This window comes from Ipomoea triloba, chromosome 4 (genome assembly GCF_003576645.1).
Source record: "Ipomoea triloba cultivar NCNSP0323 chromosome 4, ASM357664v1".
In the NCBI taxonomy this organism is placed as follows: Eukaryota; Viridiplantae; Streptophyta; class Magnoliopsida; order Solanales; family Convolvulaceae; genus Ipomoea; species Ipomoea triloba.
This window is the reverse complement of record NC_044919.1, coordinates 2,153,525-2,218,104: the sequence shown is the minus strand read 5'-3', so window position 1 is coordinate 2,218,104 and position 64,580 is coordinate 2,153,525. Positions and strand designations below refer to the sequence as shown.

The 64,580-nt window shown below is 34.3% G+C and overlaps 11 protein-coding genes across 15 annotated transcripts; 3 read left to right on the top strand and 8 right to left on the bottom strand.

The window, feature by feature from the left end:
• Window positions 1–881: 881 nt before the first annotated feature.
• LOC116017854 (RING-H2 finger protein ATL63-like) lies at window positions 882–1,334 on the bottom strand. The gene has a single exon (XM_031258497.1). It carries the CDS (start codon window positions 1,332–1,334, stop codon window positions 882–884), a length of 453 nt encoding a protein of 150 aa, XP_031114357.1.
• A 1,755-nt stretch (window positions 1,335–3,089) lies between these two features.
• LOC116017829 (UMP-CMP kinase 3-like) lies at window positions 3,090–6,907 on the bottom strand. The gene is made up of 9 exons (XM_031258471.1): window positions 6,692–6,907; window positions 5,654–5,712; window positions 5,360–5,414; window positions 5,062–5,179; window positions 4,488–4,644; window positions 4,315–4,395; window positions 4,105–4,212; window positions 3,933–4,004; window positions 3,090–3,351 (listed from the first exon to the last, which is right to left on the bottom strand). Exons 2-9 carry the CDS (start codon window positions 5,681–5,683, stop codon window positions 3,337–3,339), a joined length of 636 nt encoding a protein of 211 aa, XP_031114331.1. The 5' UTR covers window positions 5,684–5,712; window positions 6,692–6,907; the 3' UTR covers window positions 3,090–3,336.
• A 1,339-nt stretch (window positions 6,908–8,246) lies between these two features.
• LOC116017274 (phosphatidylinositol N-acetylglucosaminyltransferase subunit P) lies at window positions 8,247–11,133 on the bottom strand. 2 transcript variants are annotated; one of them, XM_031257822.1, is made up of 5 exons: window positions 10,923–11,133; window positions 10,146–10,376; window positions 9,368–9,440; window positions 8,827–8,945; window positions 8,247–8,638 (listed from the first exon to the last, which is right to left on the bottom strand). In XM_031257822.1, exons 2-5 carry the CDS (start codon window positions 10,330–10,332, stop codon window positions 8,508–8,510), a joined length of 510 nt encoding a protein of 169 aa, XP_031113682.1. In that variant the 5' UTR covers window positions 10,333–10,376; window positions 10,923–11,133; the 3' UTR covers window positions 8,247–8,507. The 2 variants fall into 2 exon arrangements, with proteins under 2 accessions (XP_031113682.1, XP_031113681.1); XM_031257821.1 differs by having other exon boundaries at window positions 10,146–10,404; window positions 10,923–11,132.
• A 775-nt stretch (window positions 11,134–11,908) lies between these two features.
• On the top strand, window positions 11,909–14,711 carry LOC116016305 (haloacid dehalogenase-like hydrolase domain-containing protein Sgpp). The gene is made up of 5 exons (XM_031256509.1): window positions 11,909–12,246; window positions 13,288–13,402; window positions 13,520–13,674; window positions 13,964–14,225; window positions 14,318–14,711. Exons 1-5 carry the CDS (start codon window positions 12,053–12,055, stop codon window positions 14,492–14,494), a joined length of 903 nt encoding a protein of 300 aa, XP_031112369.1. The 5' UTR covers window positions 11,909–12,052; the 3' UTR covers window positions 14,495–14,711.
• Window positions 14,712–14,893: 182 nt separating this feature from the next.
• Window positions 14,894–19,291, bottom strand: LOC116016304 (dynamin-related protein 1E-like). Its single transcript, XM_031256508.1, has 15 exons — window positions 18,930–19,291; window positions 18,599–18,662; window positions 18,400–18,507; window positions 18,095–18,196; window positions 17,926–17,976; window positions 17,785–17,846; window positions 17,438–17,528; window positions 17,259–17,323; window positions 16,940–17,134; window positions 16,742–16,861; window positions 16,587–16,657; window positions 16,234–16,459; window positions 16,082–16,132; window positions 15,559–15,975; window positions 14,894–15,315 (listed from the first exon to the last, which is right to left on the bottom strand). The coding sequence occupies exons 1-15, from the start codon at window positions 19,071–19,073 to the stop codon at window positions 15,187–15,189; spliced, it is 1,896 nt and encodes a 631-aa protein (XP_031112368.1). The 5' UTR covers window positions 19,074–19,291; the 3' UTR covers window positions 14,894–15,186.
• Window positions 19,292–21,837: 2,546 nt separating this feature from the next.
• On the bottom strand, window positions 21,838–31,559 carry LOC116016997 (NAD-dependent malic enzyme 62 kDa isoform, mitochondrial). The gene is made up of 19 exons (XM_031257490.1): window positions 31,338–31,559; window positions 30,010–30,106; window positions 29,363–29,481; window positions 28,666–28,833; window positions 28,035–28,163; window positions 27,543–27,603; window positions 26,667–26,770; window positions 26,496–26,579; window positions 26,078–26,184; window positions 25,351–25,462; window positions 25,080–25,193; window positions 24,581–24,646; window positions 23,722–23,794; window positions 23,553–23,639; window positions 23,304–23,358; window positions 23,143–23,214; window positions 22,689–22,751; window positions 22,439–22,553; window positions 21,838–22,273 (listed from the first exon to the last, which is right to left on the bottom strand). The coding sequence occupies exons 1-19, from the start codon at window positions 31,521–31,523 to the stop codon at window positions 22,199–22,201; spliced, it is 1,887 nt and encodes a 628-aa protein (XP_031113350.1). The 5' UTR covers window positions 31,524–31,559; the 3' UTR covers window positions 21,838–22,198.
• Window positions 31,560–36,234: 4,675 nt separating this feature from the next.
• LOC116015090 lies at window positions 36,235–37,794 on the top strand. Its single transcript, XM_031255092.1, has one exon. It carries the CDS (start codon window positions 36,546–36,548, stop codon window positions 37,512–37,514), a length of 969 nt encoding a protein of 322 aa, XP_031110952.1. The 5' UTR covers window positions 36,235–36,545; the 3' UTR covers window positions 37,515–37,794.
• Window positions 37,795–51,857: 14,063 nt separating this feature from the next.
• On the top strand, window positions 51,858–54,613 carry LOC116015058 (thiamine pyrophosphokinase 1-like). Its single transcript, XM_031255056.1, has 6 exons — window positions 51,858–52,346; window positions 52,468–52,564; window positions 53,293–53,365; window positions 53,514–53,612; window positions 53,884–54,133; window positions 54,233–54,613. The coding sequence occupies exons 1-6, from the start codon at window positions 52,208–52,210 to the stop codon at window positions 54,349–54,351; spliced, it is 777 nt and encodes a 258-aa protein (XP_031110916.1). The 5' UTR covers window positions 51,858–52,207; the 3' UTR covers window positions 54,352–54,613.
• A 634-nt stretch (window positions 54,614–55,247) lies between these two features.
• On the bottom strand, window positions 55,248–57,235 carry LOC116015464 (probable purine permease 11). Of its 2 annotated transcripts, none has more exons than XM_031255537.1 (2): window positions 57,112–57,235; window positions 55,248–56,461 (listed from the first exon to the last, which is right to left on the bottom strand). In XM_031255537.1, the coding sequence occupies exons 1-2, from the start codon at window positions 57,116–57,118 to the stop codon at window positions 55,371–55,373; spliced, it is 1,098 nt and encodes a 365-aa protein (XP_031111397.1). In that variant the 5' UTR covers window positions 57,119–57,235; the 3' UTR covers window positions 55,248–55,370. The 2 variants fall into 2 exon arrangements, with proteins under 2 accessions (XP_031111397.1, XP_031111396.1); XM_031255536.1 differs by having other exon boundaries at window positions 55,248–56,464; window positions 57,112–57,227.
• A 589-nt stretch (window positions 57,236–57,824) lies between these two features.
• Window positions 57,825–60,251, bottom strand: LOC116016922 (probable purine permease 11). 2 transcript variants are annotated; one of them, XM_031257381.1, is made up of 2 exons: window positions 60,115–60,251; window positions 57,825–59,538 (listed from the first exon to the last, which is right to left on the bottom strand). In XM_031257381.1, the coding sequence occupies exons 1-2, from the start codon at window positions 60,119–60,121 to the stop codon at window positions 58,400–58,402; spliced, it is 1,146 nt and encodes a 381-aa protein (XP_031113241.1). In that variant the 5' UTR covers window positions 60,122–60,251; the 3' UTR covers window positions 57,825–58,399. The 2 variants fall into 2 exon arrangements, with proteins under 2 accessions (XP_031113241.1, XP_031113242.1); XM_031257382.1 differs by lacking the exon at window positions 60,115–60,251 and adding an exon at window positions 59,628–60,081.
• A 549-nt stretch (window positions 60,252–60,800) lies between these two features.
• LOC116017913 (probable purine permease 11) lies at window positions 60,801–63,386 on the bottom strand. Of its 2 annotated transcripts, none has more exons than XM_031258582.1 (2): window positions 63,043–63,386; window positions 60,801–62,103 (listed from the first exon to the last, which is right to left on the bottom strand). In XM_031258582.1, exons 1-2 carry the CDS (start codon window positions 63,047–63,049, stop codon window positions 61,001–61,003), a joined length of 1,110 nt encoding a protein of 369 aa, XP_031114442.1. In that variant the 5' UTR covers window positions 63,050–63,386; the 3' UTR covers window positions 60,801–61,000. The 2 variants fall into 2 exon arrangements, with proteins under 2 accessions (XP_031114442.1, XP_031114443.1); XM_031258583.1 differs by having other exon boundaries at window positions 60,801–62,100; window positions 63,043–63,384.
• Between the last annotated feature and the right edge of the window lie 1,194 nt (window positions 63,387–64,580).

Genomic DNA, 64,580 nt, shown 5'->3' with positions numbered 1-64,580 from the left:
AAAAAACTCAAAATTAAAAAAAAAAAAAAAAAAAAAAAAAAAAAAAAAAAGTGCAATTAGCACTATTTTGTAGGTTGCAGGCCTTCAGTAACCAGTAAACTATTTGATTATTAAAATTTTTAAGTTGATGTGGCTTCCACATATTTTTTTAAAAATGATATATTATATTGAATTTAATTTAATTTTTAATTAGTAATAATAATAATAATCATAAATTAAGAAAAAATCTTCTCTATTCACCGTCATCTCACTTTTACGGCGATTATCTCTGCTGCTTACTCCACCGCCCACCATTGTCATTTTCCGTCACCACCCACTGAGAAGAAGGCCATTGTTGCCTTAATTATTCCAAGTTTGGAAGAAGTGCCTTCGAATGTTGCTGTGAATGTGCATGAAATCAGTGGCCTTAGCTTAATGGCCACATATAGTATATGCACTCCAAAGCTTTAATTTGCCCAATACACTTTCAAAAGTCCGTCATAATTACGTAAATGTCATTGATTGTGTTTTTCCTCATTTACCCGTATAAATAAAAACACACACAAAAAATTATGATCATATATATGAGAACAATCAATATTTTATGTAATAAATGTGGAATAATCTTATTCAATTATATTCGCCCGTTTAGATTGAAACAATCAACTTGAAAATATAGATTAATGAGCGATATGGTTAGTTGGAAAAGGATGAAGGAAAGAAGAACAAAAGAAGGTGACATAAAAGATACAATGTTCATTCCCATGATTTTTCCAGTACCAACTAAATTAAAATATGGATAAATACATGAAATAATTTATAGATGGAGGAATAATTAATTAAGTACATAAATTAAACCAAGAAATCATGGCATAATTAAAAATAAATAAAATAAAATGAAATCATAAGCGACTACCATGCATCCCCTCACACAACATTGAGCTAAACTCCTGGTTAAGAGGGTTGCAAATCTTGTCCAGGATAATCTCCGACCACGAAACCAAGAAATCCAACACCCCACGTTCATATTCACGCCGGAAAACGTGACCGGAGACTTGGGTTCTGCACAGCGGGCAGGTAGAGTGGTTCTGAAGCCACGCATCCACGCAGTCCACGTGGAAACAATGCCCGCACTCCCTCAACTTCCGGCACCTCTCGCCGCCGGAGATGTTGTTAAGACACACGGCGCAGTAAGGCCGTTTTTCTCCGTCACTTTCATCGTCGGCGCTGAAGATGAACGCCGTTGGGTCGTCTTCGCCGTCGTGGAGGCTGCCGTCATCACGGCGGAGCCACAAGAAAACCAGACAGGCGGCGGCGCCGGCGGAGGCGGCTATCAACTCGAGTTGGAATTCCATTACTGACTGAGAGATTGTTCTGACAATTCAAGATTTACCTTTTCTAATAACTCTTGGATAGAGGTTATGGGGATTCAAAATTTGTCTGGAGTAAGTCTAGAATTGAAAACTAATCTATCAAAAAATAGAAAATAACTCTCGAGGTAGAGGTTATGGGGATTCAGAATTAGTTTGGGCGTAAATTGAGAATTGAAAGCTAATCTATCAAAAAAAATGAAAAATAACTGTTGGGTAGAAGTTATGAAGATTCAGAATTAATCTAGCTTAAGTTGATAATTTTAAACTACTCTATAAAAAATTGGAAAATTGGAGAGAGATTAAGGATGTTGTAATGTTGTTTAAGGTAAGATTAGTAAATTAATGTGATGTTTTAGAATAGGCAGAGGAGTCTTATCTTATATATGCATGGCGACATTAATTATTAGGAAGAAATCCATGTCAAGATTCAAAGAAAAGGTCAAGAAATCCATTCCTTAATATAATTAAGAAATGACTACTTAGATATACTTTGTAGTTTATAACACACACAAACACACAAAACAAACATAGGGTCATTAAGAACAAGAAATGTAATTTGGATTAGGGATAGTTAATTGGTTGGTCAAAGTAAACTATAATTTCTTGGTCTTCCAAGTTACTTCTTTGAAAATCTATTGGAATTCTTCAAGCAAAATTATTGGATAGATAGATGAGTGTAATTATGTGACTTCATAATCTAGAACCATATATGAGACTCTTTCAAAACCATCTATATCCATGCATTCTTTATCACAACCAAAATTAAACTTTAAAATTTTGACCACCAAAGTTTAAGGTTTATGATCAAATATTATTATTTTTACTAGTATAGAGTAACCCATGTAGGAGGTCATGAGTAAAGAAACTAGCGTCCATGTTTTACTCGGAGTTCATCAAAAAAGTAATCGGTCCACTTACATGAGGAAAACTCGAAGTGTGCACAAAAACCTCTCTCCTATGTAGTAGTCTACAAACCATACAGAAAGAGTAAATCATGTTAGGAAAATCTTGTGTGACTGGATCAAACTGAACTTATGACATTCAAATGCAAACATTACATTTTATCCAACCGACCATCTATTTTGGGGCATAGGTAGTCGTCTTTGACTTGAAGGGCTTTAAAGAAGATTTGTGTTTAAGGTTCTGTTACATCTTTAACTTTCACATGCTTTAAACAAGATTTGTGTTTAAGATTTGTGTTTAAGCAAAGTGTTTTTACCTTTTGTTTAAACCTTTCTTTAGACATTGATTTTCATTTTCTCGATTCTCATTTTTTATTGAAGAAATCATATACTCTTGTTGTTTTTACTATCAAGCATCAACTAGCAAAGGTATACTTTTGACATTTTGTTAATTAATATCTATGGTAACATACCGGAGAGATAACATCCTAGTTCCAGTATAAGAATTATCCATTACCCACTCAATCACTCCTTTTGTGCATTACTTAGACTCTCATAAGCCATAACTATCTTTTCAAATATTCATGCCTATCAACCCCAAATGCTGTTTTTTAGTCCTTGGTAGGTAGAATTCGACCCCTTTTTTTGTCTTTCGAAGGTAGAATTCAAACCTTGCACCTGCGACTTCCAGCAAAGCAAAACTTCTCAACTTATAACCATTAGTAGGTAGGGTTTGAACTCTACACCTAGGTCTACTGGCAAAACAGAACTTCTCAACTTGTTCTGAGTTAATTGACCAATTAAACTATACCAGGAAGCAGATATAAGGGTGATGTAGAAAGAGACCAAACACAAAATTCTCCATTCTCAATGTAATCATACAGTACATTATTTCTCACAATCCATCCATATAACTAATGACAACAAAGAGGCAAAAACCTCACACAGACTTCAACATATATATGGTTTAACTAAAAAAGAATATTGTAACCATCTGTATATAATCATCTCTATAACAGATACACAACACAAACCAACTCTCTCTGCAACAACAAGAAATCTGCCATCTTGTCTTACATTCCTCAAGCTGCAGCAACCTGTAATATACAGTTATAAACCTGTCAGCTCTAAAATCTGTAAGCGTAAGATACACGTGAATTCCGAAACTTGTAATCATTGGCTCGATAGTTTTACATTAGGACCTGCAGTCTTAAGGGGGCGGGATAATGGGTCCTAGATCGGTTACTGATGAGAATCTCGGCTGATATATAATGCTTGGGACAAACTTAAACTCAGTGATGTAGTTAGGGCCTAAGTTCATATCAATATTGATGCTACCTAGGTGCAAGAAATGAGAATTTATATATTTCTACGACGTCTAGATTTTAAGAGGTGCTACGAGAATTTGAGCAGAATAGCAGATGGGTTCTTCTAGTGAAGAAGGGCTAAATTGAAACCAGAATTCCTTTCGGGGAAATTGGTAAGTGGCCTAATCATCAGTAACTCTGTATTTAATTCCCGGATTCTCATATCAAGCAAAGGTGAAGGGAGTCGATGAAAACTAATGTTACGTTGCATGTGGTGAAGTCACTATCATATCGAGAATAATGGAAACACATGCCTCACACCACTGCTATCATGAACGTTTTTGTCAGATCCAACGATAGCAATGCTTTACCTTTGCATCTGACGGTGTGAACACAGCTTTAACCGCTTCAAAAACTTCATCAACAGGCTTGGCAGCATTGATCTGAAGGCATCACATGGTGTTAGCTGTCGAATAGAATGGTTTCTCTTTGCTATTCCTTCAAGGAAGGGGTAAGCTTTACGTCAGAAGTGAAAGACGTTACCTTTTGAACCTTTCCCTTTGACTTGTAATATTCAATAACAGGGAGACTAGATTCCATGTAAACGTTAAATCGCTTCCTTATTGTTTCTATGTTGTCATCTTCTCTTCCCTTCGTGCAAGAAAATAGAAGTATCACTAATCAAGAGAATTGAGAGGAAAAAAAAAAAAAGCACCAAACAAAGATCAGAAACTTGCAAATTATATATCAAACCTGATTCCGACCCAAAAGACGCTTCTCCATCTCTTCTTCGGGACAATCAAAGAAGAGGACAAATTCAGGCAGAATTCCAGTCTGTAAAACAACGAATATTATTTTCGTTCACATAATAAAAATGCTTGAGCTGCTAGGTAACGCCAATGCAACTTATTCTTTACTAGACTTACAACACGCTCAAAAGCTTCGCGGTTTTCCTCATTGCGAGGGAAGCCATCAATAAGAAACTTGTCATTCTCATGTTCTTGTATCGCTCGTTGGAGGAGAGCAATTGTTACTTCAGAAGGCACAATTTTTCCCTCTTTGATCATGTTTTGAATCATTGTCCTATACATGCAAGGAGAAGAATTATTTAGAATCATGAAATAAGAAGCTATTGAAGAAACAAATTGCGGACTATGTAAAATCAACAATATGCATTCATCTTTGTTCACACTGATTTCCCATTCGGATTTCTCTTTCCTGGTTTTTAAATGCCAGGTCTATTTCCGATTTTCCAATGTTCTTTTTGTGAAAAGCAGATATATTGTCTGATGTTCTCAGATCATTTGTTTATTTTACTCAATTCTTGAATTCAAAGACTCAAACAATCATGTTTATGTTATTTGAACACATCAAGAACAGGTAAGTAGCAAGTATGGAGGTCAAATTACTAGATAAATTAAGCAATTACTCTATATTTAAAAATCTGAATCTTGGGTGACAAATCAGATACCGAGAGGGATTGGTACAATGGAACAGTACCCATTTTCAGAACCAGACTTTTGCTCCGCTCGAAGGAGATCCCCAGCACTTAGATGGGTGTACCCAAAGTTTTCAACAATTTTTGCACACTGTGTGCCCTTACCACTTCCCGGGCCACCTGACAAGTAAAAGAGTGGAAATTACTAAAATTTGGGAGTTAATGCATTGATTATTCACAAACCGTAATCATAAACTTCAACCACAATCCAAATCATAAGATTTGCCAAATGGGAAATTAATAAGTTCGTAATATACTTATTTGATGATCAATGGCTTATGTTAACATTCACGTACTCACCTAGGACAAACACAACCTTAACCTTTTTGTCCGTTGGGATGCTTCCATTAGCTCCCTGCAATCGAAACTTATTTATCAACCAATATTCAGAACATATAATATAACCTCATCCCTGCTTCTATACGTTTTCAGTTCTGCATCAGAAAGACAACAGCAGCAAATTTCTGCTCCCTTCAAATTTAGGTCACATTTGCAAATTCCAAGTATTTGTCACCAACCCAGAAAAATACACGAGAAAGTTTCCAAATTCAAAGCTCCACCAATGCCCATAGTAATGACTGGAAATAAAGGTACCTTGTTCGCAGAATCAATAACAGTCCCCATGAATGGCAAAAACTAGCTCAACAAATAATCTGCATACACAGACTCGATATCACAATGCTACCCAGAGAGAACCAAAGCAATTATACAATCACAAATAAACTTTATCAATTCTTCTTCTTCACACAATATAAAAGCCTGTAAACGGGGCAATGTATGAGAGAAGAATGTAGAACCAAACGCAATAAAAAGCAAATGTCATTAGATCCAGAGAGTTAAAGCAACCAAGAACATTTTTTTTGGAACTATAGGACAATTCAAGGACTAACACGCCCAGATCTAGCATCTTACTGGCACGAGAAAATGTGTCAAAGGGCGTTCTAATTTATCCAGCATAACTTAAATAAACACAATTATGTTCTTAATTTATCCAGCATCACTTAAATAAACACAATTATGTTCTATGGACGCCCAGACAAAAAGATATAGCTGAACTTGTCACATTAACAAGACTATGGCATCACTATTCTTAGGCAGACATGACAGATCTGATTCCATTATCATCATATAACAAGCAATTCTGTCATCATACAACACACCCTGAACTTGATTCCATGATCACAACCCCATTAGTCACTTCAAATTCCATCAAAATCAAATCTTAAAACAAAAACTTTAGTCCTCATTTTGACAATTAATAAAGGCAAAACAAACAGTATACATTCAATTATTCAAACACCATTTCAGTACTCGAAAAAAAAATGAAGGCATTAAACATGCAAATGGCCTATAATTCCAACCAAAACACAACCCACAATAAAAGCCAACTGAAGATCCACGAATCTAAACCCGGAAAACACGAAACTCAACAAGAACAACCAAACCCCCACTCAGATCAAACCCAAAAAAACAGAGAAACCCACAAATTAACAACCAAAGCCGGAGAATTGGGCCTCAAGAATCAAAAGCAAGAAATGCGAACTAAAAGAATCATCAAAATAAAGCAAACCCGACGATCACAGACGCGTAAAAACGCAAAAGTAGAGAGAAAGATGCGAGCTTTAGATTTACCAGGGCGAGAGGAGGGAGGGAAATGGAGATCTGGGAGAAAGACAAGGGAAATGGGTGCGAAAAAGCGGGTGGTCAGTTGTGTACTTTATAAGGAAGACAGAAGAGCGGTGTTTGAATCTTGGAAGATTAATGAAGTGTTGGTTGTCGCTCCACAAATTTGTGCTGCGGTTCGTTCATGTGTTTTAACCTCGTCTCACTTTAACTAATCCCGCAAGTTAGAAACCGCCAAGACCAACCTTTGTCTCCTCACGATAAAGATATGTGATCAAAGTTTCTTGCTAAGTCATTGCCTTATTTGTGCCTTTAAAGGTTGCCTTTCGCTGCTCAATACACCTACCTACAAGTCAACTTGTCGAAAAAGTGTCGAATTGGTCCCGTAAGTCTAACAAATACTCTATTATTATCTCAGTAGGTTACAGCTGTAACGTGGTATTAACTAAGTTCTTTTTTTTTTTTTGGAATATTATTGACCCTGTTACATGTAGTATTTGAAGCCCAACAAAGTCAACATTGCCCCCACTGAGGCTCGAACCCATGACCTCCCACTTGGGAAGAGAATCCTTCATGCCGCTTGACCACAAGGCCTTTGGCCTTTGGTATTAACTAAGTTAAAACATGGCATTCTATATTTATGTGGATTATATGTGTACAATTATTTTATTTTTTATTACTTTATTTTAAATTTTATTACTCCGTACTTTTTTCTTAAAAAAAAATTATTTTTTTATTTTAAAATCTTTTATTTTTTTAAACAACTCTCAATTGTCGACTTGACAACCGGTGGATGTTTCAGCATTATCTGATCTAACAAAGACATCCATTGATCACATTTGTTCCTCAATGACGTAGGTAGTCGTTGCAAGGTGTTGATCTAGACTGTCATGTTTGCCTAATCTGTTGACAAACGGCTAAATATGCAATAATATGATTCAATTGTACTATTTTTTTAGTTTAGGAAACTTCATTGAAATTTTTTTCAGGTTAATGCAACTTAATGGTCTAATTTGATAAATTTTTCAATGTTGCCAAACTTGTGTATTCCACAAGTTGCGAGATTAAACTAGTATATACACAAGTTAGTTACATACACATGGTTTTAAACTAAGTAAAATGTACTGGTATTTGATTCATTCATATTTATGTAAAAACTATTTGTTGCCCTAATAGTCAAAGGAATTTTAATGGGAATAATAAATAATTGTCGTAGTCCTAATAGTTAAACCAAATTTAGAGAATAGTGCATTTAAAGTCGAGAAAAATAATCCAATATTCTTGTAATTTGTAAATGAACAAAGAAAGGAACGACTCCGCCTTGCATTTTAGGGCAAGAAGTGCGCTTTTAAAGTCAAGATTATTTGGGATTGTGAAATGATGTGTGTAATGTTAATTATTAAAGAGTTAATGGGTTATGACCTTATTAGAGAGAAATAAAAATAAATAAAAACTATGATCCACATTTTAAGGATCAATAGAACATGATCTTATTAGAGATATAAAAATAAATAAAAACTATCACCTACATTTTAAGGATCAATTAGAACATGACATGTCAGCATGGTGGAAAAAAATGCGAGTACATATAGTATTACTCATTTTGTCTAATGTAGTAATTAGTAAATACACACAAGGCATTCTAAACAAGTTTGATACTATATTACTAATACATGTAACGGTAAAGTTCAATTCTAACTACTGCAGATAATTGGAGAACAGTATGAGCACCTCCAAGCAAGAAATGAAATTTATAGAGAAGCTCATACCCGAAAGCCGAAGCGACAACAGTAAAATAACTGTTCCTGTGCTGATTAGCGAAATGTCATTGTGGATTGTTAAACATGATGTTGTTAATTTGGTCAATGCCGATGTCAGATATGGGGTCAATGGGGCGCTCATCATCATCGTCATCCGTTAGAGCGCTGCTGGGCAAAGGTTCTCTGCTGAATTCATCTGCATAATAGGACAACAATAACGGGTTCATGAAATTTACTATCGTAACGTGTTGGATACCATTCTGAAAGTAGAAGTAATTGTATCACAGCTCTAAACATCTGAGGTTAAGAATCACAAATATTAAAGGATTACATAAAAAGACGCTTCCTAACTGATACTGGTGATAGAGTGAAAAGTAGATTTACCAAAATTTGTGTTGAATGAAGCCGGGGGAGGGGTGGCCATGAAGTTGAGGCCAATGTAAAATGTTATTGCTAGAACTACAGTCACCATCAGATAGGCGGGCACAGCCAATGCCCAGTATCTGCAAAAGATGGATCATAAGATCTAAGAAGCAAAGACGGCACAAAGGAACACACTTTTACAGCTAATAGAAATTATTCAGAATTTTTTTGACCGGGAAAATTCACAATGACATATGGAGTGTTTTCTATTCTCCATAAAAGAAAAATGATAAATACTTGCATGATCTCCAACTATGCATCTATGTTTCTAACTCATTCACGTTTTCTTCCCTTAATTGCCAAGCTAAGGAGCAATCAAGTAGGCATATCTTTCTACAAATCTGTTGTCAGCTGAACTAGAAAGATGAATTTGAACCATGGGAGAACCTTCAAGAATCTTATTTTCATTGTTTAAAATTTAAGAGCACAGTGTATTGCTTAAATAGAGAAGAATTCATGACATTCCAAACAGGTAAACAGTATTGAAATCAATCCAATTCACCTGCTTGGATAGTAAAAGATCCCTACTGAATGCAACCAATTCTCTGGAACATATGCCCACACTAAAAAGATAACTGCGCAAAGGAAGGAAATGGAGTAGATTAGATCACCACATCAAATGAGTCATAGTTGAGAGTGGAATGCAATTAAAGTTCCCAAATCTCTTAATCATAAGTACCACAGATGGCAGATTGTTCAAAATTACCCAAAATAATGCAAAGCAAAAGGAGAACTATATAAAAGTAAGCAGCTAAAAAAACTATAAAGGTATGTCCAATAAAAATTATCAATTCGGTTTTTGAACTATTTTCCTGAAATTTTCAAGTAAAAAAATATAAAGAGTCAAATCCTGCTAGAGACCACTGGATGGCATGAAAATTGAATCAATCTATTGGTCATTTAAAAAATTGCATGACGGTGGAGACAATTAAAAACTGAAGCATCACAAGGATACGGAAAAATAAGCAGCACCAGACCAACTACCTACTCAAATTTTAAACTTCATTCTCATTCAGATACTTCCCACATCACGAGGAAATGAAAACAGACGCATTGCACGACTCCAGAAATAACCGTTTGCTCCATCAGTTTATAGATACAACTATACAAGTTGTGAATGGTAATTAAATGATGATTCTCTAAGAATCAATCCACAATATGCCTCAAAAACATGCAATCCAAGCTCACCTTGATCTCCCCAAGCCCCATTTTTTTAATGAATGAGTAAGAAATTTGTGTGGTCACAACCAAGGCTCTAAAGCACAAGAAACGAAATTAACCTGTGGCAACAACGGTTGAAATGGACCCAACAAACCCATAAACTTCTGAAGGCTTGGGTCCATAATCTGCAGGAACACCAAATGTTGAAACTTTGTTATTTGAGTCTGGGAAGAGAACGGTTGCTTTCCTATTCTGTGTAAGACTAAGGATCCTCCGAGGACTATTAACTGAATGAGGATCTTCCATTATCACTTTCTCTGCAAGCAACCTATGATTCCAGAAGGACCAAACTGCATCTTACTGTTGATTAGAGCACCACTGGTGGAATATTGCAATTTCCACAGAGGCAAAGAGCAGAGCATAAAATCATTACATACATTAAGAAAGAACAAAATAACAGATGCCTAATCTTACAATAAGTTCCAAGAATGTGTAAAATGTTAAGATTTACAGAAGCAAATGAAAACCAGCTCACACCCAAAAAATGAAGCAAAGGAGAAAGTTTCAGAATGACAGATTTGGGCAAAGTTTTTACAACTATTCACACTCCTAGCATACATCTTACTATCATGAGATTTGCAACAACAAAAGAAATACGAATGCACATGAATATGTGTAGGGATCAAGTAAATTACAGGAGATTATAGCAATTCTATTTCGTTTCTTCAAGAATACCCAGAAAATTTTTTGTATTTCTATGACTTTCCACCTCTAGTTTATGACAGTTGCATTGAAGAACATGTATATGATGCTTTTCACAGAGGCATTTCAGGAAACAAGTGGAGTGCATCTACAATAATGCCATGGCGCCATGGTTGTAAGGATGAAGATGTTACCTTCGTCATGAATGCATTGACAGGAAGTACGTCCGGAAGGGAGAGCGAGGAGATCGGAAGATGGTCGCCGGCCAACTGTTCCCGGAGTTGGGTACTTCAATCGGGTCGGATTGCTAGTTGAGATTTACCAATTTGATAAAGGATTAACGACTAAAGATTAATGAATTCGTCCCCCTTTTAAATATTGTATTGTTGAAAATGATTTTATCATTTTATTTCTCATATGTCAATTATGATCAAATAATATCATTTTCTAAAGATTAAAAAAATCATTAATCACAAAATTTATACATATTTTTCAATACTAGAAAAAAAAAATCAAATAAAAAGAGTTACATATAATATAGTCAATTCACTCTAATATAATCCCCAATTTAAAGAAAATGTAATCTAGCTTATAAGATTTCGTCTACAAATAAGCCTAATTAATATTGTCTGAAATGAGTTGCTCTAGTTTGCACATGAATTCGTCACATGATGTCTGTGTTTAACCGTGCAATCAAAATAATTACATATAACGTAGTGAAATCACTTTAATGTAATTTGCAATCAAAATGATATGTAATCTAGCTCATGGAATTCAACCACAAATAAGCCTAATTGATGTTGTTTGAGACGGATTGTTCTTCTCTTTCGTAGTTGTCACCTAAAAAATTACACCAAAAACCTCACTATTAAAACAAACCTGATGCAACTAAAAAAACAAAGGTCTGCACGATAACTTTCTTTTTTTGCTTTTTCTTTCCTACGAATTCTAAAAAAACTCATATTTGCAAGAGGATTTCATTTATTCTTTCTCATTCACACCACTTACCTTCTCTTAAAATCTGATTTAAAATTCACTAATGTGAATAGCGTATGTAAACTATGTAACTCGAGAGTAGTGAAATCATCATAGTCAAATAAGGAGTAACATTTTCGGCATTATACTAGGGAAAAAAAATAAAAATTTGTGGCATCCACCAAAAAGCATATGCTTTGAGACCAAATCGTGAGACCTGGGAGGAGGGGCCAAGGCAACAGAACCACACACGTGAAGAGATTACTATGTGGGATTCTAAACGTGCGTTTCATTGTACTCCGAACCTGCAAACAGCGACAACCGTACGCCAAGGGGAGGCCACGGGCAGATGATTTCTTCCAAACCAAAGTTGATGACAGCGCCATCGATTTCCACTGGGATCTTTCCTTCCTCCATCGCAGTGTCCAAGAAAATCCATTTGTCCCCCGCGACACCATTTCCAGGAAACAATTCATCTAAGACTAAGATTGCTTCTGTAGCTCCCAGGATGTCTCTCACTCCACCTTCTGCTCCACTGCAAAGGTGCATTCTTTTTTCTCCGTTCCTGTGTTTTTGCTTATTTTCCTTATTGTTTGGTGCATTTCATACTTGCCCATAGTATCTGTGTTCTTATTCTGATGTAAAATTTGCTGGACTGGTCACCAAGTGATCTGTTTGATGTGCCAAAATGGCAAATGCCCCAAATCTCTGAATGTGAGTTTGGGATTAGGGAAAAGATGAGAAATTTATAATTTTTAGGGGAAAAACTCCTATGAGACTATTACACTTTAACTATTAGTAACTCTTCAACCCCTACATACAGCCCTGTTTGGTAAATGGATGTTAGCTGATTGGGTTAGAGGGTATAACTAGTTGAAAACATTAGCTTATTGTAGAAACTAGAAAGGTGTTTGGTAAATTAACTGGTAACTGTTTGGTATAATTTTTTTTTTTGTCTAAAAAAAAGTTAATTGAAAAAGTTGTTTTGAGCATCTTTTTGAATTTTAACATTTTGGATTTACAAAAAGTTTATTAACCAAACACTTATATTAACTTTTTAACCAAGTCAAACAGCTAATAGTGATCAAATAAGTCAAAATTGACTGATAAGCTAACTATTTAACCAAAATATCACACATTCCCTCATAAACAACAATATATCTTATTAGTATTACATTTTCTATAGTAAGTATTACATTTCTACGGGAAATGATCTATGAGACAGTCGAGACTCACCCATTTTTAGGTGGTCTTTGATGTCTTTTGCTGTTCAACCAACTATCATTGTATCAACTGATTTTTCCTAGTAAACTCTTTTTTGCATATATAACTCAGAGAAAACATGGTGGGGGCTTAGATCTCAATCAATCTGATAGATACATCATGATTATCAAGTTTGATGTATGTCAGATTTACATTGCCATACATATCACTTTCTAGTTGTCATTCTGCTTTATTGTTGTGTAGCGTCTTGTGAAAAGCTCATCACACAAGTGATGGATCGTGTAAATACTACCATTATCGTGCTTGATTGTATTCTTGTTTGGCCGAGTTGCTGAGTAGATATCCATTTCTATAATGCAGTGAATGTTCATTGCCGGTTGATGATCCTTTGGAGGCTATATTGTTTGACATCGATGGAACTTTATGCGATTCAGATCCTATCCATTATTATGCCTTCCGAGAAATGCTTCAAGAGGTTCAGTGTTATTTATTTTTATGTCAACATATCAATCTTGAATTCACGTGACTTGAACAATAAATAGTACTTGTAGTCTGTAGTGGTCTTCGTTTATATGAATATGATGTCAAACAGATAGGCTTCAATGGAGGAGAGCCCATCACTGAGGAATTCTTCATAAAGAATATCAGTGGCATGCACAATGATGAGCTCTGTCATGTGCTCTTTCCCGATTGGGATTTCCCGAGGGCTATGCAGTTTATGGAGGATAAAGAAGCAATGTTCCGGAGGTAACCTAATCCCGTATCTTTACTGTGACCATCATGGACAGATGAAAATTATATCATGATATGAGCCCATATTGAATGTTCAATCGCGAGTGATAGCATTTGAAGTAAATATTTGTCATTGTAAACAATTTTTGCTATTTGGATTGAGATTCATGGTATACCCTAGTTGTGTTTACGTGCCCCTTCCCTTCTTTGTCGATATTCATTTCCTTGATCAAAAGCAGTATATTTACGATTATAGATTTTATGAAGCTCATTGTTGTATGTTTCTCGACGTCAATCACAACAGATTGGCATCAGAGCAGTTAAAACCCGTCAAGGGCCTCGACAAGTTATGCGAGTGGATGAAGGAGCGTGGTTTGAGACGAGCTGCAGTGACTAACGCCCCAAGGCCAAATGCTGAGCTGATTATCTCCATGCTAGGCCTTGCAGATTTCTTCGAAAAACTTGTCATTGGAAGTGAATGCGATCGAGCAAAACCATTCCCGGACCCCTACTTGACAGCTCTCCGCGGACTTGGGGTATCAAATAAGCATGCATTTGTATTCGAGGTTTGTGAAAATACACTACTGACCACTATTTATACGATTAGTCTCTCTCGAGAAGATCATTGGAGAACTCGTGTTTTTCTTTTCATGCTCAGGATTCTATTTCTGGAATAAAAGCTGGAGTAGCGGCTGGAATGCCTGTTGTGGGTTTATCTCTGAGAAACCCCGAAAGCTTACTTTCTGAGACAGGCGCAACACTTGTTATAAAGGATTTCGACGATTCAAAGCTATGGGCAGCTCTAGATCAGTTAGACACCAAAACGAAGACATAAGAACATCAGTAATTGATTCTTTCTAGGCGTGGCGCAGGTACTTTTATGGAGCCTTAGACCATTTACAGACATGCCCTATTTGATATAACTTAATGATTCATTTGATGCTTATAATTCTGAACTATGATTCTAGCTCATGTCAACTTGAAGTTGTTAATGGACTACTTGTAATCCATGTAGTTTATCATCAAAATAAGTAATCTTAACCTTATTGATTTGAGTGGATCAATAGACAATTTAGGCTAGTTTACTTCCTTGTGGCCTTTAGTCGGCTAAGATAACAAAGCGAACATTTATTAATTTGAGCCGATCAGCTATGGACAACTTATGCTAGTTTACTTCCTTGTGGCCTTTTGTCGGCTAAGATAACAAAGCGAACATTTGAGTAGCGGTTGCAAGTACATATCATTATATCAAAGTATTCATTGCTCAAAAACGTGTTCATCCTAATAAACATGTAATGCCAAAATATAGACAAAGCCTCCTCTAGACATCTGACCACAGTTATAGTACAAAAATGCAGAAGTAGAATTGCCAAAAGAAAATGGCAATTGCCAATATGTTGTGTATATCAACCTGTTTGTAGCAACTAACAGAGTGGACATACCAATCCAAATAATGTAATAATGAATTATAGTAGTATACAACAAGAATGAAATGTCCCGCTAACATCTCCGATGAACCCAACCATCTCATCGAGCCCATGATACAGACTCGACCTCGCCCCTTGCTTTCTTGTACAGCTCGAGCCTCTTGGCACATTGCAGTCTTTTCTCCATCAATGCTGGATCTTCGTCTAACAGTTCCCCAAGTGCATCAGCCTATGAAAATTTCCCGAAAATGTTAATCTACTGCAGTTCTATACTTGATCTGAACAAGTATTTTTAGGATAATGCTCAATCATATCCCATTAACCAAGTGCAGACTCTATTTTGAAGAGAAGTGAAAATGTTTGCAATGGTACGCGTGACACTGTGATGTACAGCTTCGTTCCATTGAATCCGTTCATCTGATTTATTTTAACTGAATGTCAATCATAAAAATCGAGGGTGTAGAATACATACCTCTTTCTTTCCGATCTGTATGTAGAAGTGATTCAGTAATGACTGTTTGGCCTCCTTAACTTGGCAGTAAACCACGGCTTTAGGAATGGTGTTCTTGAGTGTGTCGGATACCATATTCACATAAGACGATACATTTGACCCGATCCTCCTGAAGTGAGCCTCTGAATACCGGTCTATTGCTACAGGAGGAGGAGGAGCTGGGTTTCCCCCTCTCCGGTCTGCTGCTGCAGGAGCAGCGGGGTTTGCCCCTTTCTCCATTTCTTGGGGAAGTCTCCTGAAGAAATCTACCGTTAGATATGAAGCTTCCATTTCCACGAGTCTAGCAACCGTCTTCCTACTTTCCTCACGAAACTTCTCTAAAGATTCATTTGACGCTGCAGCTATTGCTGCTTGTAGACTTGGGAACCGCTTCAACTCCTGTTCCATCACCAAATTAACGAGGATAGAAAACAAGATGTAAAAGGAGATGGGAAAATTTGTCCCGGATGATCAAAGCATAAAAAACCGATCAATAGAAATTTACCTGGCATTCTCCAATAGACTTCCTAACAAGTTCCTTAAGGACGAAGTGAACCTGATATTTTTAATTTTTCACAGTTGTGAATACATGGAGCCATGTCGGGTTTAGGCAGAGGTACATAAATGGACTTTAGTAAACTACAATTCAATACTTACTGCATCCACAGAGGCTTCAGCCGGACCTCTGAAATAATTTAACGCTCCCTCAATAAGACGCCTATAACCTTGCTCGGGGGCAATCAAGTGTGGTTGGTAACCATCTGCCTGTGAAACGACTTTCCTCACATTCTGTATGGATAGGTGGCGATCAAATGGAAGTTTCCTAAAAGCAGCCGGAAGTTGATTGTCAAACACCCCGTAGATTCTATCACCACCTGCTCGGCTGATGTACATAACAAAAAAAAAATGTCAGCTAATAACAAAATCAGCGTTAACAGAGCAAAGATGCCTGTTACTTGTGAAGCCTAGTTCAGATAGTGGGGAAGAAAAATAAAGTTTCAATTGCATACCCTCCATCGAGATGCTCCTTAAATATTTTGTCAAAGGCACGGCAAAGTTCCAAGATAGTGTACAGTTGAGCCTGAATAGAAATTTCAGTCAGCGACAAGATACTAAGATAGGTTATTATTATACGATAATCCCAACAGAGAGAATAGAAGCTCACCGCTCCATCAACTGCAATAGGCCTTCCAAGATGATCCATCTCCGATTCAAGTTCCTCGATGCTTTTATTGATTAAAGAGGTGATACTCGGTATTCTTCCCCTAATTACAGACTCCAAGTGCTGAAATCAAAGACATTTACGATTAACTCTCCATTCTATACTGTATAAGATGGGTTGAAGAAATGCAAGAAAATATACCATTGAGAGAAGCTTTGCCAGATACTCTGAACCCATTTTACTTGCAAGGTGACTGTAGTCGGGGCTTGTAGCAAAATACTCACGCTCCCTTCTTCGTGCAGCAAGCATGTCGACATTTTTGTTGATGTCAGCTTGTGAACGGTTAACAATACCCACCCAAGGTTGTTGCAACCGGTAAGATCTTCCTTCAAGAACCTTGGAAATGAAAAGAGCCAACCCGGTCACGAGAGGTAGGAGGCGTTGGAGATGAAATAGTAGTATTTGCAAAATTAAAGATCCAATAGAGAACCTAGGAGGGAAAACAAGAGAACTAACTTACATCCAATGCATTAGTTCCTTTATCCATCAAATCTAGCTTTGTAAGGACCCCAAATGTACGCTCGCCTGCAAGATTCACCGAAGATTATTTAGAAAAGTAAGATATACGGAAAGGACAGAAAGGTACGGACTATGAAGTATAATGTATACGAAGATGGACAAGCACACACACAAATATACCTGCGGGATCTACTTCCCTTGAAAGTTTAATTGCATCTGATGTGGCAATATCCTGATTGGCTGGAGATATCGCAAGTATGATGCAGTTGGGCTACAAACAAGGATTTCGAACACCAAATAAATTAGAATACAAGAAGAAATGCCAGCGTGCGTAACCATGTGTAGGTAGCAACTTCTACTCATGTAACACGATAAGGATGCATAAACAACTTGACATAATGCCCAAAGAAATACCAATCCAGAAACAGAACAAACACAAAACAGAAAACCATAAACTAACCCTAAAGGTTCAGTTCAATCAATTACTAGTCAATGCAGTACAAAGAAGGTAATGTAACATTACTTACTTTCTCCACATAGGATCGGACCATGTCTTCAATGTCTTTGACTACACTTTCAGGTTGCCCCTCTGCAAACGAACGGGTGTGTTTTAGACAAGAATCATAACAGCAGCAAGAATCAAGATTCAGAAAAGATGAAGAATGTACCAACAGCAACTTTTGTCAAACCAGGCAAATCAATTAGCGTGAGGTTGACAACTGCCAGATAAAACATCCGCAAAACGAGTGTCAGCAAATGATCAAGGCAAACCATTCCAGCTAGAAATTATTTTTATTTATTAAGAATATGAAAAACAAAGTAGTAAGAGAATTTTACCATAGGGGGAGTAGATGCTGAGGTGGATAGGAACCGGAGATATTTGTTTGGTTTTTCCAGTGATTCTGTCAGTTTCATCCTGAATTTCCTTGCGAACCAGAGCTGAAAGTAAAATAAGTCTGTCAAAATTTGCATGCTCTGTTCCAAAGGCAATGTTCTAAAAGCCAAACAGCAAACACAACAACATCCATATTTTTGCTCTTAAGAGTCTTAGAAACTACAAACACTTGCACAAAGAACAGAACCCAAACAAGGATTAATATGAAACCTTGAGATGAAACTATAAACTAAAATACATCACATACAGAAATCAGTGAATCGCCTTCGTGGCAAATGACCAAATTCTGCATATTCCTCCTGCCCTTCATCAATCTTCTGCAGCTGCAACACCAATGGCCGTCTTGTAACAATCCCTGCAAAGCATTTTTTTTTTTAAATCAACATAAATTACAGGCGCCTTCCATGAAAACACATATATTGCTAGGACGTGACCGAAGGCCTCACCAGATCCTCGAGGAAGAAAATCTCTCCCAACTATGCTTTCCAACACAGACGATTTTCCAGAACTCTGAATTCCATTAAGAAAAACAATCATCAAATACAGAGAAATTAGTAATAGCTGACCTAATTGAAGCATGTGCTCCATCTGAACTAAAAGCATATTTGCTCCATTTCACTGTTTATATATTATATGCTCAACAGACCTAAATACTAAATTACAGCAAAAAACACGCATCATCAAAACTACTGATTTCTCTCTCGATTAACTAAAATTATAGTTACTGTAGCAAAAGCTAGCAGTTGACGTTGAATAAGAGGAAGGAATTCGACTGACCTGACCACCAACGACGGCGACGGAGGGCAGAGCATCCCAAAGAGAAGAGAAAGCGTTGTCGCCGCCGCCATGGTCGCCGAGAGCAGTACAGGCTCTCTGAATTCGGTTGACTAGTCCGATCAAACTCTCCATAGTCGTCGTCATCCTCCCTTCCTCTCTCGGTATAACGCAAAATGAAACTCTATCAGGTTTGAATATTCAGCTCCAACAATATCAGGCTGGAAAAAGCTTGCGAGTTAAGCAATGGAAGATGAGAAGAAAGACAAAGACGGAGAGGCTATGGACTTAGAACACGAAGCAAGAGAAACAGCGTTGTTTAGGAGAGAGAGAGAAAATGGAAAATGTTGGACCGTTCTTTGAATTTGATTCTGGAAGATTATTATACTTTTTGGACCGGTTATTGTTGTCCTAGCCGCCCAAAATAAAGTTAAATACACTCTCCCCTCAAAAAAAAAAAAATGTAACAAACACCATGAAATGAATAATGAATAATCGAGAAATATAATTCTTTATTCTTGTATCAAAAAATTATGATTATTGAGAATGGTAGGAAATGGATGAAAAAGGATTGACAGATCAGAATAAAACATGTTCTGGGAGCATAATAGAGTGATTGATGCTTTGACGAAGAAAGCTCTTCGATGGATTAGAGGTATGCGGATCCTGATCATGACGGAGACTGACGCGTTGGAGATTTTGAATGATGATCTAATGGGGGTCATCTTCCCACGTGTTATTTTCTCTGCTAGGTAGCTTTGGGGTCTCCTCCTCCAACAGAAAGAAGAAAAATTGTGAGTTCAATTATTGTCTATAACCTAATAGTAACTATAGTAGAAGGTTTTTTTTTTTTACTATTAGCTTTTTAACATATGTAGAGGAGAGAGAGTAAAACAAGTACTGCAAATGAGAGCTTTTTGTAAGACTTATTGTTCTAAAAAAAGTTGTGTTCCTTGCCTCAAGTGTGCGTCAGAGACACTTGGCGCATCCATCAGGGGCATGCAATGCACGTGGTAGCTGGGCGGGTAAAGCTTCAATTTTTCTCCTTTTTTTTTTTTGTGAAAAAAAATTTAGACGGATGATGTTGCTCTAATGGTATAATACAACCCAACTCATGGTTGTGTTAGTTATGTTCGTTATGAACAATGGTGTTCATTATGTATATATAGTATACAAATGTAATAAAGATGAGAGTTTATACATACTAGATACATTTGTAATCTTGTAATTACCAAATCAACTTAAGTGGGTTGTCCTATAAAAAGCTAGTATACTCTATTTACTTATCTTTATTAAGTTATTTTTAAAAATTATTTGGCAATAATATTTAATACCATTTTAATTAATAATTGTGTTGGTTTATTTATAGATGAATAAGGAAAATTATTTTTTGACACAATATAGAAAGAGGCTAATGACTAATGAGGGTTGGAGTGCAAGCTAGGGTCAAAGTTGAAGTTGTGGGCTAGACGGTGAGGGTTGAAGTGCAAGTTAGGATCATATATTTTCTCAACTCTAATAAGCTCATGCATACAGTTGGTTTTGTGACCCCTGAGTAGTCACTCGGCGGGTCAACACAACCGATTGAATCCATAATAGATAAACAATGAAAAGAAAAAAAAATAACAAAGAATGTTACAGTAATCTGCCAGAAAATTACTATTTTATTATTGATAGAGTTGTTTGTACATGTTTTCTCTACGGTCTTTCTTTTCTCACGTTAGAGCCCCCCTTTGTTTGTTTTTCACTCAGCCTTTTGTAGCAGTAGAATGGGTAGTAGGTGCCCGCATAGGTAGCTCAACTGGTCAAGGGGTGAAGTTTGGGAGAAGAGACCAGGGATTGAGTCTTACCAGCGGAAGTGTGGGAGTAATCTCTCAAAGTGAGTGTGATTTACATCATCTACATCATCCCAGATGCTTTGTCGGGCCGAGGTGTGGGGGCCCTTGGGGTTAGGGATTCAACCTTTTGGGAGAAGAATGAGTAGTAGGTATTCATGTGTAATAATTAGGATTTTATGGGTAATAAATGTGTGGTAAATGGCTAATAAAGGGGTATTTATTTGGGGGGTTAATAGGATTTAAGTCGGAGGTTATTAGGAGAATTGATGATAATATATGAGCAATAATTGGGTAATAATTGAGAAGTTACGAAAGGATAATTAGGGAGCCAACTGGTCATGTTCTGAGTGTTTTCTGCCAAGTTTGAGACCTGATTGTCTCTTAGATAGTACCGACCGAGTACTCAAGTTGGGTATCCATCACACACCTTATCGTTTATAAAGTCAGGAGACTATGAGACTATGAAATATCGAAAGATCAATAAGAGCATCCATAGTAGAAGATTATTCACAGTACATGCCTCCACTAAGGCTAGAGGCTCGAATCCATGCAATCGGGTGCCATTAGACCACAAGGTTTTGGCAAAATTAACTACAATGTTCTTAGACTTTTAAATTTTAAAATTGTGATTGGGCTGTTAGTCGGTTGCCGTTGGAAAGCTAATGCTGGCCCACTTGTCAGCCCAACGGGAAATGTTTGAAAACGACGTAGGTGTAGAATGATGACCATTAGACCATGACCAACCACTAGTATTCAAATTTGGGTTGCTTTTTTTTGACTTGCCCAAAAAATTATTACACTTTTATTTTATACTTGTATATATAACAATTTTTAAAAAGAGGATCCAAAATGAACTATTAGATAACACCTCTATTTTTACAGATCAGATAAACATGGTAGCAAATATTAAAAATGAAAGTAGGAATGATATTCTTGAACATGTGACCATTTACTTGAAAGAATAATGTTACATTCCCCTCATGCTTTCACCTCTCTATGTGGCAATATTTGATTAATATTTGTCTAATTTAAGTGCCCAATGAGTTTATAAACTTGCACACAACAGTATTTAATTATAGTAAAACATCATTTCAGCATTTTATCATCATACTCTATAACAAGATTTTGTAGTGCAGTAGTATTGGGTTACATAAGTCAAGTTCACTTTCAAATGTATACAAAAATAAATGTTAACACTCAACATAGTTTCTATATTGCAGTTTATTGCCGAATGCATAAAATTACAGGAGAGGAAACAGAATCTGATAATTTAGACTCAATCATAGCAATATGCGACAGTGATATGCTAGCATGACATTCTATAACTGGATATGATATCTACCAACCAACATTATTCTGGTCATTAACAAGAACGCACCTGAACCCATCGCAAACTTTACATGACCAGTGAAGCTGTATTTTGACAAATGATAATCAATCTTTCTTGTAAATCAGTTTTGGGTAGTCTGGGGACCACATATTGTGCTTCACAAATTCCAGAATTTGTTCCTGCAGTGACAACAGTTGCACCAGTGTCTTTATGTCAAAGTCTAAAGTTATATTCGCGTGTTCTCCTTAGTAAAAGTGCAACTCGAGAAGTAACACAATTGAACACCATTTGAAACAAAAGCTGGTGAATGTAAAGAAATATGAACAGAAGAAACCTGCACATACCTGGTCAAGTTGATTTAAGTCTCGGCTATCCATTCCCCGGTAACCTTCAGCCAGGCCCTCAATTGTTGCTTCCTTAATCACAGCTGCAGCTACCTCCTTAGTAATATCCCGTATTCTGCAAAAGACAAATGACAGTAAATTATATTCACAACATGCATTAGCAAATGACTTTGAATAACATAATAGTGTTCTGTAGTAATCATATTGTAGTTATACACTTTAAACTGCCAAACAATTGTTGAAATTATACCTTGATATTGAAGGGTATATAATGCCTTGATGCACCTCCTCCTCGGTCATATATGCAGCTAGGCTGTAATTCAAAGTGATGGTTATGGAACTTGAACCATGACAACCAAAAAAAAAAAAAAAAAAAAAAACCTTCCTACATTTCTCTTTTTGTCTTTGTTTACTCAGTTCATTCAAACAATTATTCAATTTAATTCAGGAATAGGATAAATATCCTTTTTGGTAAGGAATGGGGATTGCAGGAAGGGTGGGTGGGGGGTGGAAGTTTAACACAATTTTACTGGGGAAAAAGGCTTCAATACCACTGCAGTGGAGCCTGCTTTGGATTACCGAGTCTCATAAAATTAATGAAGGGTTCACTTTGGTTCAAGATCTTAAGAAATTCCACATGCAATCATAATCATAAATCAGCGTAAATACAAATCTTTTAAAATAAGATGAAGGGAGTAAAGTACCGTTCAGCTGCTGCCTGCAGCATGCCATCTGAGACGATCCTAGATCCAGATAGAAGAGTCCCAAGTCCAATCCTAAAACACATGCCAACATTGTTAAATAAGATTGATATATTAGGGCACTATTCTACAACGTGAGTCCTACAAGAGGATTGGTAGCTCACCCAGGGAAGAGGAACATGTTATTTGCCTGGTTACAGTGGCCAATATGTCCATTCCCTGAAACATTCACAGGCAGTTAATATCTATATAGGAGGCTAATATCATGAAGAAATTTTTGTTTTCTCTTCTATGAATTACTTGTTCTAGATCCTTAGATTTCATCCTATTACAATGATTGCCATCTGTAGTGACACAGGATTCTTGGCAAAAACTTAAGCAATGCATTCAAACTTATTAGCTAACTGGCGTACCAAGATCCACATCTTTAAATGGGCTTCCACTTGCAAATATAATGTTGTCACCAACAAGGGAAAATGCCTCCTCAGGTGTGCATTCAGCTAATCAAAAAAATTAGCAATCAGAACACAAGGCTAACAGGCTAAAATCAACTTTGTAGAATTTTTATTTTATTTGATATACCATTTTTGGTAGGGTTTGACATGGGAAAGATTGCTGGTCTAGTAGAAGTAGACTCCTTAAGTGCCTCCAGTACCTAAAAATGGTAAATCATTTTAATATTGGTAGTACAAATTACAATCAAAAGATAGGGTATAATATACAGGAGCCATGCTGATAAATCGTTATATGAGTAAGAGGCAAGGATAAAGGAAATAAAACACATAAAAGGGACAAAGTAAGCAGCTAAACAGCCTTGAATTGATAGAGGCATGACAAGAAGTTTCCGGCTTGGTGAGGTTGAGTGGGTGACCAAACTGACAAACAGAGTAATTAAACCTAAATTAGAAACAGCTTCATTTATGATGATGATGATGACGATGATGATGGACTTGTTCCTAGGATGGCATTTCCATTTGGAACCTCAGAGTTGAAAGGTGTGAAAGTTGATAGGTGGTCAGAAAGTTGTCCTATTTAGAGAAGCCTTTTTTTTTCTAGGACTCAGGATTCCTAGCTAAAAAATATTTCTCAAGGCTCCCCTTGAGGGTAGCAAAACAGTAGAAGGTACATGATACACAACTTTTGGTAGGTATTGATCATGAGGGGCAATGAAAAGATTACTCAGAATCATGACACCCATTGGAATCAAACACATGAATCAGAAAGGAAAGGAAATTGACAAGAAAATAACATATCTAAAAAGTAAAAAACAAAATTGTAACTCAATATAAGACATAACACTAGTTTGGCCAAGGTGGAGCTTATCGAAAGAGGTTTTTAAGACATTTTTGTGTTTGGCTAAACTTATGCTAACAAATATTTTATATTTGTCCAATTCTAAAAAGACATATCATAAACATTTCTCTATATACTGCATGTGTACCTCATGTGAGAACAAGCCTCCAACAGCAGATAAACCAAGGAGTACATCAGGCTTCACTTGGCGAACCTGATTCAAAACAGAATACATTTGTCATTCAAGCACAGCAAAATAAACACACAGAATCAGTATAAGATATGATGAAATATGTGAGGACCAACATCAGATCTAGCATCATGTTTGGTAGTCCTAAATTTTGCTCAAAAGTTCTATCACAACTACCAGCGACAGTCATCATTAATGCAATTTTCTAGATCAAAACCTGGTCATGAATTATGTCTTCAAAGCATACAAACCAAAAGTTGTATGAACAATAACAAGCAAACTGACAATTATACCATAATGAAAGAGGCCAATGGGCTTTAGCCTTTAGGTCTAACAAGTTGCTAAAGAAAACATGTGTAATATCCAGACCTCAATATTTGAGGAATATTCTACGCAAATGTTGAAGATTAATGGAAGTCTACTTTCTGCTTTTATGAATAGTTGAAATAGTAATTACCACTTCCACAAGACTTGCACCTTCCCTCAATCCTTGACGTTCAATTTCTTTCATATTCCTTGCAAATGGCCGAGCATCTTCATCAACATTTTCCCGTGCCTCAGTTATCAATCCCTATATTCACAGGCAAACATCCATCAACAATTATTTTGATTATTAAAACTGTGCAGAAAACAAACCAATTCCTGCACTGTACTATCAAAAACTCTTAGCATCCCAGCCCATGCTCCCAACCCAGGGAGGGGGGGGAACTTGAGTGAGAGAGACTTACATTGGCATCAACTACCCAAAACTGGCTCCTTGCACTTTCAAATGCAACTTCATTATTTCCTAACATTCTTGCCATAGTTTTCCTAGCAGCATTAAGAACACCTATTCCTGCACTGTACTATCCAAAAAGTCTTAGCAGTATTAATACATTCTACTTGAATGCAGGCATGCAGCACCTTTTAATGCCAGCTTATAGAAACACAAGACTAAGATTTTATAACAGAATAGCCTCCAAGTAAAGCAGAAAGTAGAGGAAAAGAGATGATTCTCAAAACATTCTAGCAAATAAATAGTTAAGCAACCTAAAATAACAAGAAAATGATAGGTTTTGAGAGGATAAAAGAAGAAAATCAAACTGATGAATACAATTGCCTGGCAAGATATCCTTTGATAATTCAGAAATCAATTCAGTTGTTAGTTACTCAAAGTTTCTCATGCATGACTTAATGGATTTGCACTGCAAATTAGACGATATTCAGTGCCATCTAAAGTGCACCCAGCTCATACGGAGATCAGGCTCGCCAAACAATACTTAATCAAAAACCACCATAAAATAGTAAAATAACTCAATCAGGATCAATTCTAAAATAAAACATTCTCCAATAGATCATAATATGAAAATGATTGGCATATGCATGTAGATGCACTGGAGTTTTTATCACGGATTTATAAACTTGCATATGGACTTCAAAGAAACAAAACAAAGAAAAAAAGAGATCAGTGCTAACCTTCCAGCACCAGCAACCACAATCCTCATTTTTGGAAAATCAATCATGGCCCTACCCTGTGCTCTTACAGCTCCTAAAAGCCCGGCAAGTGCAACTCCAGCTGTTCCCTAAATAGCAAAGGAAAACTGTAACAAAAGCAGGGGTCTAGTAGTGAAAACCATAAAATTAACTTATTCAGGAATTCCATTTTGCAATTTATTGAATCTGGTCTGTATAGGTAAGTTTTATAATATAAACATATCCATTAATATATTGCAATCCATATTTTTTTTATTAATGTTACAATAAGGAAAGCTATAAACCAAATCCCAAGAAATGCCATCTTCTCTTCTCTTTTTCTTTTCTTTTTTTTTCCCCTTCTTCATATTGTATAACTCGGTGTGTGATAAGTCATCAGGGAAAAAAAAAAAAAGGTTACCTGCACATCATCATTAAACATTCTGTAGTTGTTCCTATATCGTTGTAGTAGCTTAAAGGCCCACTTGCTCTGGAAATCTTCAAACTGAACGTATCCAAAATGCATTACATTATTCTCTTATGAAGATAATGATTATGAAAACTGAGAAAAGCATTGAGAAAGAATAGGTACCTGTACAATAACATTTGGCCAACGAGTAAATACAGCCTCCATAAACTCATCAATTACTTCAAGATATTGCTCTCCATCTAGACGGTGCTCTTGCAATCCCAGATCTATAGGCAAAGGAAAAAAAAAATTTATTAATGTTTGAGCAAGGGAAATGAGGAGATATCCACATCTAAAGTGGTTCCATCAACTTAGGGTCCGTTTGGAAACTAGGAAATTGACTTTCGGAAGTCATTTTCCAGATTTTCCAGTGTTTGCCTACTCAAGGAAATTAAAGTCAAAGGAAAATATTCATTCTGGTCAACTGAAAAAGGGCCCAATTTGGCAGAAAATGTCTTCCTAGTCTTTTAGTCAGAAAACATTTTCCGGATTCTTTATTTTCCAACTCTCTTCCCTCTCTTTTTTTTTTTTACGGATTATTATTATTACCACCATCACCATCACTACCACACCACCACTGCCACCAATTACCAATACCACCAACAACACCACCATTGCCACAATGCCACCACCACTACCACTGCCACCACCACCATTGCCACCAACACCACCACCACTACCACTACCACCAACACCACCACAACCACCACCATCTCCACCACCACCACACCATCACCATCACCACATATTATTATTATTAATTTATTAGTATTATTATTATAACAAATAATATGCTCATTTTCACGAAAATGAACGAAACAGAAAAAAATGCAATTTCTTAACTTTCAGCTAAACAGGAAAAGATATAGTTTTCTAACTTAGCCAACCACCAGAAAATCAGAAAATTAAAATATTTTCTGGAAAATGAGTCATTTTCTGGAAATCATTTTCCAAGTTTCCAAACAGACCCTTACGGACGACAAGATGATGTATACTTACATAAGGGATCCTTCAGAAGATTCTCATTGTCAGTTCCAACATCTATCATCACAGGCAAGACCTAATAAAAGTTATATTTAGTAAAAAAAGTGTCATTAGTATTATTTTCAAAAACATTGAGACAGAATTATTCTGCATTACATATTCTGGCATACAAGAGAAAGGGTATTTGTTTATTTTGAAGACAACTCTTCAAACAAAAACAAGCAAATGAGAATGGCATCTTTCTGACATTAAGAATTTTTCAGCTATAATGACAAAGGCAACCACAAAACTGCTACAGGGTATTTATCATAGCTTAGAAGTGCTCACTTCTGCTGTTTCCTTTTTATTTGACTCAATGATGTGTGCGTGAAAACAGTCCTAAAACTTAATCCATATGAAAAAAAAAATAAAAAAATCAAAGCATTAGATCCCAATGCCTGTTGTGAAAATGTTTCATGTAAATCGTGCAATATACATGACAGAATAGGGAATACAGCAGAACAATACTCTCTGAGGGTTAATCCCAGCTGCTGCCACATAGAGATCCAGCTTTCCAATTGCAATACCAATACCCTGAACTCCAAGATCTCCAAGCCCCAATATTCTACTTCCATCAGTTACAACAATCATATCAACCTACACAAAAACTTCAATATCCACAATCAGTATCTGCAATAAGAAATTATAAGAATTTAATCAAAACTCAGGTCAATAGAATTCATTGGCTTAGATTTCATGTACCAAGGATCCCTGTATGAGTGAAGTGCAATAATGTGTTAAGTTGAATAGTTTGTGATAGTTAAATGATCTCTAATTCTCTGTATTCTCTCTATTTTTCTAGTTAACTATTCCACGCCAGACTTTCCGCCATTTTCTCAGATTAATAGATCAGTCCGATATAAGAATCCACTAACAAATCAATAAGGCCAAATCAAGTCAGATTTCATTTCTTTTAACATTCAAAACAAATTGAATGTGTCAAAAATCCTATACATCTAGGGAAGAACATGAAGTTCCATATTCTTAAATATAATGAAGTGAAAGCAATCCAGTTGAAACCATTGCAGTAATAAAATGTTTCCTGCATTTCCAGATTAGTTATTTTCCATAAATTAAGAAGGGGTTTCGACATAGAAACCTGCTCAGCTGGCCAATTATAAACCATTGACATCATTTCCCCACGATCTGCAGCACTGAAATACATGCCCCTTGGACGTCGGAACAACCCACTGTACTTTTGGCAAACAAGACCAACTGTAGGAGTATAAACAATAGGTGCATATTCCTCAATGTTTTCAATTAAAACCTGTCAGTCATCAGAAAAATAATCACTTCAACTTACACTGAAATAGAATAATTAAGATAGTCTATCACGACATGATAGCTCATATGTTCAATGTAATGCAAAGTGTTAACCATTTTGTTGCAAAGAAATACACCATAATTTTAATATTTAATGCATGCAAATGCTTGAGCTACTTCAAGGCACTGTCTTAAACATGATGAGAATAAACTCAGAAGATGTCTGAAAAAATGGAATAGAACATAATAATACTGATAATTTACGGATAACCAAGTCGTGAATTATAACATGTACAAGGATGCATTACAAGCCTCTCCTGGCAAATTATGAATAAACCCAGTGCACTATCCCATGTTTAGAGGGAAGTAACCATGCCAGCAATAGGTGAAGGGATGCAGGCATACAGCCATAATAGCAATCTCACAGTGGGTTGATAGTGTTCCAGGTAGATGTCATCTAATGATCTAAATGCAGCCACAAAACTACAAAAGAATACGATTTAAATACATTATACAAGGATTCACTCACTCACCTTATAATACAATGTCTCATTCCTGTCATGTAAGCGGTTGAGTATGCGCCACTTGGCCAAGGCATTTGGATCAGATGGACCATCTCTGGCTTGGACTTGGAGTCTCTTCAGGTCAGCCACTGTTGTTCACAGAGAGAAAATGACAAACTTGACAATAGAAGTGATTGAACTCAAAACAATACTTGACACACTCAAAGTCCTGAGTTTGCAAATACGAACAATCAATATCTGGTCATTCAAATTTCAACCACTGAAACAAAAGACCAAACTAGCCCACAAACCCACAAGTAGGATAGAAGAAGTTTCCATGACAGAATGACCCAAGAAAACTTCTCCAACATCTGGGTATCTGGAATTCTGGATAAGTGGATGCTATACACACACCCATATTCATATACTCCGTAGAATTAATAAATTTTAAAGCCAAAGGATTTCCACTTGGGGCAATTGAGTCACTCAAGTAGCACCATAAATGGGAGAATCTTTGTTAGCAAAGCATTAATAAAATTTGTGTCTTTATGGAAGGAAAGAAGTAGCACATTTTTCACTCCAAAATCAAACAATGAATATTTGCACTTATGGGTGAAGTTTCTTTAATTAAATCAAAGTTTATTTCTAATATAATCACAGAGAACAAGGAGACTCACTGAAACGTTCAGTTTGCTGTTCAAAAGACATGACATTTGGAGGCAGAAGCCCTCGGAGATGAAGACGGTCTCTTTCTGTCTCTGAGAAGGCGGTTCCCTATAATTTATACATTTCATTAAAACTTGCAATTGTTATATGCATCGAGAATTTTCTTTTTGAATTATAAAAAGTAATAATAATATTATTCTGTAATGGAGGTATCAGTTCTCTATTGCATGATGCCATGATGAACATAAAATAAAGGCATTCCCTCGCTATAAATGCTTTCTATGCTAACTAATTCTGCTGAGAAACCTACACTAAGATAAAGGCTTATACTAAGTGAAGGAATAGGACTGTAAAAAGCAGTTCAATGATTTCATTCTTCTAGGGGAACAAAGAATGTCTTTTAAATGAGTTAAACATTCAGTCTAAGGAATAAACACTTGGCATGCACATTACTACTCAATTAACTAGAAGTCTAGAACATTGTTCCCTGTCATATCTTCTATATAAAATTGCAGTACTTGCATTCTGCAATATATCAGCCTCACTTAAAGCCTGCTTGAACTATGTGGACATGAGGAGACTCGTGGAACATCCCACTGCTGAAACTGAATATGAATATCCCATCATTTCCCCTAGAAATGGTGCTGAAATGATAGGCAGCTCTCAGCTTCAATTTAGAAATACTAGAGAACATAACATAGCTAGGCAGCTATTGTATGTATGTATGTATAATTGTATATATATAGGCTAATGTTCAAGTGCATTCACATGTTCCCGTGAGTCCAGTGAGAACCTTCGTAAGTGCACACAAGCTACTACGGCGAATTGCACACAATCTAATCTGTGTGCATTAGCGTAGTAGCTTGTATGCATTTACGAAGGGTCTCACGGGACGGGAAGAGGTGGTCTCATTTGATTATTACTCTATATGACTACATATATAGTCATATATAGAATTACAATTTTGATACTTTTTACTTTGTTATATGCATTATTCGATTAAATGAGAAAGGTAATTCAATAAGCCTCTACTAGAATTTTCTCTCTCCTAAAAAAGCAGGCTCTAGTTACCTTTGCATATTCTAAAATACAATCTTCATAATGCACTTCAACCTTATTGATACTCCATAAATCACAAACAATCTATTACTTAACTAAGAAATTATTCCAAAATCAATATGAGTGCCGTATAATTACGCTAATCATCGCGTCAAAAGCGACATAAAATCAACAATGAGCAAAACCTTAACTAATTGATCCATTAAGCAGAGATCGATGATGAATCTATACATGTTTAAGACAAAATTCAAGTAGACTGCGGATATAACGGCTTATTTACCTTATTGAACCACGGATCATGAAGAATGTCGAGGCTGCGTTTGTGGACGATGGTGGGGCGGTGGCCTTCCACCGTTGTGAAACTTCTGTAAGTGCTCCGATGACTCGCATCGGCCACTCCTTGCTGTAACTTCCACCGCCTCAGCAGGGCCGAGGAGAGCTTCATCTTGCGAGAAAAGTTCGCCATCTTCGAACCGAGACAGAGGAGAAAGTGAAGAAGAGTGACAGATGTTCCCTTGAAGAATATCACCGAAGCTAGTGTTGGATGTACGTTGCGCTTCAACGTTTGTACGCTCTTTTCGTGGTAAAAAGATGCCAAAATGGTAATATTCAAACCACTGGTTCGGTCAACGGAATGTGCAGTGGGCCAATAAAAAGTTTAGAGTCAAGTCAACGGTATCGGACTCATGAAATTGTGGCCCAATAATCACTTAGGCCCAATTTAGATAGCCTATAAAGAGTGATGCTTCATCAGCCCAATTATGACTTCACTCCAACAATTTCTCTGTTTTTTTTTTAATTAATTTTTGTTCCAATGAATTTTTACATTATTATATCATCATATATACTTAATAAAATGCTAAGAATCTTGTGATATAGTGGCACGAAATTGTTCCCTTATATGGGACGTTGTGGGTTTGAGACTTAATATAAGTTGTATGCATATTAACTAGTTTTTCACGCGTATCCAACGTTTATTTTTAAATAGCTTCTAAATTTATTGTTAAGTCGAAAAATATAGCTTTACTAGCCACATTTATTTTCATAGTAGAAAATTCAGCAATATAAACTTTGTTCAAATTTAAATTTGAAAAACGAGTTCGTCACTCAACAATTCAAATCGAAAACAAAAAGTTAAAACTAAAATTTCTAAATGTATAGATTTCATGTGAAATTAGTTGTTCTAGATGTATACTTTTCATATATAATTATATACTTGGTACTTTTCTATGGAGATTATTTGCTATTCTTCAAATGAAGAAAAGAGGGATGGATTGCCCTCATTCGCAGGGCAAAGAGATGCCAAGTAAGAATTGATTTGTGTGACTATGATGTTTGTGCAATAATGCATTTAGGGATTTAATTTATCACCAATAAATAAATTTGTATCTTAAATAAGATTTTAAATTCGGATCACATAAAGTAATTTGTATGAAAATAAAAATAAGCAATGACAAAATAGTTAACTCATTTTTATTCTCAAAATTCATGAAAAAAACAAAATATTACCCCATTCTATTAGAATTTATTTTTTCTCATATCTAAAGAAAACCGTTTCTTGTTAAAAAAAAAAAAAGTTTTTAATGAACCAAAACTTAAATTTAAGAAAAAAAAAATGTGTCCATCAGAACCTTACTATTTTACCTATTAAGTTTGCAACAAATGAATGAATAAATTAATTAATTAAATAAGCTAGATAGGTAGTACTGACAAATTATTGTGTGGACCATAACAAAAAGTATAGTATTTGTGTACTGTATTTACATTATACAAAATAATGTAGTTTCAGTACTCAAATAATGTACTTTTCCTTAATATAATGTACATTTTTAATATATTAAAAGTATATTATTTGTATATTAAATTCACATTATTTGATAATATGATTCACAGTAGACATATCGTTCACGTAATAATGATTGGTAGTACCCATAGTACATAAAATTTAATGACAGTTGCATGTTAGTTGAAGACATGCCCAGTTTGTATGGTTGAGAGAACTCGGGGAAAGCCAGAAAAGTAGTGTTGTTAGCGACATTTTTGAATCTTGTGGAAGCACTAGAAAGTGACATTAAATTTCTCAAACAACATAGCAATTCGTGCTAAACAACTAATTCTATGATGCAAAAAATTTTGTGGTCTAGTTGTAACTCTTCCAAATAAGAGATCACATGTGAACGGATACTACATTGTAACAGAATTAATAGTACTTAAAAAATCAAATCTTTATTTTTTTTAAGTAACCTATAATGTTATCTATTTAAAATCTTTCTTTTTAAGGAACCTAATGTATCTATTTAAAATTTATATAAAAACTTATAATAGTGAATGTAAATTAGCACCCTTGATTTATGCCTGTATTTTTATACTTATTGAGATGTAGATTACACTGTAAGTATTGTATTATTATTTTTGTCTGACAAAATTATCCTTATGAAAAAGTATGTAATTCGTTACTTGAATGTGCATTTTATATAAACCATTTTATTTGGGGTCATTGTATGAAGATTGCATACTACAACGTAAAGTCATTCCAATATTTTATTCTTTTATTCTATTGGGGTCAAATTAAGATGATTTTATATTCACACTGATATTTCTAAAGAAGTTTCCTAATTTAGTGTAGTATTATAATTTATGAATATAAATGGGTTAAGTTAATTTGATTGTATGATTATATGATTTATATCATACATGAATTATTCAATAAAAATACATAATATGTTTAATTCGATATTTCAGTCAACAAGTATAAATTTATATACAATAATAATAATAATAATAATAATAATAGTAATATATTATTATTATTATTATTATTATTATTGTTATTATTCCGTAAAATTATTTAACAAGATTGAATCCAAGTGTTTGCAACAATGGATTTCAAAATTAAAAAAATAAATAGTATTACTACAAATTTAACGAAGTAATGTCACTATATGAGGGTGTGCATTAGGTAATTATATTTATGTATAATAGTCTACAGTACACATAAGATAGGTTGCAGTAAACAATATTAGAAAGAATCAAGATCGGTTTTTGGCCCATGCATAATGCCAAACAACACAGTGCTTCAATTTTAACACAAATTATACAGTGGACGATGGTATAAAACAGTGCCATTTATTTTAATGAAAAAAAAAACGGCACCCGTCCGTGCAGTTATAAGTAAAGTAGCTCTATTTGCGTAACATATCCAGATTCAATTTATATATATTACAGTTTCATTTCAACACAACTACAGTTTCATTTCGATATAAGTATACTTTCATTCGACTTTATACATTCAAATATGTGAAACTATTATTCAGTTTCATTTTATATACACTATAGTTTCATTTCAATTCAACTACAATTTCATTTGAGAATATAAAAACAAATGTGAGACTGTTTCATTTTAGATAAACTGTAATTTCATTTAAGGGCCTTTGTTAAGATGTGACGGCAGCCGTTTCTTTACTTAAAGAAACGACGTCGATCATTTTTGAACCATGGTCCACGATATAACGATTGCAATTTTAGAGAACCTCACCCAATATTTATTTTTTGACCTAGTTGCTTAAGATTTTTTTTAAATCTACAATTAAGTCTACATTCCTTCACGCATCTTTCTATCTTACCTAAAATTTATCAATTTTGTCCTCAATTAACACATCCCTCCATGATATGTTACAATGCCACGTCTCAAATCGAACATGGGCTGAACTTGGCCGACGCCCAACATTCCTTAGTTATATTAGGTAGGTTAATAAGGTCACTTTGCAGATAATTTAAAAGAAAAAAAAAACTTTGTAGACAAGTAATTGATGAAAATTTGTGATTGTATGAGTATTATGTATTATTTTTTCTATAATTCAAAGACAAAAAGTGTCACTTTCTCATTTCACTTTATACTTTTAATATTTTGGCCAATTGAACCATTTCATTGTTGGTGTAAAATTTGGTGTTCAATCTTAGAATTAAAAAGTCTAAAAACCCGAGTTATTAAAATATTTAAAATATATATATTAAGAGTAAATATATATTTTAGGGGGTCCTATCTCATATTGTGTGTGATGGAAGCCCCAATGATGACATGCACCTTAAGTTAAGCTTACAAGACAAATACACAAAGTCATAGGATTAGCTATGCACATAAATGTTAAAAGCACAATAAACTAAAGCCCGACATACACAAAATCGTGAAAACAAATACACGACAAACCACATCAAACAACCATACTTTATATTCTCACCAAATTTTCCCTCCTCTACGTTTTAATCTAGTGAAAAAAACAATGTCATATGTCCTTTTTAAAGAAATTTTATAAATATGATTTCATTTTTTTTTTGTGCCGTTTATTGATAAAACAGTGTTATTGTAGTTATATTTTTATACTAAATATCTAAAGTAATTATATCTCAAAGCATTTTTATTGAGGAACATTTTTATTTTTCATGATCATTTTGCGAGGTTATTATGATGAGGTGGACGAGAAAGACATTCTAAATTTTTATGGCTACTTTTTCAAGGCAGACGCATAAGATGCAACAAACGTGCCCATCGCGTGCGTGTATTTCACGCGTAGCAATTCACTTGCCTTTTCTATTTTTGTTTTCTAATTTTATTTTTTACTCTTTTCCGTTTGGCTATGCAAAAACTTCTTCAATTGTGCTACTTGTGTGTCAAGAATCAAATTCAGAAGTAAATAGTTATCTCTTTGTCATTTTATATGTCTAGTTTAGATTTGAGAATATTAAACTAATTATACTATTTTTGTTAAATTAAAAATAAGACAATTGTGGTGCCATTGGTTTTTCAAATTTTCAAAAAAAAAAAAAAAAGGTTAAAAAAGTAAGAAAAAAAAAACATTAAAAAAGGTAATTCTAAGTAGCTGTTAGTCTTCCACTTAAAAGTATCCGCCTAAAATAAAAGATAAAATTAAAAAAAAAAGGGGCAATAAAAATAATTTCAAAAAAAGGGAAATAAAAATAATTTAAAAGCTGTACAGGTGTTCGCTTCCACGTCACAACTCACAAGCCTTCGTGTCGCCACTCTCTCCGCCTCGCAAAACTTTTGGAAAAAACAATAAAAATAAATAATAATAAAAAAACAACAAAAATTAATTAATTAATTAATAATCCTCTATACAAATTCTCTCTAACATAAAAGACTCACGCACCCACTTCGCACCTTGTCCCCGGTTTGTTCTCTTCTCTCCCTCTCTCTGACTCTCTCCCTCTCTCTCTCTCTAAACCTTCATTTGTTTTAGTTGTTTCTCTCTCTAGAAAGGAAGCAGACAAATCCACGCATTCGGTTTCCTCGGCCTTGATTTTCACTGCGCACTCAGACGCCACACGCTCCGGACATGCCGGAGTTTCACTCTCCGGAACGCGCCGTCGTACATTGATTCATCTGTGTATGTATATAGGGTTGTGAATTGTGATTGCGTGTTTATATATATACAGAAGTGTATGCGTTTGTATAGGAGACGAATTTAATTAGATGAGGTGTAAGAAACACTTGTCCGACTTGAGCAGCGGCGTCGGCGTTTGCGCGTCTTGTCTCCGGGAGAAGCTGTTCGCGGTGATACTGACTCAGGCGCAGGCGCAAGCCGAGGCGCGTATTCAGCAGCGAGCGCTCCAGGACGAGGGGCGGAAATCCGACACCAATCCGCCGGTTCTGGTGTTTCCGCGCTCCGTTTCGCCGTATATTTCGCGCCGGAAATCGGATATCTCCGCCTGGAATCAGCACCACCAGACCAGCCGCCATAGCTTGGCTGATCAGAGATTTTATAGTACTCCGCAAGTGGGGCCAAACGGGGCGATCATTGCCGGGGGAGAGTATTGTAAGAAGAAGAAGAATTACAGCTTCTCGTTGTTTTACAATCTGTTTAGATCTAAATCTCTGAAGCCGGATTCGTGTTCGGATCCCAGGGTTTCGAATTCGGAAGGTCCGCGTGCCGATACGACGTCGTCGTCAAGCCAGTCGTGGTTCTCAACGATTTTCTCCGGTCGTCGGAAGAAGCAAAACCGGACGTTTTCGCTGGATGAGGAGACGATCGGAGGCCGGCGGATAAACTGTCACAATCGCGATCGAGGAATGTCGCCGGCGAGGTGCTCCGACGACGAGGAAGACCAGCATTGCCGCGGCGGATCCAGCGGCTACTCCTCGGAGTCCTCACAGGGGTGGAAACAGACGCCGAGGCGGACTCCGGCCGCTCCCTCATCCCGGAGAGGAAACGGGAGATCTAGCCGCGGCCGCAACGTCTCAGGGATGACGTTTTGCTTGAGTCCGTTGGTGCGTGCCAGCCCTAACCAGCACTGGAACCAAAAGGGAATGCCGCCGGACATGGCGTACTCCGGCGAGCTCAGAGCTCCGTCGTCAAAGTCTCATCTATCCAGTGCGACGTCGTTCTGCAAGAACAGATCGAGAAAACTTGCCGATTTCGGAAGGTTCAACTACAACCATTGATTACAGTGCAGCGCTGACATTTGACCACTTCGACAATTGCGACACCAGACCAGAACTCAACTGTAATATTACGGCAAAAAGTCTTTTTTACCCTTGCTTGCTTTATAGTTTATACTCCCTAGCAGTCCATATTTTTACAAAATCTATATATATTTCCTCCCTTTATTATTGTTATTAAGATTAAGAAAACTGAAAATTGTTGTATGCATTTTGACTATACCTAAAATACCCTCATCAATTGTATTCCAGTTCGGTTCATAGAAAAAGATGGTTTTAGAACTGTTGCGCACTGGTAAGAGCTTTAAATTGGCGTTGAGGGAGTCAGGGATTGCAATAAATGAGACTTTGACATAACATATTCTGCTACTACCAAGAAGCTGTATGAGTAAATACACTATGGTCTACACCTCACATATATGAATGTTTAGATGGTGCCAATTCACACCGATACTAATAATATCAAATAAACTATATATACTATATATTGCCTCAGCGGTCGTAGCCTCTTAGGACTTAGGCAGAAAGATCATTATTTGGTACCTACATATCCGTGTCATTATTTGATTGTGTGCAGTAGGTAAACTCTAATCATGTGTAATAACTCTTAAATCACACGAGAGGTAAACCATACTTTCTAAACCAAAAGTTCACATAAGCGTTTGTTGTCTTTTATTTTGAATAGACTAGGTGATAATATACACATTTTTATATAAATATAAATCATTTACACATGATACCCTCAAGTATAATTCAAACAAAAATGTTATTCATAACTTTTTTAGCAAATTATTTGAAAGCTCATTACCAAGATATCATTGACACTAAAGTGCACATTAAACATGGAAAAAAAAAAAGCAATAAAAAAATCAAGATTCCAAGATTTAAGCCCCAACTTCACAATTTGAATAACATCAAGCTTCAATTCCCTCCTATCATTCTCCCTAGCTTTCTTAGCGCAGATAACATAAAGAAAGTCGCATCTGCTCTCAACTTACACTTCTCACTTTATTCATCATTGGTTAGTCTTCTTTAACAATATTCGTAATAGTATTTTACCCCTTTAATTTGAATGTACAAGGTTTGCTTTTTTGGGTACAACTACACACAACATTCACTTTGGCGATTTTGTTCAATAACCCTTTAATTTAAACCACATGCAATTTACCATTTCAGCCCTGTGAGGGTAGTCGAGTGAGTGTGACATGATTATCATACTTGAAAGGTGACGAGTTTTATTATTCTCAACACCTTGTGGTCGAGCTCGTCCCACAAAGTCTTCTTAATATATATGTACTATGTAGCAATACCTAAAGGGCTTGACTGAAACTTGATTGGATTATATTAGTTGACTAATTGTTCTAGTTTTCTATTATCACACGAAATAAATATTATCTATAAATTATTGAGTAACTTTGCTTAACTTATGATAATATGATGGGTGATGTGTATGACTAAATAATGAAGATTAAAATAGTTTTTGTTTTTTAAACTTGTTATGAAAGAAATATTCAGTAAATCCTTCAATAGAGATGTCCTTATAACCGTTTTCTCCAAAACTTGAAAATCCCTCAATAGATCGAGATGCCCTTATACTCAAATAGCATAATAAATAAACATCTCAATTATCACAGACGACCCTTGAATCCTAAAAAATAAAAATAAATAACAATCATAGCATGCATAATCTAAATGGTTCCATCCCCACTTGAAAGCAGGCCAAGTCACAACATTCCATGCTACCTTCTTCCATTGTGAGCAACAATGAAAAAACTAGGCATCAACTCATCCACACCCAAGATGGGCACAAAAATGTATATCTTTCTTGGCCTCCACTAGTGGGGAGGGGGCATGCCTAAAACCTTGTGCTTGGAGGCTTCTCATGTATCTACTAGCTAGGATGTGAATCTTTTTAATTTCCTTCTATTCATCTTATGAATGGTTGTGTTCTAGTCTATCTGGTTATCATGTCATCCAACCCCTTCATTGCTTGCTCCTCAGCTCCACAATGATTGTGGTTGAAATTTTGGACCAAAAACAATATCTTTTTCTTGTGTGTTTTCTCCTTGTTGTTATTGTTGTCTATAATTTGGTTGTGTCACCTTTTTTTGACATTAGGGTTGCTTTCTCATGCACTGTTTCAACAGCAATGTGGGTACAAACATCCACACTTTTCTTTCTAGTTTTATTGTTTTGATTTTCTAATGTTGTTAATTGTTGCAATCCAAAAATATCAACTCAAAGAACCCAACTGTTTGGGGCAGTTGTGCCCTAAACATTGTGGATATGACATAACTTGAATCCAAATCATCTCACAATAATGGTGAGAATACCAAATGTTGTATGTAGAACTAACAAAAAAAAAGAGTCAATATCCATTTCTAGGGTTCGATCTTGTGACCTTTCTTTAAGGAGAGTCACAAAAATGTCATCTGAGCACAAGGTGTATGTCTTTTTAATTTTTTGGGGGATGAAAAAAATCTACAATCACTATCTGAGGATGTGCATTGAGTAAACCCTATTCATGTGTGATAACTCACAAACCACACACACAAAAAAAAAAAAAAAAGGTAAACTCTACTAGGAGTATCCAGTGTACTAGAAATATCCCGTGCGAAACACTTTTCTGAAAAAATATTAGCAAAAATCTAACTCATAAATCATATCATTTATGTTGGATAATCATGCTCCACCACTATTTTTTGTAATACGTTCTGACAAACCAAGTAGTGATTTTAAATGATATATACACAAAAATACAATATATAATATAGGATATTGTAAAATGTTTTAACGTAAAAAAGAGACATGGTTGAAAATACAAGAATAATTAATGCATTAATTAACTTAGAAGTTTTGGTGATGGTAGTTGCATTAATCACCGGAACATTTATTTTGAATAGTAATGAAAAGTCTTTATGATTTTTTGTGGTCCATTCCTTCATTTATATCTTCTTACAATTAATTAATTTAATATGAACATAGTATTTTCGCTCGTGCGTTGCACAGAATGGATTTGTTATAATATTTAAAGAATATTTGGATCAATATACAATTATATATATTATAACATCGAATATTATATAGCGCAATTGATGAAATTGATTGGATCGATTATGTTTTCTGATGTTTTCCTTTGAATTAGAACAAATAATTGTCTAATTACCCGGACGTGAATAAATTTTTTTTATTATATATTGAGATAATAAAAATAAAGATGAAATTATAAAAAATTCTAATATTGAACGTGTACATTTATTTGATTATAAGATTAGTACAAAAATATTACTCAATTAATTGAATAATATATGACTTGTTTGTCTAAAATTTATCTTTAAAAGATCTATAAGTAATACTACGTATGACTTATATAATTATATTATGACTTATATAATTATATTATTACTAAAATAAATATGAGAAAATGAGAAATAAATTAATTGTAATTATTATAAAAATAAATTCAACGACCAATGCTTAACTTAATTATCATAATAATTCTTAGGCAATTATTATTAGTCAATTACACTAATATATGTGTAATTATACTTTTATACTTTAAGTATATTCATTTTCCCCATATTGCATTTAGTTTTATCTTCCTCCTCCATATTTGAATGAATTAATTTTGATTATTATAAAATTCTAACAACCCATGTTCAATTAATTTTTTTAAAGTTTAAATAACTTAGAGTTTTCAAAAGGAAAGTATAATTAACTATTAAAGTTTTTAAATAATTTTCAGTCAATTAGTAATATTATTTTCTTTTCCCGATAAATGATTTTACTTTTATTAATACTGTTGATACGTGAGTATACATATTATCAATTTATAGATATTAGTTAATTTCTATTTTACATTTTCTTAACAAATAAGCTTTATTAATTATTTGACCAATAAAATATTTCATTAATTGACTACAAAAGTTTAGGCGGTGAATGAAATAAGAGAATTTTACTTTTATATATAGTATAGAATATAGATTACGATCTTTTTATATTTTAAATCAATTAGTAATATCATTTTTCTCGGAATAATGCTCAAATAAACCACTGAACTACATATAAAACTGCAATTAGGCCATCGAACTAAAAAAAGAATGCAATTGGATTCCTGAACTATATAAACTCATGCAATTAAGTACAAATTGACATGTTTTCAAAAAAAAAAAAGTCCAAATTGACCTGTTTACCTACAATTGTGATGACATGGTGGTTACTAATTTTAAAATAAACTTTTTAAATAATTTTAATTAAAAAAATTAAATAATAATAATAATAATAATAAAATTAAAAAAAAACAGACGTCTCCGACAGTTCTTCTATTTTTTCAATTTTTTTTTTAATTATTAGTGCCGATTGTTATGTGTAAATTAATATCAGACAACCTTATCTAGGAAAAATGAAAAGAATTACGTAGTAATATTTACCTAATTTTCGTTCCATTTTTAATTGATGATGTAGAATATTATTATTGAAATATTTCCGTTCCTTTTTTTAATTTATCTTTAATATTGTTTATAATATGCCTTTATTATTTATGATGTAGAATGTTTTCTTTTTTTTTTTTTAATTAAATTGCAATGATATGACCATTTCCTTTTTCATTTTAGTTAATTATGAATTTTTTTTATTTACAGTCAATTATTAATATTCATTTCCTTTTATATATTCAATCAATTAGTAACATCAGATTCATTTTTAGTCGATTTTTTTTTATTTTCAGTTAATTAGTCAATTAAAATAATAGATCCACTGGTATTTTTACCTAATTTCTGTTCTATTTTTAATTAATGATGTAGAATATTATTATTGAAATATTTTCATTCTATTTTTAATTTACCTTTACTATTGTTTAAAATTTAAAATATGTTAACAGAGTCAGTAGAACTCAAAAAAAATTTAAAATATGCCTTTACTATTCTTATGTTTTTATATATAGTATAAATTAGTATTATGCTAATTATGACGTCCATGTATTATAAATAAGTATGGTAATTAAGGAGTATATATTATAATTAAAAAATAATGTATATTTTAATTTCGTTTAATTATGGACGTAATATGTGTATGTTTAATTTTCTTTAATTTTATCCGTAATATATATGTGTATGTTTAATTTTCTTTAATTATGTCCGTAATATGTGTCCCATTAATTTCTTTAATTGATTAGATAAAATTACGGCAAGTATAAAAAACCGTTTAATAAAAGTATAATGTTTGAACTAATTTCTCAATGACCATAATTATTAAGATTTTATTCCAAAGTAACCATTAGCATAATTTTATATGTGTAATAATCTGTGAATTGAAATAATTTACATAATTGTATGGACGTAATAATATTTGAATTAGCATAATAATACGTGAATTGAAATAATTATCATAATTTTGTTAATCTCCTCTAATTATGGATGTAATATGTGTATTATCAATTTCGTTAACTGATTTGATAAAATTTATATTACGAACAACAATATTAATTCATTAGTTGTCATAATTTTTAAGATTTTATTCAAAAGTAATCAAATGAAATGCACGGGTAATTGACATTATCTGAAGTAAAAATATATAAAATTATCGTAAGAATGAAATCTCTATGTTTAATGACCATAATAAATTTAGATGTTAAATATAGTATAATTACCACGGATTATTTAGATGGTAAATAGTATATGGTAATTACCTATATAGATTAGCATATTAAACGGATTAACATATGGAACAATGTTATAAAAAAGGAAGGAAGCCTTTTAGATAAAATATATTAGGAATAATATCAATTAAATAAATTATCATAGGAATTTCTCAATTCTATATTTATAATTACCTTTATAAACAGATTTAATAGGAAAATTTAGTTACAAACTTATATTAAGAGTTATGGATTATTATTATATTATTATTATTATTAGGAAAATTATATTAAGAATTTTAGATTATTATTACTACGGAGTATTATATTATATTATATTATATTATATTATTATTATTATTATTATTATTATATTAACATAATAGATTTTAAATCGAGGCTACAAAATTTAATATTATTATTTCATTTATTCAAGTATAGTAATCACCATTTTTTAACTAATAAGTGTGAATTAGTATTGTGCAATTAATGATAAAGATTAATAATAATTGGAATCAACAATCAATGATACAATGACCCATGTTTAGCTTCTAATGCACCATTTTTTATAAAATGAAGAATTGGAATGGTAAAACGAACAATTGGAATGAATAATTGAGGATTTATTCAAGTATAGTAACCACCATTTTTACCAAATTACATAAACATCCGTAAATGGGGAAGATCAAGATTGCAAATTCTACAATATATAGATGAGCATCCGTAGATTGCTAGTTATTTTGCACAATACAACTAAAAAGATGGATAGTTAAATAAGGTATTATCATTCAAAATCTTGTAATACAAAGTTACAATACAATGTTTTTCCATTAGAAATTATCAATCAAAGTAATGTGATTAAAATATATAATTATAGAAAACATTTGATTGTTCACTACAATCACTCTGAAAATTGTAATTTTACATACGTGATACGCCCATGGCAAAATTGGCCTAGCTACTTGAAACCTTATCAGCAAAAATTAAAGCATATTGAGCTGTTAAAATCAAACTAAATCACAGTACTACAAAATATTCTATGGAATGCATACTACACCATAAGGATCTCCAACATGCAGAATGAATCAACTAAAAATTAAATCATACCGCATACCATAACAATTCTACGTGTGTTAAAGTTCGATCTTCGACTTCGTAGAATTACAGATTATAGATCTCTAACTAATAGTGAGAGCACAGATATTGGTATGTTGTGAGAGAAGAGTCATTTCTCATCATTATATAGTGGAGGATAAACATAATATGGAAGATTTTTCAAAAGGAAAGTATAATTAATTTTAATTTTATGTAAATATAGATGATTGACATGTAAAAATTTTACTACAATATTATATAATTTTTTCATTCTAATATAGTTAATTACATGTCAATTATATAAATATATATAGATATATAGATATAGATATAGATTATCATATCACTAATCACCAATCACCAATTAATTAATTAATATTAATATATATATATATATATATATATATATATATATATATATATATATNATTGAAATATTTTCATTCTATTTTTAATTTACCTTTACTATTGTTTAAAATTTAAAATATGTTAACAGAGTCAGTAGAACTCAAAAAAAATTTAAAATATGCCTTTACTATTCTTATGTTTTTATATATAGTATAAATTAGTATTATGCTAATTATGACGTCCATGTATTATAAATAAGTATGGTAATTAAGGAGTATATATTATAATTAAAAAATAATGTATATTTTAATTTCGTTTAATTATGGACGTAATATGTGTATGTTTAATTTTCTTTAATTTTATCCGTAATATATATGTGTATGTTTAATTTTCTTTAATTATGTCCGTAATATGTGTCCCATTAATTTCTTTAATTGATTAGATAAAATTACGGCAAGTATAAAAAACCGTTTAATAAAAGTATAATGTTTGAACTAATTTCTCAATGACCATAATTATTAAGATTTTATTCCAAAGTAACCATTAGCATAATTTTATATGTGTAATAATCTGTGAATTGAAATAATTTACATAATTGTATGGACGTAATAATATTTGAATTAGCATAATAATACGTGAATTGAAATAATTATCATAATTTTGTTAATCTCCTCTAATTATGGATGTAATATGTGTATTATCAATTTCGTTAACTGATTTGATAAAATTTATATTACGAACAACAATATTAATTCATTAGTTGTCATAATTTTTAAGATTTTATTCAAAAGTAATCAAATGAAATGCACGGGTAATTGACATTATCTGAAGTAAAAATATATAAAATTATCGTAAGAATGAAATCTCTATGTTTAATGACCATAATAAATTTAGATGTTAAATATAGTATAATTACCACGGATTATTTAGATGGTAAATAGTATATGGTAATTACCTATATAGATTAGCATATTAAACGGATTAACATATGGAACAATGTTATAAAAAAGGAAGGAAGCCTTTTAGATAAAATATATTAGGAATAATATCAATTAAATAAATTATCATAGGAATTTCTCAATTCTATATTTATAATTACCTTTATAAACAGATTTAATAGGAAAATTTAGTTACAAACTTATATTAAGAGTTATGGATTATTATTATATTATTATTATTATTAGGAAAATTATATTAAGAATTTTAGATTATTATTACTACGGAGTATTATATTATATTATATTATATTATATTATTATTATTATTATTATTATTATATTAACATAATAGATTTTAAATCGAGGCTACAAAATTTAATATTATTATTTCATTTATTCAAGTATAGTAATCACCATTTTTTAACTAATAAGTGTGAATTAGTATTGTGCAATTAATGATAAAGATTAATAATAATTGGAATCAACAATCAATGATACAATGACCCATGTTTAGCTTCTAATGCACCATTTTTTATAAAATGAAGAATTGGAATGGTAAAACGAACAATTGGAATGAATAATTGAGGATTTATTCAAGTATAGTAACCACCATTTTTACCAAATTACATAAACATCCGTAAATGGGGAAGATCAAGATTGCAAATTCTACAATATATAGATGAGCATCCGTAGATTGCTAGTTATTTTGCACAATACAACTAAAAAGATGGATAGTTAAATAAGGTATTATCATTCAAAATCTTGTAATACAAAGTTACAATACAATGTTTTTCCATTAGAAATTATCAATCAAAGTAATGTGATTAAAATATATAATTATAGAAAACATTTGATTGTTCACTACAATCACTCTGAAAATTGTAATTTTACATACGTGATACGCCCATGGCAAAATTGGCCTAGCTACTTGAAACCTTATCAGCAAAAATTAAAGCATATTGAGCTGTTAAAATCAAACTAAATCACAGTACTACAAAATATTCTATGGAATGCATACTACACCATAAGGATCTCCAACATGCAGAATGAATCAACTAAAAATTAAATCATACCGCATACCATAACAATTCTACGTGTGTTAAAGTTCGATCTTCGACTTCGTAGAATTACAGATTATAGATCTCTAACTAATAGTGAGAGCACAGATATTGGTATGTTGTGAGAGAAGAGTCATTTCTCATCATTATATAGTGGAGGATAAACATAATATGGAAGATTTTTCAAAAGGAAAGTATAATTAATTTTAATTTTATGTAAATATAGATGATTGACATGTAAAAATTTTACTACAATATTATATAATTTTTCATTCTAATATAGTTAATTACATGTCAATTATATAAATATATATAGATATATAGATATAGATATAGATTATCATATCACTAATCACCAATCACCAATTAATTAATTAATATTAATATATATATATATATATATATATATATATATATATATATATATATTAATATATAACAATATTACCATATCACTAATCACCAATCACCAATTAATTATTCTTTTTTAAAATAATCACCAATTAATTAATTAATATTAGTATATATTAATATATTATATATTAATATATTAATATTAAGAATAATACCATATACCATATTATCAATTATCAATTATATATCACCAATCACCCATCACCATTAATATTAACAATATTACCATATTATCATATTATCATTATCATATATTACCATAATAATATTATAGGATGGATAATTAATAAAATAATAAAATAATAAATAAATAAAATAAATGATTTTACCAAAATACCCCTAAGTTTTGGGGGGGGGGGGGGAATTTTGGAGGAGGAAATTGTTTTTATATATAGTATAGATTTATTATAAAAGTTGATTTTCATTTTTATAAGATTGGGTATCTTTCCTTATTGCTATTATCTTGGAATAATTAAAGCCGCTACTCAAAGTTGTGTTATGGCTTACCTTTGTGACTTTAGCTACTAGCAACATAGGTTGACTATAAGTAACCGAGTCAAATGGAGAAGGCCAATGAATAACTCCCACACAAGATAATTGCTCAACTAACTTGGAGGGATTTGCCTTCCACTATAAATATATAATTAGGGATCTACCCCTTCCCAGTACATTAGTTAATGATATATATATATATATATATATATATATATATATATATATATATATAAATTAATATTTAAATAAAATATTTAAGGAGTGTTTGACAAATAACTGTTAGATGATTTGGTTTGTGACTTTGACTAGTTGATAGTATTAGTTGATTGTAGAAAGATGTTTGACAAATTAACTATTAGCTAGTATCTAATTAAATGCAAAATGACTTTTTCAAAAAGTTGGTCGAACAAATTGTTTTAAGTAGCTTTTTGAATTTTAGCATTTTAGAGCAATAAGTTGTTACAAAAAGCTAATTAATCAAACACTCATATTGGCGGTTTAACCAAGTCAAACATGTAAAAGTGTTCAAGCAAGTCAAAATTGATTGATAAGCTAACTATGTTACCAAATAAGGGCTTAGTTTTTTTACTCATATATTAAAAAGTTGTACTAATTAACTACTAGTTTGAGTATAAGCTAGGTTTATCGATGTCAAATTCTTCGTCCTTACAAACTTCTCGAAAGAAACAGGGATGGAGAGAATTTTCTATTTCCTAACAAGACGGAATCTTGAAGACATGAATAACGAGCATATTTTCCACCCCGCTCCACCCACGTTATTGCCATATCTATATATGATTCTATATCATATTATCAATGCCGGTGTTGATTTGTAGTTAGAATTAAATTGAAAGGACTAAACCTAGGTTTGCATGTTACCATGAAGCAAGCACTTTTAACATTGAAAGGAACATAGCGAGAGTAGAGGCATGAAAGATTCTTGGGTCTTACGTTTTCACAAGTGGGTGCCTTGTCGGATCCCTTTTCCATTTATCCATTATTGAATCAGATGGCCACAATAATTCTCAGCTCTTTGATTATTTTAATTCATCATTGTGGTCAATTGGTCATCATATCTAACGGTGATTGCGCTCTATCACTGCCCTATTATATTATCACTTGCTTATTATTATTTCCCTACCCAAAAAAAAAAATTTCTTACAAAACCAACCATATGCGAATAAGGATCAAATAAGTCATCGAATTATAAAAAAGATTACAATTAAATCATTCATTCAAAACAACTACAATTCCGTTTCTATACAATCCATACTCAAGTAATTAAATCAAATTGACATATTTTCAAATGTGGCGGTTAACCCATTTAAACTTTATTTAAATATTTCTAAATCATTGTAAAAAAAAAAAAAATTAAAAAAATTAAAAAAGTTAAAAAAAAATTTAAAAAAAAACTAAAAAAAAAAAAAAAAAAAACAAAACAAAACAAGGCCCCTTTCTCTTTGATCCAATTGCATTTTTTTCTTAGATCATAGATGATTCAATTATTTAAATTTTGTGTATTTCGAAAACCTATTTGAGTATTATTTCTATGCAATATAATAGCTTTAGTATAAAAATATATAATGTTTGACTTTTTTTCTTTTACATCCATCGAGGAATCTAGAGCGACCATAATCCACTTAATTCAAGGAATATAATACACATGAAGACCAAGTTAAAAATTCTCAAACCATGTCCACCAATGTGACACAAATATGAGATTCTAAGAGACTAAGGCATGCATGCATGACGCACACATACAAAAGTCGATATTCAACTTTTCAATTATATCAATAGTTCATTCACCAACTATCCTAAACCACTAAATTAAAAAAATAACATTTATAAGAGTAAATTTAATTATTTGATTAAATATATTTTTCTGAATTCATTTTTTATATAATGGTTATTTGTGGATATAGAAAGTACAACTTTAATATGTGCTCTTAATTAAGGTATTTATTTGGTAACAAGACACCCATTACTAATACATAACCCTAAAACAATAAAAATGTTCAAACATGTTGAGTTAGACATGCAAGAAATAAAAAGAAAAAGACAATTGGAAGGAACTATGATTAGACTTTTGACAAACAATAAAATGTCACCATGACAACAGGTGGGTTTTCGGTTTTTTTTTTTTTTTTTTTTTTTTTTTTTTTTTTAACAATAATAAGAATTAATTCTAGAAATGGTTACTTAATTATTGGTATTTTCTAATTTGTATTTCTTACTTTCAATTTAAGCATAATTAGTGTCTTCGAATTATTAATTTTGTCCAAAATTGTATCATTCGTTAAAAAAAATTGTTTAGAAACAATCAAACCATCAATTATAAGGGATAGAAGTGTAGATCGAGCTTTTTTTTTTTTTTTTTTTTTTTTTTTTTTTTTTTTTTTTTTTTNTTTTTTTTTTTTTCTCTCTCTTCATATCAAGACCAAAACCTAGACTTCTAATTAAGTTTGAAGAAACCCTCGAAATATCATCTATATACACCCTATGCATTTTTTGCCGTCATAATTAAAACATCCCAAACAGATTTATTAATAGAAGCCCAAATTTGAAACAAAATTGACAATTTGAATTTCATCGCTTAAAATCAAATTAAAAATCACAAATAAAAATTATAAAACATAGATAGTTGAGGGACCTTTTGAAATTAACTCTAATAACAATAATTAACGAGTGGCTTTCGGCTTTTAGCCGTAAAATTAGTGAAAAGATGCCATGATTAAACCTTGATTATCTATATCAATTAGGGATTGATTGTTTGGAAGGAACAAAACTGGGACCAGTTTGGGTAATATTTGTTCAGAAGAAAGAAGTGATTAAGAGGATTTCAAGATTACTAACGAACTATATCCTTAATCTCCCCAAAATGTTAAAAACGAAAAACAAAATTGACACCTTCATCTCCCAACACCCCCACATTTTTTCCGGATTTGTGTCATTTGATTAGTGGGTAATTACATTTATTAGGAGCTAATAATATGTGGGAAATGGGAAACACAAAGGTGCCCAAAACATCTATCGCAGGTCTTGTTAGTACACTCCATCAATTCACATCTGCCATGTCCACCAAATATGTTCCAACATTGATATTATATGAGTGGGATAAATTTTATTTAGTGTGACATATTTTAATTAATATGATAGTTTGTTAATCATAATATGTTATGTTAGATGGGGTTTAGCTCACTAGGAACTCATCAATATTATGTATGGAAAGCAATAAAAAGTATTCCGATTATATGTATTGATGAAGCTTAGACGAGCTTGTTGAATTAGTAGGCGACGTTATAGATTCAATTCTAATTTGTAGTGATTCAAACATATTCTTAGAATCACATACTAATGCGATCTTTGGCACCTTACCAATATAAGCAACGTAACATTACTTTGCATTTTATGATTAATTAAATTTGAATTATTCTGTAAACATATAAAATCAGCTTAATACTAGCCCACGACCTTAGAGTTAAGTGGGGATGCCAAAAAAAAATAAAAAATGATGAGACATAGCACATTGTTACAGTGAGTAAAATTTTTATTTTATTATTTAATATGAATAGAGATTTCAGACGTTTAACAAATTCTCTCTGCCCCATATCAAGACATCCTCATTGATCATAAGACTAGTGTAAGACATCCTCATTGGTGTTCCTCGGTCTAGAGGACTCCCTTGCATTGCATAGTTTTGATTTTGTCTGAAATCTCTCCCCTCCTTTTGATCCAAAAAAACATATACCTAATACTATATATCTATTCAAATAATTTTGAAAATGATATATGCAATAAATGAATAATCGGATCAGTTAATGGGTCAATCATCCAACTAAATGGACCCGGATTTAGATTGAAGCAGGCCGGGGATCCAATTGGATCGTTTGAATGTTGGATAATATGGCCCAAATGTTTTTTACTAGCCCTATTTTGTCCTCAACGATTTTTTCTTTTAATATCATATTACATTGTAATAAAATGCAAAGAGTTAATATGGCTCAACTAGAGAGTTTAATTTACAAAGAGTCAATAATATCTCTACTGAGGCTCGAACTCATCTCTTTTATATAAAACTCACTAATTTTAGTTATTCTACCCATCCAAGCATCCACCAGCAACCAATAATTCAAACCAATTGAAAGTCAATTATTGCGTGTGACATATGGATTTAGCTTGGATCCAAGTAGGTAGATAGTAGGACAAACGTGAATCAATTGAGATAATATATGAATAGGTGGATATTAATTATTTGACGCTTCAAATTGGGTGAGGCTGAACACAACCAACCCAACCGACGTTGAATACTAACTTAAGTACTTAACGAATGTTTTGACTTGAACTAATGAATTGTTTTTGTTTCTAAAAAAATAAATAAAAAAAAAATCTTTTCGGTTATCAATTTCAGATTTTCCCAGCAACAATTCTTGGAAACCACATGCTGTGTTTGGGGAATGGGGATATTGTAGTGTGTAAGTAACTGTGTATGTCTATGGAGTCAATGGCGGCCGGCCGGCGGTGTTCCACAATTTTAACGCACTTTTATCTTCCTCGGAATTGTCTGGCCGACACGGTTTTGATTGTTTATCAGAAACAATGATAATTTTGTCGTTGACTAACGACCCAACCGCCATTTTAATGTTGTGTTTCCACCTCCCTTAACCCATTTTCTCCGGCGACTAGCGGTTTAACTGCTCCGGCGAAACCGTGCAAATGGGGCTAATGACTCATTCATCCTCCTTCCTCCTCCCGACCGTTCCCGCCGCCGCCGACAACGGCCCTGCTCCCACGTACGCGCTTGTCGTCCTCAACCAAAGCCTCCCTCGATTCACTCATTTGTTATGGAAGCACGGTAATTTTTCTCTTCTCCTTCTGCTTTATCCTCTGCTACTACGTGCAATTGCGCGTTCTTGTGTTCAAGGTTGCGGTTTTTTTCTGAGCATGGCGTCGTGGATTGTTGTTGTGTGGCGCAGCTCGGCTTCGTGTTTGCGCTGACGGGGGTGCAAATAGGGTGTTTGATGAATTGCCGCAGTTGTTTCCCGATGAAGATGCCTCTGATGTTCGTAAAAGGTTTGGCTTTTTTGCTCAATATAATGCGATTTATACCACTTTTAGTACAATTCCGAGTGTTTGGAGTTTAAAGTCAGCCATTTTCTTGGTGATGTTAACTTGAATTTGTTGTCATGTGTGCTTTATATGTGCTAAGGAGATAGAGACCAGACTACAAGAAACATGATCTTTTTTTTTTTTTTTGTGTCTAGCTTATGCTGGACTAGACTAGTCCTAAGCCTCAGAGTCTCTGCCCAAGAGTCGTTGGGAGGTAAATCGCGAGTTGTCCAAATAGCCTCCCAGTCATATCTTTATGCATATTGCACTTGTTTGGGCAGAATCGTTGGGAGAGGTAAATCGCGAGTTGTCCCAGTAAGATCTTTATGCATATTGCACTTGTGTGGGCAGAGTTGTTGGGAGAGGTAAATCGCGAGACGTGAGTTGACCAAATAGCCTCCCAGTAAGATCTTTATGCATATTGCACTTGTGTGCTTTTAGAGTCTTGCTTTTCACGTGTTTTTTTGGCTTTATTGGCAATGGAATCAAAGAGAGAAATATGTCTACTGGAGATGCTTTTGGCTTCTAGCTGTTTGTTGACCTCTGTTGAAAGTGTTTAGCCCATATTTGGGTATCCAAACTAGGCCCCAAATTCCCCAGAAACCATAGACTTTGATGCCTTTTTCTTTATTGTAGCTTTCTTGTTTCTTAGTGCATTTTGCATTTGCACTAGATCACAGCCTTCGTTGCAGGTACACACCTGATGTCATAAAAGGGGATCTGGACTCGATCCGAAGTGAAGTTCAAGAGTTTTATACTGGCCTTGTAAGCTTGCAGAGTTACTCTTCTGGCACATTGTTTGTTGCATAGGACCATAGATGTGTTTATCTGTCTTAGGCAATATCCAAGATTTCCGTAATGCTTTCTACCTTTTGTTCATGTTGATGATGCGGAGTTTTCTGAGTCGATGCAGGGATCGAAGGTTGTTGATGAATCTCATGATCAGGACACCACTGATATGCATAAATGCATTGCTTACATTCGCGACTTACCTGAACTGGAAACCCCGAATGTAAGTTCAGTCTCTCTTAAGTTCCATAATCTATAGCCATAACAGAAACCCTAATGCTATGTATACTAGACAACAGAGAAATCAATCTTTTCTTCGAATTAATCGATTAGTTTCCCTCCACCTACCTTTGATCCTTTTTAGGATTGGTAGAATGTTTGTTGTTCAGATGCAACTTTATATTTTACATCCATGGAACAAAAGTGTCTCTTTTGAGCGATTTATCGACATCAAGTTAACTGTAGCATTGATCTCGATTTCTATGTCACTGTAGTTATGCATTCTTGTTGTTGGAGCACTTGGTGGAAGGTTTGATCATGAGATGGGAAACATCAACGCCCTCTGTCATTTCGCAACCACGCGAATAATTCTCCTGTCCGATGATTGCCTCGTCCAACTTCTTCCAAAAACCCATCATCACGAGATCCATATCCACCACTCTGTCGAAGGCCCACACTGCGGCCTCATTCCCATTGGATCGCCTTCCGGGAGCACCACAACCACTGGGCTCAAGTGGAATCTAGGTGAGCAATGAGTATGCTTAAGACAAGACCTTTTGCCACTGTTCCCTTTAGTGCAAACCCACAATGAAGAGTCCGAGTTTTGTCATTTTGTGTTCTCAGATAATACTGAAATGAGGTTTGGAGGTTTAGTCAGCACATCAAATATTGTCCAAGAATCAGTGGTAACAGTGCAATCTGACACTGATCTTCTCTGGACAATCTCTCTCAAAAAGGCATGAGGTATAGTATCTATACCATAGAAATGGCAACATCTTATTAGTTTTGCTGTAGAAATTACTAGAGATGCAACATATTTGTCACAGGTTTCTTGTCCTTTGGGTTTGTTCTTGATTTTGGTTGTTGATTTGCAGTAGTATTTAGTATGCCACAAATCATAGTAAAAGAAAGAAATTGTTAAATCTCCTGTAATAAATTAATTGTTATTACATATTACAATTCCGTGCAACGGGCTTGAATGAGAACGTGCTATCAAGAATCAAACCTGCGACTTTTTTTTTTAGTATAAGAATCATGCTCTACTCAATCAGTCATTCTTTTCATGGCAAAATTTATTATTTTTCAAAATGTTTATGAGGCGGTCCACGTTTATTTTATTACGGAGTATATTTCTAGGGGTAAAAAGACTAAATTTACAGATTGATGAAGAAATATCTAGCCAGATCACAAGGCATGAGTCAAATTTTCATGCCAGTGAGTTGAAAATGATAACTTAACCTATGAAATGAGCAATGAATATATACACTACAAGATCCCCACTACCAACTTGTACAGATAGATACAACACAGCATCTCCACTACCAGAACAGATAGAGAAATGAGCAATAAACCAAATGAAGTTTATCTATCTACTACTAATCATATCATGATATCATTCTCATTTACATTCAAATAAATAAACCATATGAGCAATCTCAACTAAATTGATTAAACAATTGACTTGGTAACTACAAAATTTTAAGTTCGGTGGGACTCATCTATTAGCTTTCTTAGTTCGAGCCGGTCAACTATGTGCAATCTAGCTTGATTTACCCCTTTGTAATCCTTTTGCCGACTAGGATCACAATGCAGACTTTACTCAGAAGTCAGAACACACATTCAAGTAGCAGCAACACGCTTTCCAGTCAATTAAGCATGTATAAATTGTATATATTTCAAATATTCAACAAAACAGGAAGCTTGATGATACCAATGAGTTTCTATGCAGTAACTTTATATTGCTTGACCTAAACAAAGATGACTAACAAGAAGAAACATTAGGAGTATGAATAGAAGCAAAATGTGTTCTTCTTGCCTTGAGATCATCCAGGTAGTTCTGATATATGTAATTTCCAAAACCCCAAATTGCCATTAGCAAGGCAATCATCTTGACACCATTCATCTTGTCGTGCAAGATGATCACCGAGGCGATGGGAGTAACCGCCAAAGAGAGTGTGCTGATAACATTGGAGAATAGCGACGACACCACAAATATTAAACCAACGACGCCAACAGCACAAACCTGCCATCCCACTGCTGTCCATACCAATACCTGCACATAGGCTGCTTTGCCTGTAGCGAAACCCTGCATTTCTCCCGACAGAGTCCTCCATTCCCCGCTTGCAAACAGTCCAATGGTGGAGACACCCGAGGCCACGAGTGATGTAAATATTTGCATTTCCAAAACCACAGAAAACGTTTCTTTCTTTATGACTTTCTGAAATGAAAGCTGCATCAGTGAAAGTATGAGCGAGTACAGTCCAGAAGCTACAATAGCAGCTATAATTCCAAATATATATTTCCTCGTAGTGACACCTGGAGGCTTATCAGAGTCCTCGTTGATCGCAAGCAGAGAAGCAGCTAATGTAAGGGCAATCACAGAGTTGAAAATCAATGCTGTAAACTTTTGACTGTTAATGAAGAAAGAAAAAATTGCATTAAAGACTAGCTGCGTTGCACATATGAGGGAATAGGTCGAGGCTGAGAGGTACAACAGTGCTACGGAATATAGCATGTTATCCCCGGCAATTATGACCCCAAGCAAGACATAGATTACGGTAACTTTGATGATAGAAGGCGAAGGCGGAGGCTGGTTTGGTGAATCTGTGTGTTCTTTGGGAGATGGAATAAGAAAATAAGGAATGAAAAGAACAGGGAAACCAGCTGTTTGAACAAGAGTGGCCATCCATTTACTATTTCCACCATTATCATAGTAAATTCTTCCAAGAATAATAGCAGCTGCCTGACCCACAACAAGAAAAATCACATTAAGAGCCAATAGGATCCAAAAGTTCATCTGTTTGCGCTTCATAACAGGGTTCGGGTGCCTGCCATTTGAATAACCTTCATTGTCTGCTATGAATCAATACAATACAGATGGTAAGCAATTCAGCATGAATTAAAAAAAAAAAAAAAAAAAAAAAAAAAAAAAAAAACTTGCATCATCAATACTCATTGAACAAGTAGATTCCTCTTTTCCCCTTTTCCCAAAAACTAAGCAATTTCACATTTTCACTATGAGGTAATATTGAGAATGGGAATCAAATTCTCGAGCAAGATCATTCCGGCACTTCATATGAACTTAAAGATATCCACAGCACACATAATCATTCCAAACGCAACCACCTCAAAACTATCAACAATTTATGCATTAATCATCATATTTTTCACCAATAGGAAGTGATAAGAATCCAGCAAATATATAATCTTTGTGTTAAACCTACACTTCTAAACTAACTTTTGTGTTGTGTTGTGTTGTAGTTATGCTCTGAGTTCGTATCAATCTAAACCTCTAGTCGCTAAAGCAATGTATTAACAAGATTATCACTCCTAAACCTAAACTCAAAAGAAATATAACATATACTATTGATAAAATCTCCAAAATTTCGAATTCAATCCATATATATATAAATATATAACAAAACAAAAGAAAAGCCAATAAGATCATTTCTCAATCCGAGGCGATACACTGATATAGATAGAGGGAGAGAGGAGAGAGAGACCTGCCATGGAGGAGGGATGTAGTCCGTACAAGGAAAGCGTAAAGAGGCGGCAGAGATGGAGAAGAATCACAGTGAAGAGTTAAGGAGGCAAGTAGCCAACTTGCAGTGCAGTGTAGAGTGTTCATTCAGTGCTGATTAACCGCCTCGCCTCCTACGTAAGGCCATAAGGCAAATTATTCTGTGGACCCGGGCCCACCTTGTAATGTGGGAGCGGACAAGGTGAACCCAAATTTAAAAATACACAATTTATTTATTGTATGTTTATAATTTTATATACTGAATGTTTACAATTTTATATACTGAATATTACAATTTTTTATATACTGAATATTACAATTTACATACTAAACGTTTACAATTTAAATTTTCAACATTCAGTATATAAATTGTGTACTTTGACCCGAGTCTATCTTGTAAGGTGGACCCGAATCAATGGCATAATTGTTCCGTACATAATGTATTAATTGAATTGAAATTTACTGTTATACTATTTTGGAAATATTACTAAAGTGGTAAGCCTTTTTTATCAGATTATTTGCTTTGCATAATTTGAGGTTATTCAAAAATGTAAAGTTCAGTTTGCACTCGAAAATGACACAGGAAGAAAAAGTTTGTTACGTGAAGCAAAAGTTGGTCTATGGTTTATAACTTATAAGGAAAAAAATGATTGAATTAATTAATTCGAGCGGTCCGAATTAACTAAGTCTGAAATAGAGAATATGAACGAATGAATTGTAGTAATATTCTTATGGATTAATTCTAGAGTATTACAATGCTTCGTGTAATGGATTTGAACATTATCATATCTTAGCCTAGATGAAGCTAATTTATACAAAGCTAAATCCCAACAAACTTCCTAAAAATAAGATAGGCCGTGAGACCAAGTCAAGGCCTATCGACCCATGCCCGAAGACAGGCTTCGGCGCTGCTAGTGGTTGCCGATCTCGGGGTCCTACCTCGAAGGCCCGCCCCGGGGTCCTTTGCCCCTTGCCCGTGGGTCCCACAAGCCGTGCTCCCGTCCTTCACACCTTGCCAACTATAGGATCTCCACTACCAGCCCGCCCCGGGGTCCTTTGCCCCTTGCCCGTGGGTCCCCCAAGCCGTGCTCCCGTCCTTCACACCTTGCCAACTATAGGATCTCCACTACCAGCTTGAGTGCAAAAGGCGAAATTTCCCGCTTCGGGTGCCTCACACCCCGTCCCAACAGGATTTGTGGTGGACTACCAACTTGAATAGATGGATGGATAGATATATACAACTTGAGTAGATAGATACAATAAACAATGAGTTAAACAAAGCTATACACTACAGCATCTCCACTACCAGATGAACCATTAGTTGCAGTATCAGCAGAAGCAATATGTGTTTTTCTTGCCTTGAGATCATCATCCAGGTAGTTCTGATATATGTAATTCCCAGAACCCCACATTGCCATTAGCAACGCAATTATCTTGACGCCATTCATCTTGTCGTGCAGGACGATCACCGAAGCGACGGGAGTAACAGCCAACGAGAGCGTGCTGATAACATTGCAGAACAGCGACGACACCACAAAGATTAAACCTACGACGCCAACAGCACAAACCTGCCATCCTAAACTCGTCCATACCAACACCTGCACGTATCCCACTTTTCCTGCAGCGAAAGCGTGCATTTCTCCCGACAAAGTCCTCCATTCCCCGCTACCAAACAGCCCGATGGTGGAGATGCCAGCGGCCACCACAGATACGAATATTTGCATCTCCAGAACCACATGAAACGTTTCTTTCTTTATAACTTTCTGAAATGAAAGCTGCATCAGTGAGAGTATGAGGGAGTACAACGCAGAATCTGCTGTAGCAATTATAATTCCAAACATATATTTCCACCTAGTGACACCCGAGGGCTTATCAGAGTCCTCGTTTATGGCTAGCAGAGAAGCAGCTAATGTTAGGGCAATCACGGAGTTAAAAATCAACGTGGTAAATTTTTGACCATTAATGAAGAAAGAAAAAACTGCATTAAAGGCTAGCTGCGTTGCACATATGAGGGAATAGGTCGATGCCGAGAGGTACAACAAAGCAACAGAATACAGCATATTCTCCCCGGCTGTCAGGGCACCAAGTAAGAAATAGATAATCGTAACTTTGATCATAGGAGGCGGAGGCGGAGGCGGAGGTTGGTTAGATGAATCTGAGTGTTGTTTGGGCAACGGTATAAGAAAATAAGGAATCAAAAGAACAGGGAAACCAGCTGATTGAACAAGAGTGGACATCCATTTACTTTTTCCACCATTATCATAGTAAATTCTTCCAAGAATAATACCGCCCCCCTGACCAGCAAGAAGGAAAACAATATTAAGAGCTGATAGGAGCCAAAAGTGGAAGCGTCGTTTGAGCTGCATTTCTGAACCACCACCTTCTTTCACCAAGAATGGTGTTTCATTTTCTGCTATGAATTAACACAGATGGTAAACAATTCAGCAGGAAATCATGAAAAATATGCAGCAGAATCAGATCCCACAAAAGAACTTTTACCTGCCTACCAATACAATATAGAAATCAATCGGGTAACAACCCAGCCAAGTTAGTCAGACTGTTGAGGAGTAGCTACACAATTACAAGTTCAACTCCCAACTGGAGCTACCTATTGACCTTGAGCCGATCAACTATGACTAACCTGGTTGACCTCTTCAAAGTCAGGTTTACTCAGTGCACACTCTCGAGTAGTGACCGGAGGTTTTTTTCGTCACTAAAAAAATATAGAGGTCAATGAAAACTAAACTAGCTAGCATAAGCAAACACCAATAGAAATACACAAGCTGAACTACCAAAAGCAATACATTAACAAGATCATTACTCTGCCAGGCTAAACCCTAGAGCAATGTAATAAAAAAAAAAAAAAAATTCTCCAAGATTTCGAATTCAATCCATACAAAATTAAAAACGTAACCCTAAAGATCCTTTCTCAATTCTCAATTAGAAGTGATACAGTCATATATAGGGAAGGAGAGAGGAGACAGACCTGACATGGAGGGATGTAGTCCGTCCAAGGAAAGCGTGAAGATGCAGCAGAGATTGTGAGATATGAAAATGGAATCACAGTGAAGAGTAAAGGTGCCAACTTGAATGGGAATATATTCAAGTTAGGGATTCTTCATTCTTGTCGGCATGTGTTTGTAGGAATATATTCAAGTTAGTATATCACATTTTCTTTTTGTCAGTTTTTTTTTTTTAAAAAAAAAATTCAATTCAATAGGTTCCGTTTACACCAGGTTAATTTTAAATTTTTTGAAAAAAAGAATTACTAAAAAAATAAGTCGTGAGTCGTCCAAATAGTGTGACATGATATTTCTATAGGGCCAATTTGTTAAGTTGTGTTTATTAATTTTGCGTTATAGAATTGATTTTCTTATTGAATTCTGTTATACTAATCTTTAAGTTCACAATCTGTTTTAGTCAACTGTGACACCCCTAATCATGCAATGAATTAAATTAATTTAATCCCCACTACCAACTTGAATAGATGCAATAAGCAATTGGAGCCTCCAACCAAGTTGAAGAACAACCTATTAATCTTCTTAGTTTGAGTCAATTAAGTTCCTGAGTTCGATTCTTGTCAATGCCCTCTTGATCGAGTCGATTTTGAGGGTGTTGACAAGAATCAAACTGATAAGTTGTCAACACCTTCTTGGCCTAAATCAAATGATGTGAATGGAAGTATAAACTTTATATATTCATGTATTCAACAAAACTGGAAACTTGATGCTGACAACAAGCTTCTTTTGCTTCTACTCATCAAGTTCAAATGTAGTCTTTCCAAATATACTGTTCAGAAAAGTTGGATTTCAGAACAATGAGCTCCTATGCAGTATTTCTCTACATTCTTTGACCTATCTATCCAATGATGACTAACAATTAGTTGCAGTATCAGCAGAAGCAATTTGTCTTTTTCTTGCCTTGAGATCATCCAGGTAGTTCTGATATATGTAATTCCCAAAACCCCAGGTTGCTGTTAGCAAGGCGATTATCTTGACCCCATTCATCGTGTCGTGCAGGATGATCACCGAAGCAATGGGAGTAACGGCCAACGAGAGCGTGCTTATAACATTGGAGAACAGCGAGGACACCACAAAAATTAAACCCACGACGCCAACTGCAGCAATCTGCCATCCCACGGCTGTCCATACCAAAATCTGCACATAGGCGGCTTTTCCTGTGGTGAAAGCCTGCATTTCTCCCGACAGAGTCCTCCATTCCCCGCTTGCAAACAGCCCGATGACGGAGATACCAGTGGCCACGACTGATGTGTATATTTGCATTTCCAGAACCACAGAAAACGTTTCTTTCTTTATAACTTTCTGAAACGAGAGTTGCATCAGCGAAAGTATGAGGGAGTACAGTGCAGAAGCTACAGTAGCCGCTATAATTCCGAGAATATATTTCCAGCTAGTGACACCCGGAGGCTTATCAGAGTCCTCGTTAATGGCAAGGAGAGCAGCAGATAATGTAAGGGCAATCACGGAGTTGAAAATCAACGATGTAAATTTTTGACTATTAATGAAGAAAGAAAATATTGCATTAAAGACTAGCTGTGTTGCACATATGAGGGAATAGGTCGAGGCTGAGAGGTACAACAATGCAATGGAATATAGCATGTTATCCCCGGCAATGAGGGCACCGAGAAAGAAATAGATAACGGTAACTTTGATGATAGAAGGCGGGGGTGGAGGTCGGTTTGATGAATCTGATAGTTCTTTGGGAGAAGGGATAAGAAAATAAGGAATGAAAAGAATAGGGAAACCAGCAGTTTGGACAAGAGTGGCTAACCATTTACTATTTCCACCTTTATCATAGTAAATTCTTCCAAGAATAATAGCAGCCGCCTGACCCACTAGAAGGAAAACCGCATTAAGAGCCAATAGCAGCCAAAAGTCGAAGCGTTTGAGTTTCATAAGCGGGTTATGTGTGTTTGAATCATCTTCTTTCACCAAAATTGGCGTTTCATTATCTGCTACAAATCAAGACAGATGGTAACCAATTCAGCAGGAAATCATAAAGCAGCAGAATTAGATTCTGCAAAAGCATTTCCACCCATTTACCTATGCAACAGAGATTAATGAAAACTAGCATGAACAAAACCAATAGAAAACACACAAGCTGAACTCCCAAGTCCCAACATTGAGCTAAAATGAAACAAACAATGGGAAACAACCCAGCCAAGTTGGTCAGGCAATTGACTTGGAAATTACAATGTTACAAGTTCAACATACAACGCCTTCCGTTTGAGCCGGTAAGGGGCAACCTATGCTGGTTTACCTCCTTGTTGTCATTTATTACCTAGGATGACAAACAAAGTGCACACCCTGGTATAGTGACTTAAGGTTTCCTGGTAACTCAAAAAAAAAAAAAACAACAACAACAACACTTGCATCTTCAATAAACTGTAGCACAAGTAGATTCATTTTCCCCCTTCTGCAGAAACTATCTAAATTGCAATTCCACTATGAGGTAATACTGGGAATGGGAATCAAAATCTTTAGCAAGATCATTCCTTTATAAGATTTCAACAACATTCACAGCACATCGATCATTCCAAACGCAACTAACTAAAAAAAATCCACAATTTATGCATTAATTTGGTTTAGCTTCTATCCAAAACACAAACATGGTCACCCCATTTCCACCAGCAGACACTAGATGTATAACCTAAAATTCAACCCAAAAACAGAAAAAGCTGGTGTAGAAAAGTACACCCGTAGTGGGTAAAACAATATATTAACAAGATCATCACTCACCAAGCTAAACTCCAAAGCAAATATAATAGAAAAACACATATACTATAAATAAAATTTCCAAGATTTCGAGCGCAACCACAAAAATTAAACAATTTTTTTTTAAGTGATAAGATCCTTTATACACTCATATACAGATAGGGCGAGAGGAAACAGACCTGCCATGGGAGGATGTAGCCCTTACAAGGAAAGCGTAAAGAGTAGGCAGAGATTGACGATGAAAGGAGAGGGAGAAGCAAAGAAGAAGCGATGGTACTGGCAATCTGGCATACGCTTACAGTGATGCCGAAGGGCGAATGATGAACACAAAAACACCAGGCCGCTCAATTCATATAGATTTCCATCATCGGGCAGAGCCGCAGAGATTGAGATATATGGAAACCAAGATTAAAGAGCCTATTATTAGCGGAGAAATTATATGGGAATAAAAAAATTGGAATTTCAACGAAGAAGAAGCCACCATGTCATTTTTGCAATTTACAATAGACAACTTGTTGGGAGGTAGAAGCAAAGAAGGACAAGTGATGGTACACAAATTCCTGTTGAGATATTCTTGCCGGGCAAATTATTCTGCAAGTCCACATTGCAATGTGAACAGAATTAAAAAAAATACACAATTTATGTACTGAATATTCATAATTTAAATTGTGAACATTTAATATATAAATTGTGTATTTTGATTTAGGTCCATATTGCAAAGTGGATCCGTTTTCATGGCAACCCTTGTATTTAATTTTTTAATCAAATAATCTTGTGGTCTAAAGTGACTCTCAAATTACAGAGATTACATTGTAACAGAGATTACATTGTAACTCATAGTATTCAAAAAGAAATATGAGTATAATCTTTTAATATTTACTATACTAATAAGAGTCAAAGAAAGTTATGCCTATAATGGGTAAAAAATAGCGGTCAAATTATTATCTTACATTTATAAACTTTGAATTACCTATTTAAATAAAAAAATTCAACATTCAGTTACATATGCATGAACATCTCCTATATAACCTTGCATTGATATACTTTGAAATGCTTATTTAATAATAAACATGACATTATCTCATTCACGCAATGCGCGTGAGAAACTAGTACATATATAAGATCCGTCAAATTGTCAATACTTTCATCAAGCAAAATAGGTTAAATAAATATGGATTGTGTCAGAAATTTTTACAGTTGTTACCTATAAATGATTTTTTTTTCAATTCGGAAATAACTAATAGAGAATAATTCATAAATATAAATAGTTTTCATTTAAAAAATAAAAAATAAAAGTGGCTAATAAGTAGTAGTAATTGGTAAGGGTGGGGAGCATTTTCTAATAAATATATATAGGGGCTTACGAAGATAAATAAATTGCGCGTCAACTCCTTCAAGGTTAGACAATGATTGATGGAAACGTGTAGAGCTTAAAATCGAACACATAGGACAAAATAGGGGGAATAGGGTTAACGATGTGGGCGTTTGGGTGAATGAATCTTGGACTTGAATGTGTGGACTATGGAGTTGGCTGCAAAAGTAGAAAGGAGCACTTTAGAATCATGTGAAGAACTCATCTTTTTGGCCATAAGCAAAGAGCAAATGTTCCGCACGGATCAAATTAGATTTATTACCAGCACACTACTTTTGGAGCTCAGAAAATGCTACATCAAAGCTGCCTTGGTCAATATGAGCAACCAAAGCGGGAGGGGGGGGG

Bases quoted from the DNA above. Each gene is read 5' to 3' on its own strand.
- LOC116017854 (XM_031258497.1), bottom strand. From the start codon at position 1,334: ATGGAATTCCAACTCGAGTTGATAGCCGCCTCCGCCGGCGCCGCCGCC.
- LOC116017829 (XM_031258471.1), bottom strand. From the start codon at position 5,683: ATGGGGACTGTTATTGATTCTGCGAACAAG. The intron at 5,415-5,653 runs GTACCTTTATTT...TTTCGATTGCAG, and splicing joins TTATTGATTCTGCGAACAAG to GGAGCTAATGGAAGCATCCC. The intron at 5,180-5,359 runs GTGAGTACGTGA...TTTACTTGTCAG, and splicing joins TAAGGTTGTGTTTGTCCTAG to GTGGCCCGGGAAGTGGTAAG.
- LOC116017274 (XM_031257822.1), bottom strand. From the start codon at position 10,332: ATGGAAGATCCTCATTCAGTTAATAGTCCTCGGAGGATCCTTAGTCTT. The intron at 8,946-9,367 runs GTGAATTGGATT...CATCTTTTGCAG, and splicing joins ATCTTTTACTATCCAAGCAG to ATACTGGGCATTGGCTGTGC. The intron at 8,639-8,826 runs GTAAATCTACTT...CCTATTATGCAG, and splicing joins TTCATTCAACACAAATTTTG to ATGAATTCAGCAGAGAACCT.
- LOC116016305 (XM_031256509.1), top strand. From the start codon at position 12,053: ATGATTTCTTCCAAACCAAAGTTGATGACAGCGCCATCGATTTCCACT. The intron at 12,247-13,287 runs GTGCATTCTTTT...TCTATAATGCAG, and splicing joins CCTTCTGCTCCACTGCAAAG to TGAATGTTCATTGCCGGTTG. The intron at 13,675-13,963 runs GTAACCTAATCC...CAATCACAACAG, and splicing joins AAAGAAGCAATGTTCCGGAG to ATTGGCATCAGAGCAGTTAA.
- LOC116016304 (XM_031256508.1), bottom strand. From the start codon at position 19,073: ATGACGACGACTATGGAGAGTTTGATCGGACTAGTCAACCGAATTCAG. The intron at 16,658-16,741 runs GTGAGCTTCTAT...ATTTCTATTCAG, and splicing joins CTATTGCAGTTGATGGAGCG to GCTCAACTGTACACTATCTT. The intron at 15,976-16,081 runs GTAAATTTCTAT...GTGATGGAACAG, and splicing joins AGTCTATTGGAGAATGCCAG to GAGTTGAAGCGGTTCCCAAG.
- LOC116016997 (XM_031257490.1), bottom strand. From the start codon at position 31,523: ATGGCGAACTTTTCTCGCAAGATGAAGCTCTCCTCGGCCCTGCTGAGG. The intron at 28,834-29,362 runs GTGAGTGAGTGA...GATGACTGACAG, and splicing joins ATGAGACATTGTATTATAAG to GTTTTAATTGAAAACATTGA. The intron at 22,554-22,688 runs GTATAATTTCAA...TGTCTTTTGCAG, and splicing joins ATATACCCTTCAATATCAAG to AATACGGGATATTACTAAGG.
- LOC116015090 (XM_031255092.1), top strand. From the start codon at position 36,546: ATGAGGTGTAAGAAACACTTGTCCGACTTGAGCAGCGGCGTCGGCGTT.
- LOC116015058 (XM_031255056.1), top strand. From the start codon at position 52,208: ATGGGGCTAATGACTCATTCATCCTCCTTCCTCCTCCCGACCGTTCCC. The intron at 52,347-52,467 runs GTAATTTTTCTC...TGTGTGGCGCAG, and splicing joins TCATTTGTTATGGAAGCACG to CTCGGCTTCGTGTTTGCGCT. The intron at 54,134-54,232 runs GTGAGCAATGAG...TTGTGTTCTCAG, and splicing joins TGGGCTCAAGTGGAATCTAG to ATAATACTGAAATGAGGTTT.